We start from the raw sequence: 72,089 nt of genomic DNA on the forward strand, positions 1-72,089 counted from the left end.
TATGTCTACAATTTTTTGAAAACGTCACTGTTTCTTTTTGCAATTGAAAATTTAGTGGTGTTTTTTCCCCTAGCGCCGCAAAAGGGCATGCAATAGCGGCGTTTTTACGCAAAAACGCCGCAAATGTGACTTAAAATTAATTTAAACGGCGCCGTCTCTTTAAAGGCCATTTAACCCGTGTCCTCATCCTTTACGAATTTATTATCGGAAAAAAAATGCATTTTCTATACCAAATTTTATAAAAAAATTTGTTTTTTATATAAAGAGACAAAATTTGTTGTACCAAGTTTATTATAACAAATTTCATCCATTTGTTAAGAGGACATTTGAAGCTTCATACAAAAATTTGTCATAAAGATAATATTGCTACCTTATTTCAACTTTATACAACATTTTTAACTATATATATATAACTTGTTGTTTAATAGATTTTCACTATATTTTTATTATTAAAGAATATTTAGGAATATTTTGGTCGATGCATGGTATTTTAAGGAGTACAATTTGGTATATATGAATTTAAGGTTTGGTATTTATGGTTTAGGAGTTAGAATGGGTTATGCTTTAGGGTTATAGACGTGAATTTAGGGGTTAGGGACGGGTTAATTAGGGTTTAGAGGATTTAAGGGTTAGAGAGGTTCTAGGGTTTGGCGGGGTTTAGGGTTTCTTAAGAGGTTAATATTAGATTGATTAATTTTGGAGGTAAATATATATGTTCTTATATATTTGTAAAATATAGATCCGAATAAATTTAATATTAAGATAAGTTTTGAGTATAATAGGTAGATGATCACTTTATGCATGTAGCTACATAAATTGATTGGTTAATATGAAGATTACAAGGTTAATTTATAATTTGAGACTTGTTAAATGATACAATATAACTAATAATAGTTATATATTTAAAACATTTAACCCAAATTAACGGCCATTTGATATATTTTTGATATATATGGATATATATGGATATATATATAGTTATTAATTATTTAATTTGTATATATAGGACCAAAATAATATTGGTATAAATAAATAAACAAATAAATAAGTAAGTAATTATTTATTTGTTAAATAAATTGGTAATTAATTATTTAAATGTAAGACAAAAAAAAATGAGAGTTTTAGCGGCGTTTCTATATAAAAACGCCGGTAAAGGACCTTTACCGGCGTTTTAGTCAAAAACGCCACAAATATTACAATATACGACGTCGTTACGTGTTAGGGAATCAGTAGCGGCGTTTTTCCACAAAGCGCACAAAACTTACATAACTTTACTTAAACGGCGTCGTTTCTTCAGAGGACAAATTAACTTAGATATGTATCGTCCTCCAATTACAGCAAGAGGGAAATTACAGAGAAATTAGGAGAGAAATTTTCTAAGTGTCGAAAGGGGAGAAAACTTTTCACGAAAAATACAAAGGAAAGAAAGGTGGTCGGAATCGATCTTGAAACAAGGTGGGCACAGCTGCGAGATTTGTCTATTGAATAGGTAAGCCGTTTCTGTTCTTTTTCGATTAAATTTTTTGGGTTTTAGGTCAGTCTAAGTTATTTGGGGTTTTAGGGTTTCGATTAAACAACATAAAAAATATGGTGAATCATTAGATAAAAGTGAAAAAAAATTTAGGGTTTCTTTCCGTGTTGCCTTGATGCGTTGTTGCTGCTTCTTCATCTCCTTCCTTAAACCCCTATCCGACCCGATTTGTGGATTTCTGGTGTCAATCGGGAAAGTCTTTTACAAATTAGAAAGTGAGGTGAGAATCTTGATTTGTGGTATCAATGTAGTAATCCGTTTTAGATTTCTTATATATGCATTAAGTTGTTTCGATTGGTGGTTGATAAATAACTGGTGTATAGCAGTGTTAATAGGAAATTGTGGATTTTGTGAGTTTCTTTGTTACTGGAGAGTTGAAACAATAACCTTGGAAGAACCTCTGATTTATTCACTACAATTGATTGAATCGTACAATTGCTTTTTATATGTGCTGCGTTTAAATACAAAACACAATATTAAATATAGTTAATCATGATTTATTTTGAGAAATCATTATTAAAATTATGTTTTTCGTTTTGTTTTAATCATGATTTCTTTAATATCCTTGGCTATGGAGTTATTCCAGCATCCATTTAAGGGGAAATGTATTTTTTCTTGAATCCATTTGCATTCTATATTATTGATGGGTCCATTACTAAAACAAATTGCCAGTTAACATACTTTTTTTTATGTTTAATTTAGAAGAAAATGCGATTTCTCCCGCATGATTTGGTTAGGTTAGGTTTCAACATATATTCATATATATGTTCAATTTTAAACCTCTAATATCATCTAATTCACTGTCATGGTGTTTTTTAAGGTACCAAGCTGATCAGTTTTGATGATAGGTTATAAGCTGATAAATAATGTAATAGTTCTTTATATGTGTTGGTTTGCACATGGATGCATTTAGGCTTATTTAAAAGAAACAATGTATATGATATGGCTTTAAATCATTTATGCATTTAGGTTTTTTAGTTTTTTAGTTTAGCTAACTTTGTGAGTATAAACTCCTGTTTTTTAGTTTTTGGCTTTAATTACTTCGCATTTTTTCGGTACTAATGTATTTCATCTTTTTTTCCGAGATTTGCTTGAAATTGAGGAAATTTAAGGTATTTATTCCTATGTTTCTCTATTTAGTTTTCTAATAAAAAAGTCAAATTGTTAATTTTTTTGTTATATTTTAGTTGTATAGTTTAATTATTATTTTCATTTTTAGAAGGAGTTTTAATTACCATTTTAGCTAAATTTGCCTTTGACTTTGCAGCTTATTACATTGTTTGATGTTTAAATTTAAGAATTGCTATTCGGCAAAGGCAATTGTTTTAAACTATTAAAATTGAATACAACTCTTAAACAACTTTATATATTTGAGTAATTGAATAAATTATGGACGAATCGTTTAATCCTAAACCCGTTTATAAATCATCGATTTTCGATATTATGTGTTGCAATTATAAATTTTACTTCAAATTAATGATTAATTATCGATCTTATATTTGCAACTTGGTTTTATGTTAATGATTAATAATCTTTTACATACAAATAAATTTGTATATTTATTTATATTTTCTATTAAAATAAAAATATACTTTTTGAAATATATTTGTCATGTAATGGCAATTCAAAGTATTATTTCTTTAATAACAAAAATTGTTTTCATAAATATAAACAAATTAATTATATCTTGTAATGCTAAGTCAATGTTTTTTTTTTGACATAATTTGTTCTTTGAATTAATAAAAGCTACAAAATATATATCATATCGTAACGATCTTTGAATTATCCGGAGATTAAAGCTACAAAATTATATTTTAAATGAAATGTATTCCAAGTTATATTTTAAAACATCTTTGATATATATATATATATATTTATATACAGTTTTAAGATATAGTGCGTTCCTCATCAACGGATTCAGATTTCATACAAAATATCCCGAGAGGTTGAGGAGAACGCAAAATTGTGTAATAGTTGTTAATTCTGCAATTACAAGTTATGCTAGTGCTAGGGACAATAATCCTGTCGAGGGAAATGTGGAATATTTCGGACATCTTACTGACATAATTGAGTTGGATTACTACGGCAAATGGAAAGTTGTCTTATTTCGAGGTGATTGGGCCGATGTTAATACAACTCGTGGAATTAAGCAAGATCAATTTGGTTTTACAATGGTGAACTTTGACCGATTGATTCACACAGGACAACAACTGATAGATGAGTCGTATGTATTCTCATCTCAAGTCAAACAAGTTTTTTACTCAAAAGATCCAACTGATGAGGGTTGGTACGTTGTACTCCGTAACATACCTAGAGACTTGTTTGACATGGGTAGTGGAAGTAGAGATAACATCGACGACAGATCAGAAACTTTGCCCTTTCCAAAACAAAACTTAAACGATAATATCCCTAGTACTAGTGCATAATTTCAATGGGTTCGTCAGGATACGGATGAAGATATTTACGGATAATGATGTAGTAAGATTTTACGATTGTTTAATTATATGTAATATCATAATTTAAATCTTGGTCTTATTATATATTTCAACTATTTTATATGTGATGTTATTGTTGTAATTAGTTATTAAGTTTACTTACATTTTATGTGTATTGCAGATAAAATGCCTAGAAGAAAAATTCTAAGGGAAAGCATTGTTCAAAATGATCCAAACTCGACAGAAATAAATAGTACTGAACAACAGACAGCAATTGGATCTTCGAATGTTCCGATTACACCTGAGGATCCTACGGAAGTTCAAAGTAATTTTACATTTAATTTACATGTGTGTTGACTTATAATTGATTTATTTTTCAAATTCTTATATTATAATATTGTAACACCCCTAATCCGTATACGTCGCTGAATTAGGGTTACGAGGCATTACCGAACAAACACAACCATTTTTAAAACCAAACTGATCACAAACATGAAAATTAAATCATTTTCGCATAGCTATTTATAATTTACAATCAAAATCTAACCAACATCGTACTCAAACCTATACATGCCATAAGATCAAGTTCAAATATTTAACAAAATACCAAAAGAAGTCGATAGTGTGATAGACTATGCTGATGATCCTCGAGCTCGTAACGCGTCTCCAAAATCTATAAAAACAAATGGACAAAAACAATCAAAGTAAGCTTTTATAGCTTAGTAAGTCTATAGCATATCTAAAAATACATATAAAAGGATCACATAATCCTTTAAGTAAATTGATTGAAATCACAAATATCAAATATAATTACTAACCAATCATTGCTATATTAAGTCATTTTGTTTAAATCTAAAAGAATGTATATTTAATTAATATACATAAGCGGACAAGGTATATACATTATATGCATATAATCAAATTACTAACGTAATCATTAATCGCATATACTGATTTCTAGAGTATTTATTGTTCGCACTTCATCGGATCATTTATATATAATTGTTCAATTACATATACCAAGAGCAAAATTTTATACTTATTAACTATAAGTGCGAATGCACATAAACACTTATACCCACCTATGTTGAATGCATACATATATACACATATATATATATCCAACAATTTTATGACAACCGATATATATATATATATATACATACTCACTATTCACAAGGATTCGAACGATTATATACTCATCAACCACCTTGAAACAATGTTCATAACTTTATCCATTTCATATAAACAAAATCATATATATTTATACCCAATGCATAGAATCACTTAATTTGGACAGATTCACTGGCACTTCACTTGATAGGCTTATAGTTTAATTCCGTTCACCGGCACTTAGCCTGCTAGGCCTATAGCCTGATTCAGTTCACCGGCACTTAGCCTGCTAGGCCTATAGTCTGATTCAGTTCACCGGCACTTAGCCTGCTAGACGTATAGTCTGATTCAATTCACCGGCACTTAGCCTGCTAGACGTATAGTCTGAATAATTTCACTGGCAATAAATCCGATAGTCGTTTCTCCGTTGGAATTGAATTATATTCAATTCTACGTAACAATCATGCACTTAAAACATACTTGTATAATTCACAACAATAATTTCAGTTCAAAGAAGCTGTAATTCATATTCGAACTATATATGTATATAAATCCATACATAAAAATTCAGCTCAAAATTTATAACCTATATCTTTGAACCACACAGGTTCACGAAATTCAAACACCAAATCCAGCTCAATAACTTCATGATTCAACCTAACAAATTTATGTATATAACTTTATATCTTGAATCCTACTACTAATATCATACTATTAAATTTATAATATACCATAAGTAATATACATTTAACATTCAATTACTTAGATACATACACATTTTATGGCATTAAATTCACTTCAAAGAAAACATATCATACATTCAAACATATTATAAATAATCTAAGCTAATAATTTCATACCTTTGATTCAATACAAAATTATACATGTGTATACATACATATTTGCACCTCATATACATTTATATATAATTTATACTTATAATTCAACTCATGAACTTATATATATATATATATATATATATATATATTCATACACAATCGAACCTCATACTCATATATATAACTTCATATCTAATTTCAATACAATAACTTATACATGTACATATATACATAATTGAATCTAACATATACATATATAATTTCATACTTAAATTCAATATAAAATGTATATACAAGCTTATTCAACCCTATTAATATTTTTATAACATTCACAATTCAACTAAATTCAAAACTTATTTATATATATATACATATATATATTGAACATTATAAATACAAATATAACATCCATACTTTCACTTAACTCCAAAAACTTATAATTATATATACATACCTATTCGAACTTCTTATTTACATATATAAATGCTTATATTAACTAAATTCAATTTATATACTTTTAATTATAGCTCATCAATTATATAATAAATATACACACATATATATATGTTGAGTTAATAACATTAAATTGCTAATAGACTTACCTCGGACGATGGAAAATCGAAGTCGGACGATTATTCGACTAATTTGGCTTTTCCCCGATCTAACTCCGATTTCTTTGGTTCTCGATCTTTAATCAAGCTAGTTTTGTGCCGAAACTTTAACAAGCATGGATGAATTCTTTCTTTGCTATATTCGGCCAAGAAAGATGAAAAAAATGACCTTTTTTTATGTTTTAATTTAACATATATTAGCATAAATTTTAGTTTACAAGTTTAACCTTAAATAAATAAATTATAAAACATATAATATAAGGGCAATGTTGACCATTGCCACCCACTACCATCTAAATGGCTTAATTTCCATTTAAAACCCTTATTTTTGAATGACAACAACAATTGGGTGCTTTTAGATTTAACCCCTAAATTTTCATTTTATGCGATTTAATCCTTTTATTTAATCGGACACTCAAACGACGAAATTAAAGCACGAAATTTTCACACTAGCAAATTCACACATAATAAACACAGAAAATAATATAAAAATATTTTCTAATTCGGATTTGTGGTCCCGAAACCACTATTCCGATTAGAGTCAAACCGGGTTGTTACAAATATACCATTTGTAGCTAAAAATGGTGGGACGCGCAGAGGTCGAGGACGTACGCTACTTAGAGAGTTGTACCAGTTAGATCCAGTCGAGCGTGTCAAGGTATGCAGAAACAATTTTGGTCAGCCTGTTGGATCAGAAGCTCGACTTTTAGCAGGATACATGGGCATTTTAGCACGAAATGTGAATATGTTGCCTATCAACTACGAGTTATGGCGTCAAATGCCCGATAGCAACAAAAACCAAGCCCTCGATAATATTAAGGTAACAAAATGTTAATGTCATCTGTAATGCTTGGGAAATAGTTTCATTTATATTTACTTTATTAACTTGTGATTTTTGTAGGCGAGGTTTGCTTTAGAGGTCTCGGATGCTTATGTAAAGAAGGCATTGGGAAAAAGATGGAGAGAAAATAAAAGTACTTTGAAGAAAAATTATTATAAGACAAAAACAACCCTCGATGAGAAATTGCAAAATGTCCCGCCGGGTATGTTGAGGTACCAATGGGAAGATGCGGTTAGATTTTGGCATTCGAAGAAAGGCGAGGTACGACGTACTTCCAAACTATTGTAATTATTTTGGTTTATAGTATTTACTATTTACGTACTAAAAATTTTATAACGTAGGATCGTGAACAAGTTGGAAAAAGCAGCCGACAGCAACAAAAATTCACTCACACAGCCGGGTCGAGAAGTTTTGCATGTGTAGCTAAGGTGGAGGTATTTTTAATTTTTTAATATTCTCAAATATGTATAACTTTCTATTAAATAATATTTTACTACTATATTGTAGGAACAGTCGTCCGGTCAAAAAGTTGGACGCCTTCAACTTTTGAAATTACACATAAGAAGAAAGATGGATCTGCTATGACTCTGAAGTGGTGAAATTATGGTACATTTACTTAATACGATTTGACTTGTTTTAGTTATTTATAGTGTTTATTTTCTAATGGTTTAATTTATTGCTTGTAATGCGATTATTGTTATATTGCATTTGTTTTTTTAATATATATTATGCGTTCCTAACTATGTGATTTATTTATTAGGAAAACTAAAGGATAAAAGATTTGAGTCTGAGCGATTGCTTCTAGTGATAGTTCTGTTCATCTTGAAGACATTGATAATCGGATTATTACTGAAGTTTTGGGTCCTGAAAGGTATGGTCGGGTTCGATTTCAAGGATATTTTATCAGCCCAACCCAATATTTTGGATTCAGCTCGCACCAATACATGGCTTCGGGGAGTCAATCTCAAGCTGAAGTTCAGAGGTTAAAAGACCAAATGGCTCAAATGCAAGCGACCACATTTGAGGTTCAAAGGAAATATGAAGACAGCAACAACTTAAAACAGAGGCGGCAGCGAGGGAAGCAGAGGATGCAGCGAGAGAAGCAGAGGCTGCAGCGAGAGAAGCAGAGGTTCAAAAGAAATATGAACAACTACAGCTACGACTTCAAGCAGATGCGGCATCGAGAGAAGCAGAGCAGAGAAAAAGTACAACGAACTTCAACAGACTTGATTATGATGAAGATGTTTTAGCAATACAACTTCCGCCATCATAGTGTATATTGCATAAATATTTTATCATTTTAACTTTTAACGTTTTGTAAAGAAAAGTATGAATTCACTTTTATTTATTGATATTAATATTATTTTAGTCATTTAATTTGAAATATTATATAAATTTATTGTTTTTGGTTAGTTTAGATCCGTTGCTTTTGATTTGTTGTTGCGGAGGGCTAAAAAATAGAAATTTTATTTTAAAAATCCCAAAATTAGTGGCGTTTTTAAAAAAGCGCGCTAAAAGTCATATCATATAGTGGCGTTTGTGAAATAAGCGCCGCTAAAGAACACTACTTTTAGCGGCGTTTGTAGATGAAGCGCCGCTAAAGAACATTACTTTTAGCGGCGTTTTTTACCAAGCGCCGCTATAGAACATTACTTTTAGCGGCGTTTTTTTTCCTAAACGCCGCTAAAGAACATGATCTTTAGCGGCGTTTTTTCCAAAGCGCCGTTAAAGAACATGATCATTAGCGGCATTTTTACCTAAGCGCCGCTAAAGAACATGATCATTAGCGGCGTTTTTTTCCTAAGCGCCACTAAAGAACATGACCTTTAGCGGCGTTTTTTTCTGTAAGCGCCGCAAAAGTTAGCGACGTTATCCTTAGCGGCGTTTTTTGTGGCGCTTCCTCAACCGCCGCAAAAGCCTTTAGTGGCGTTAAAAAGCGCCGCTAAATGCCTAAAAAAATGCCGCTAAAAACCTATTTTGGTGTAGTGATTGTATGATAATTCATGCATAATGGAGTAATGAATTAGAGCATTATGTGACTTTCTAAAAGAAATGGAAGTTTTGCTTCTCGGGTTCGCATGTTTTTTTAGATTTGCTACTTCATGATTTGCAAGTTATGTTGTTAAGTCCCTATTTATATTCTAAATTTATTCTTTTCGTTTCTTATTATTTATGATATAAGTGTCATGAAAGCTAATCGTATTTGTGCCTTTTTTTAATTTTTCAAAAATGTGACAAGTAGACAAATAATTAGTTGCTTTTTTCTCAATCTTTTTGTGACCTTTCGTCCTAACCATTATATGCGCCACAAATATGTTTTTTTGCTTATGTTAGTCAACGTGACACTTAGAGATGTCACAAAATTTTTTGTGACATTGTTAGAAACTTTTCACGACGCTTTAAAGTTCCATACTGTTAATGGTTTTTTTTTTAATATTTGTAAAGAAAAAAGACAAAATATAAAAGAAGGATAATATAGATATGAAAATAACTGAAAAATAAATAGAAAGCATGTATATTTAAAGGACCAAATCAAGGAAAGATAACTATCAAAGCCGAAACGGCATATAATTTATAATAATGCCAAGTTCCAAAATGATGACGTCAACCTTTTTAATTTCATCTCCAACAATTCTTTTATTATAAATAGTCAAAATTGGACTGTTAAGCAATTTTTACTTCAAATACCACTCAAATGGCAATATTTAAATAAAAATATTTTTTCTTTGTCTGCCAAGATTGATTGAAAGTCTTCCCTTTGAATGGGGATAATTCAGCAGCAATTTACAGCAAGCCATTTCTGAATCCAATTACCCTTTAAATAACCCTATATTCTCCTTCCTTTTCAAACCCATACACTCATGTTTGCTTCGTCAACACTCTCCTTCCATCATTCAATCATGGGTGTTGACAAGCTAGAGAAGTGCTACTTTTCTCTCCTTTCAATGCTTTCGTCTGTGCAATGGGCCTGGAATTTGTTGCTTCGTTTCTCCTTGTTCCCTTATCAAATACCTGCACCCATTGGCCGCGATGATTTCAAGCTAGGGTGCCGGAATTACAGCTGCAAGCAAGACGCGGGTGGTGATGAAGAAGAAGAAGTTGAATGTGCTATATGTCTATGTAAGATCGATGAAGACGACGAGATTCCAGAGTTGAGATGCGACCACCTTTTCCATAAAGTTTGTTTGGATAGATGGGCCGGACACCGGCGTTCCACCTGCCCTATCTGTCGCACTTCTTTAACCCCTCGCCAACTAATTTCCGGCGTGGAAGTCATTCATTTCAAATACTGTTCTTTGGATGATACCGGTCACCGGGAAACCTGGTGGCTGCGTTAGATGTTATTAGGTTGGTATGATATTTACCATAATAATATTCATTATGTGGAGAAGTATCACAATTTCTTTTATCGAACATATGGCTTTACTCATGAAAGAGGTTAGAAGAAGGTGGTGATAGGTACATCAACCAATCAATCAAATATATTGAGGATAACTTCAGTTTCTTGCAATTACGGGACATCTAAAAAGTTAAACAAAATATAATATTAATTATTATTTCTATATGGGTCACTTTTCAGATATGGAAAACTAAGGGTTAGGAATAGGATGGTATGAATGTAGCATTTTCATATTTCTATTTTCTATTTATTATCTTTAGTGGATTCAAATTAGGGGTTATCATCATCCTCCCTTCTCAATATAATTTATTTTAGGGTCCAGGCTCAAAAAATTGACCTCAAATTTTATCCAAGCCCGACCCTGATAAAAATGTTAAAACTTAAATCCAGTCCGGCCCACTCATATTAATTTTTTTATATTATTATTTTTATATAATAATAAATTTTTAAAAAATATAATACATCAAATACACTAAAAACATTAAAATAATTGTTTCCCAACAAATTAAAAATTGCAACATAGCAAGCAAATACCTCTAAAATTGTAGCAAAATTAACAATAAAACCAGAGTTATACAATACCCAAACAATAACAACAAAATAATAGCAATATAATAGCGAAACAACACCAAAACGGTGACAAACAACAACAAAAACAATAAAAACAGCAGCAAAAAGTTGCAAATTTGAGTCGGGTCAAGATCAAGCTAAAAAAACTTACCTAAGGCCCAACTTGTTTAGAAAACGGGCCTCGTTTTTTTTTTCAAACCTAATTTTTGGGCCTATATTTTTACTCAAACTCTCCCACTTTTCGGGTGGGTCTCTTGGCCCAGCCCAATATCAAGTCTAATTCGAATATTGTGTTTCAATATTTATTATTCAAATTTACTTTACTTTTACATATAATAAAATTAGATATTTATATTTATATTTTTTTTCTTACTATATTTGAATATTTTTCATCTTAATAAATAATGTTATTTAAATAGGATCCAAATTTAAATATTAATATAATTTAATATGAATGATAAAATGGGTTTGATTTTTAAAGAAATTATGCAAATAAATTCAAGTATGAATATTACAAAATGATAAATACCCAACCTCTTTAATTATCATCTAATAAGAGTGTGAAATGCAAAAGTTGAAATTTAAATCTAAATATAACTTAAAAATAATCACGTTGAGTTAAAATTGTAAAAATTATATCAAAATATGCATCTCTTAAAATTTAACAAACAAGCCCACGAGGTTTTCATTTCATTCATATCCATCCAAATACGACGATGAATTTTCTTAAAATTTTTATTTTTGGTGAAAGAAGAAATGAGAAAGGAAAACTGAACTTGTGTTTGGGTGAATAATTTTAAATTTTTAGATTTTATAATACTAGTATTTTAGAATTTATCCATGCTGGTATTTATAATTATTTTATTTGGATAATTTATTTATTTAGGAAATATTAGATTATTGGAATTTTACAAATTGAAAAATAATTATATTAAAAATATTCAATAGGGATATTATATTTGTGAAAAGAATATAATCAGTTTAAAATAAAAACAAGTTTTAAAATATATATATATATTAGAATTAAATAATTTTTAAAGTGTATTAAATCAAATATATATAATTATGAGGAATTTTGGATAAAAAACTTTTTCGGTGGAATTTGAAAAAAAAGCGAGTTGATGGAATTCTCCGATATATATAATCAAATAAATAAGTTTATTTTTGAATTGTCAGAACATTACTACAAATGAAATTCGTACTACAAATCTCTCACCCAAACACACTTTAAAAGAATTTATTATTAAATTTTATGCATTTAGGCGTATAACTCTTAAGACTTTTGAATTTTTAAAATTTGTTTTATTATTTTAAAATTAAAATATACAAAAAGAAGAATACACACATAATAAGATTTAAACTTAAGACATTATGATTTTAAATATATTTATTTTACTATTTCAACCAAAGCCTTATTTATTTTATACAATTTTTATAAATATATTTATTATATAATTTTGTTTTTCATCCGCATTATAAATGTGTCTTAAAATTTTAACTGAGTTAGTATCACGTACCAATTGAAATCAAACTCAACGACTAAAAATTCAAGCTTTTTATAAAAGTAAATTATTTTATTATAAAAATATTTTAATTTTTTAATATAAACTCTATAAAACGCACACAAAATGAGATTTACACTTAACCTTATAATATAATTTTTACCACTTAAGTCAAACTATTAATTAGTTTTTTCTATAAACTTATAATAGATATATTTTATACTAAATTTTTAGTCACATTATTGACGTGCCATTATTCAATGTATATATATTATACTAATCACTCCTAGAAAGCAAATTGAAAAATTACGAAATTGAAACCCAGGAGGTATGAAAGATTAAAACTATTTAAAAAAGTATTTAATCTTTTTCTTGTTCTAGGAGTTTATATGAAATTTAAGAAAAGAATTTAGTTTTATAAATAAAATTTTGGAAAACTTGTGCGATGAAAATGCTATAAAAAGGAGTAATTTTGGACAAGAATTTATTAAAATGGAAAATACGCATTTATATTTAAATAAATAAATTTTCGTTTATAAAATAAAAAAAAATCTGAAACTCATTTCACAATATTTTTATCAACATTTTACACCTTAATTTCCTATTGAAAATTATTATCATGCAGACCAGAGGTGAAGTTCCAATTAGCTGTTGGTAACGTAAACCATTTTAATTTCATCTCCAACAATTTTTGTGTTTTTTTAATCCATAATCAAACTTTAGAAAATCACACACTGCAATATTTGAATAAAAATAGTAATATTTTCTTTGTCTGCTAATGTTTAATAAAATTCGTGGGTTTGAATGAGGAAAACTCAGCAGTAAATTACCGCAAACCATTTCTGAATACAATATTCTATAAATAACCCTATATTTCCTATCCTTTTCTAAGCCATCTCGCTTGTCCAAACTCAAAGCATATCTCAATGTTTGCTTCATCAACAGTCGCCTTCGACCATTCAATCCTGGCGATTGACAAGATAGAGAAGTGTTACTCTTCCCTTCTTTCAATCGTTACGGTTGTGCAATGGTCATGGAATATCTTGCTTCGTTTCTCCTTGTTCCCTTATCAAATCCCTACACCCATTGGGGGCGATGATTTCAAGCTAGGGAACCGGAATCACTGCAGCAAGCGAGACGTGGGTGATGATGATGAAGAAGTTGAATGTGCTATATGTTTATGTAAGATCGATGAAGACGATGAGATTCCAGAGTTGAGATGTGACCATCTTTTCCATAAAGTTTGCTTGGATAGATGGGTCGGACATCGACGTACCACATGCCCTGTCTGCCGCAGATCTTTAACTCCTCGGCAACTAGCGTCCGGCATGGAAGTTATTCTTTTCAAATATTGTTCTTTTGATGATACCAGCCACCGGGAAACCTGGTGGCTGCGTTAGATCATTTTAGTAGCTACCGTGATATGGTGGCGGGTTAAGCTTTTTTTACTGTTGATATTTACAAATAATTAATTACCATAACATTCATTATGTGAAAAAAAATCCATATTTAAATCCTTTTATCGTATATATAGTCATGAAAGGGGTTTCAACTTTGAACTTTTTAATGATTTTGAACAAGTTGGAACAGTAAAAGTGCATGAGCCAATATTGTTGTGATAAGACCCCCACTTTCCTTCAATTCTATGTGTTTGATTAATCATCTCAGATCAATTGAATAAACTCATTTACTTGTTCTTTTTCGCCTATTTTCTTGCCCCAATTCTTATGAGCGATCGAGAATAGGAGGATCTACGATGACTTTTAATTTCTTTTTAAGATGTAATTACACTTTGTTGTCTAAACATATAGGAATTAACTTCCGGCTTATTGAATCAACAATCGGTTAGGATACCGGTTTAGATAAAGGATTGAACTGATTTTTTATTGAACCACTTATAAATTAGTTTATCTGGATTAAAAATCGATTGAATGAAGGGTTGGACAAGTTGAACTGATTTTCTATATTTTTATTTTTAACAATTTATTTAATTAGAATCATACTAGTCAGTTGAATTGATCAAGCTAGGAATCGTGGTATAACCGATTCAACCACTAATCCAATTTTAAAAAATTAGAGAGTATATAAGATTCCGTTCGATTTCAGAAAACAAACGTCACTTTCATTTTTATTTTCCTCGAAAATAGAAAACATTGATGAAAATGTGTTTTGTTGAAAATTTTAAAAATAATTTTGAAAAATATAAATGTGAAAATTAAAAATAATAAAAGTTGTGCTTTGTAAAAGTGAAAAAGTTTTTTTTTTTAACTTTAGGTAAACTGGTCCTGGTGTAAATTCATATAAACTAAAAATATATTTTGCAAATATTAAATTTGATACCTTAATTCGAATCCATATAAATGTAAAACTTTTTATTTTATTTCTCTTAAAGAAAATATTTACCAAACATGTATGTTTTTCACATTTTCATTATCGAAAACATATATTTTTTGTTATATTATCTTTTATAAATTATTTTAATTTATCTAATTATATTTAATAATTTTATATATTTAAAATTTTATTAGTTAATGATAGATAATGTTATTTTTAAATAGAACTTTTAAAAGATAATACCAAATTAAATTCACATCGATAAATAAAAATGATTTTAACATGATTTGATTATTATCATATTTATAGAGTAAAATATATTTATTTAATTAAAATCATAATTATAAAAATATGGATTTTTATTTTTTAACAATTATGATGAATGATTTTATATATATTTATATTTTAAAATTAATATCTGATATTATGTTTTAATAAGAAATATATAATAAAATTAATTAATTTCACTTATATAATTAATAATTAATGAATATTGCTAATGCAGATAATGAGAAATGGCGAAGCCACCATGAATAATAATAGAGTTTTGTGCAAAATTTTGTCATGTATTATCACAATTATTTTTTAATTCCAATTTACTAATATATTAAATAATAAAAAGTATTTTAGTTATTTCAGAATTGATCCAAACTCATTCTTTTATTGCTTGTATATTATAGATAAGACTTATTTCTTCTATCATTTATAATAGAGAGAGACTTTTTAAGGGGACTTAAGCAAAAAGTTGTAGGGAAAATATTGAGCATTAATGTTAATATAGGGGGCTACATCTAGCTGGAAACAGATCCTGTCTATGACTAACTTTGTTTTAATTAAGTGTAGGCGGAGAACATACGCTACTAATAGAAAATACACCTATATTGTATAATATTGTTGCTTATTTTGTATTTTATTTAGGAGTGAATAAAATTCGATTTGAGTTATTTATATCAACTCGAATAAATATTCAAATTGAGTTCGGTTGCTAAAATAGGATTCGTCAACTCGACTAACTCGCAATTTTTTTGACTCGATCGAATCTCACCCCTAACCATAATGGGTATGCATGTCCCTTGTAAAATGAAAATTAAAGTTATTTTTATATGCTTTCATTAAAAGTTAATTATATTTTGATCCTCACGAATCATAAAATTATGATTTATTTCTTATAAAAATAAAGGTAATTAACTCCTCCAAAATTGATAATTTAATATTAGTTTTCACGCAAAAAAAGAAAAGAAAAGAATTTCTTGGTTTCACGGTGTAATTTTACAAGTAGAGTTAAAAAATTCACGTGTTTCATTCATTTTATATATTTAATATTTTACCATACTCAAGCTGGTTAAATATATATTAAACAATATATAATTAATTACTTAAAAAAGAAGAAGCTAATTCTAGTAGAAAGAAAAATGAGGAGTGAGAGAGTGGAAAGTAGAAATATTGGAGTTATATTGGTATGAGAAAATTGGTGGACTGTTTCACCAAAAAAAAAATTCTGATTTGCGTCAACAATCCATACTTATTCTTAATTTACTCCCCTGAGTCAACAATTTATACTAGAATAATCCAACCTCTTTTATCAACTCTTTCGAAAAGAAAAAATGTCAAAAATTCACATATGGCGGGTATTAAATTAATTGGACTGACCTCATCATCCTCATTTTATTCAGATGAACCCTCCTCACTCTTCAACTAAGACCAATACACTCTATCAGTCATGCCTTGCCGTCTTAAATGTCCCTTCTGTTTTTGCCTTATTTCATCATTTGCACCCTCAACTATACACATTTTTTCAACTTACTACCTACTCTCTTTTTTTTCTTTGTCAATCATTTTATAAATTAAAATTAGGAAAAGGGAATTCAATATTGAAAATTTGAAAAAGAAATTACTCCCCAGAAAGTAATCCGGTGGTCTTCATTTGAGTTTTACTCCTAAAACATCTACTTCATTTTCCTTTTGTTTTGAGTCCTTGTTGCTAATCTGATTGTATATATAGTCCATCTAGCTTGATTTCTTTGGAACTTTTTAACCCCACATTTCTGTTTAAACAAACCCTAATTTTTACATTTCAGTTCTGAAACCTATCTTTCCATATTATTATTTGTATTTAAACTAGATTTGGTGAAAGCTTAAATCCAAAATCGATCTCTGAAACTAAGCTACAATGAACACAATATTTCTTTCTACGTTGGGTTTTGAATGGGAAACTAAGCTATAGGAAAATTGAAAGAAGAAAGAAATAAACCCTAGGTTTTGGGTACATTCTATCGTGAGGGAACGTGAAAACATCAAGAGTAAAAAATAGGCTCTTTTCTTTTATTTTACTAATAAATTAAAATTATTTAATATTTTGAATAATGAAAATATAATCTCCCACCATGATGTATCTAATATGGTAGTAATTAGTGAAACAAGAATACTTATATAAACCAATGAAGTAAGACTATTACGAATGGGTCTAGATTAAAATCTTTATAATATTTATGATTCCCACATAAATAAGGAGTTGGACAATAGCTACAAAATGAGAATTTAAGAGAATATAAAATAAGAATGTCAATAAGTTGTTTAATAAACTTAACATTTGGGGTAATTTAAATAATAAAAAGAATTGGCAAAAAGATAGCTACTAAATTAAGAAAATATGTATAATTTAGACTGCAATTTATCAATTTGACAAGTTTTCATTCCTTTCATATGACGTCTCCATTCTTTGGATTTTCCTACAACACATGCTTCTCGCTAGATTTTGCTCATATCACATGCGTGGCCCATTGCAAAGAATTATAAATTAATACAATAAATTTTAGTCCTTAAAATTTTAGTTTTGAACTAAATGATAACATTTAAATTTATTTGGTTAAATTATACTACTAGTTTTAATTTTTAAAATTTTAGGCTCTATATAAATATATTACTTGACTTTTTCATATAAATAATGTGTAGAGAAATAACAAGATGACATGACATTATACATGTGAAAATGTATAAAATTTCAAAATTAATTAAAATAAAATATAAAAAGGTAAATTATTAATTAATGGTAAAATGGAAGTAGCGCAGGACGGTACTTTTTAAAAAAAAATTAATTTTTTTTTTACAATTACGGTCTCAATGTCTAAGCGTATAAATATGAATGAAAGGAGGAAGACTTTTTGAGGCGCAGCTCGTCTAATTTATTCACCGTTTATAGTCACTAAGTTTGAGCGAAGATTATTTCTTAGTTTTAAGGTTTTTGGTGAGCAAAACCAGAGTTATAAATGTGACTCTTTTTTTTTTTTTTTATCAAAAACAATAAACCCAAATTTGTATTCTCCCCACGTTGAGTGACTTTTCTGTAGGCATCTCCCCCATTTCCTTTGCTGTTACATCTGTGTTATTCAACTCTGATGGCTGGAATAGTTTAAAGAAAACCCCAGTCAACATGGAATATTTGGTTTTTCAATCTTAAAAAACAAAAAGACTGTAGCTGAATAGAATTACATTTCTATTGCTTAATTTTGTCTACGAGTGAGCATTTGGTCGAATTGAAAATTTTCGAGTTAATTGAGTTTTCGAATCTTATTTTATCATCCTAACTTTATTTGAAGTTTTCTCGAATCGAGTCGAGTGAGATGGAATTCGAATCAAATCGAATCAAATATATTTGTTCAAGTTAAATTTTAAAAAATAATTTTGGGTCCTTGTAACCACTGTCACCCATCGTAATAAAATTTGTCCACCTTAATCAAATTTTTTATTAACTTTCATCACCTCATAATTTAGTTATTAATCTTTTATATACTGGTTAGCTTCTTTGCTTGCTTAGTTGTTTCAATTATCTTCAGATTCTTGTCACTATGTATTTTGGAATTAAAAATATATTAAATGTAAAAATATGATTTTTAATAAAAGTTATTTTAAAAATAAAATGTGAAATTGATACCAATATAAAATTTTAACACGAATATTTTATGGCATAATTAATAATTCAATTTTAATATAAATATTCAATATGACTAAACAATTCAATAATATAAATAATATAAAATATGAAATTTAATTTAATAATATAAATAGTAGATATAAATAAAATTATTACTATTTATGTTTAGTGATTTTTTTTTGGATAATTTTGATTTTTTATTTGAGAGTAAAGGGTGAGAAGTAAAAGTTTAGGGGGGAAATAAAAAGTTTTGGGGAATAAAAGTTTGAGAGAAAGTAAATAGGGGGAGTGAAATTTTGGAGGGAAAATATTAAAAAAAATTGGAGGGGGGAGGGTTTGGGGTAGATGAGAGGTGAGATGGGAAGGGAATAAAAGTTTTAGGGAAAAAAGTGGGAGGGAGTAAAAATTTTGGGGGAAAATAAAAGGTTTTGAGGGCTTTTGGGAGTAAAATTTTGAGAAAAAGTAAATGGGAGAGTAAAATTTTGGGGGGTTGGGAGGGGAGGGGAGTAAAAGTTTTGGGGGGAAAGTGGGAAGGAGTAAAAGTTTTGAGGGAAAAGTGAAAAGGTTTGGGAGTTTAGGGGAAAAATGTAAAATATTATAGTTTGATATTCGAATTATTCGAGTTATTCGAATTCGAAAACTCAACTCGAAATTTGAAAAAAAATTCGAGTTGATTCGAATAACTCGATTCGTTTAACTCGAAATTTGAATTTTTTTTCAATTTTTTCGAGTCGAATCAAATTTTGCTCACCCCTAATTTTGTGATATGGATAGTGTCAAAAACGGCACACTTTAATGTATAAATAAAGACAGAAGAGTGCTTGGTTGTTTCCGAGGGATGCCTTGTCCCCCTGCCCACTCAGTATCTTCGACATATGATTTCAGCAGTTGTTATAATTTGACTGAAGAACAACACAACATTGAATAAAAAAAGCATATCTTGTTATTTTTTTCCAACTCCAATATATATAGGTACAGTTCAAAATAAAGTAAGAAAAGTCTAACCATAATCGTAAAAGTAATCATATTTTTTTATCCCAAAGTAATTCAGCCACAAACAAATTGGATTCAAAATAGTACCAATATTTTTAAAAGTTTAGGGTAGTATCAAAAATTAAAACAAAATTGATTGATAAATTCAATAAAGCTTATTTTATTATAAATTTCATTGATTTAATCATAATACATTAGCTTAATAAAATATTTCATTTTAATCCACCATCTTAAAATTGACATATATTTCAAAAATTCCACCATTCATTCATTAATGAATATTTAAAATATCCATATAAATTTATAAGAGATAAGAAAATCTATCCAACATCGATACATAAATTTATACACATACTAGTTTGTTAATTTCATGGATCACATGGGTTGGTTGGTTGTTTGTTTAATATATCTCTAGAAACCAATTTTAGTTGGTTTAAAATTACTATTCAAGTGTTGTTTAAGTTTTAGCTCGATTGGCATCAACATTGTTTCCAATACAGGAGGAAGCGGGAGGGACTATGGGTAGTTTTAGGTATTATGTCTCTCAAAATGAACATATATAATCAAAACCTATAATGAAATTATGCAAAAAAATTTACAAATAAAGTGCTTTAAATAAAACTAAAATTAAAATATTTTCATATATTTTAAAATTATTATTAAAAATTTACTATAACAGAAAGACATTATTAATATTGATAAATTTTAATTTTATTAAAACATAATATTTAAAATATGATGTAATATTAAAAATAGAAATAATGATATAAATGAAAATAAATACAAAATGATTATTTACTTTTTAAAATTTTAATAATAAATTATTTTTAATCAAGGTAAACTTATTAAGTTTTTTGGAAGGGAATTAAATTGCATTTTATAGTAAAATGTAATTTCATTATTTTAATAGTTTATATCTTTATAATTTTAAAAAATTAAATTAAACTTTTATCATTTTAAGGGGCTAAAGTGTAATTTTACCATTATTAATTTAAAATATTATAAATTATAAATGGGCCTAAATAAAAAAATTCTATTTTAGGACGAGCCACTAAAAGTATAAAAAATTGTATGATTTTGAATAAGTTTAAAATGATTTAAAGGAAATTTAATTTAATTATCAAATAATTAAAAGATTAAAATTTTAAATGATAATTAGATATATAAATTATTCAAAGTGTAAAAGATAAATTATTATAAATCATTAGATATATGTTTATATTAATAAAAATTGTCTATATATTAATAAAATTACTTTCAATGTAATAAAGTAAAACACTAATTCATATTTATAGGTTTAATTTTTATCTCTCCATAGTAATTAAGAGTATGCAAATGAGTTTTCTAAAAAAACATGCCAATGAGTTTTCTAAAAAAAAACATGTATAAAATATTCAAGTTAAAATCTATATAAAATAAAACATTAATAAATAATAAATTTAAAATAAGTAAATGAAAATAATTATCTTTTATAATTTAAAAATGAAACATATATTTTTTTAAAATTGTTAATAAATAAATAAATAAGGAAAAATAATTTAAAATACATTTTCATAAAATAATATCTTAATAATTTTTAAAATTACTTATTAAGTGTAATTTGTTATGGCGGATTTTGAAGGCTATATTAGCCACTAAAATGGCCTAGCAAAATTATCGGAGTTTTAAAATAGTCTTTTTAAAGAATTTGTTAATCTTAGAAGAAAACTTAGCGTGTTATCTCTTTTTCATTAAAAGACAAAATTTTCCAAAGTAAAAACCAATTGGTTTTAATGTTTATTTAGCAAAAGTTGTTTTTCGATTTTATTTACTACTCAAAAACTCATTCATAATATTGCAGCAGAAAAGTGATAATCGACAGAGTTTTGATTAAAAACCAAATTTCATGCATATCACACCTCGATATATGTACGGTTCAATGTCTAAATTATGTAAGAAATGAGTTATATGCTTAATGGTTAAGTGTTAGTGCCCCCTACCTAGAGAGTAGAGGTATATTGGATTAGAGGTGTATTGGATTAGAGGTGTAATAGCAAATCAACTGTTTGGTTGAATGTAATGGAATAGAGGCGTAATAGTAATCTTGTGTTTGGTTGAATGGAATAGAGGTGTAATAGCATAATGGAAAAAACTAAAATGACTAGGATACCCTTAGCATAAATTTGTTTTGGTAAATGATTATTGTTATTGTTATTTAAATTTTAATAAGATTATTATTATCAATAATAAATATTTTAATCATATTTAAACATAATTATTATTAAATATATTTTAATTAAAATATATAATTTAATAAAATTCTTAATAATTAGCAGAAATTTGTTTTGGTAAATTATTAAATATTGTTATTGTTATTTAATATATAATAAATATTGTTAATAATTAATATATAAGTATTGTTATTAGCGAAATTTATATTAAATATTGTTATTGTTATTTAAATTTGCTTAAGATTATTATTATCAATAACAAATATTTTAATCGTATTTAAACATAATTATTATTAAATATATTATAATTAAAATATATAATTTAATAAAATTCTTAATAATTAATATTCTTATATGAATTTACTCAAATCATAATATATGATACTGTAAAATATAAATTAACATAATTATTATTAAATATATTATAATTAATATATATAATTTAATAAAATTCTTAATAATTAATATTCTTATATGAATTTACTCAAATCATAATATATGATACTATAAATGAAAATTTGAAATAATTAATATTAAATATATTTTAATTAAAATATATGATTTAATAAAATTTAAAATAATTATAACTAATAAATTATATTTTATGAATTTGTATAATTTAAAATAATAATTGTTACATATAATTTAATAATTAATATTAAATTTCATAAAATTGTATGCTTTTAAATTTTCTTATATGAATTTATGCAATTTAAAATAATTAATATTAAATGTAATTTCATAAAATTCTTACTAATAAAATGTTCTTATATCAATTTACTAAAATCAATATATAACTTGAGAATTATATTCTGCATAAACATAATTAACTTATATTAAGAAAAGGTTAGATGAAAATGAAATTGTACATCATAATCCATATGTTATATAGTTTTACAACATCAAAAAGTTTGAACATTGATATTTAATGGTGAGAAAGAAATCTTCTGACCCATTCCAATTGGGCAACAGAAGGTAAACTAAAGAAAACGATCATTTGAGTTGGATGATCGGGAATTTTACTCAAAGCATCATACCGCTGATCGTCGGTTAAACCTTCAATTGACCATAAGGCTGAATATAAATTTGAAGCTTTCTCTTCCATCTTTTGATGTTCTTTTGACCTCTGCTGAACTACCACCTCGGAGGCAATACTCCTACTGATTTGATCGCCAACGGCTTGGATTTTTTCCCCCAACAAAGTGGCAGCCTCATCAAATGAAGAATACACATTATCACGAGCATCAGATTTCTTCTTTCTCTTGTTTGAAGATGAGGAACCCCCTTGGTCTCTATCTCCTCGCGGATCTGTACCAGAAACATCCATGTCGTCTAAAGAGACGTCGGCTTCGAAGTCATAGAATGTGTTTCTCTCTTCATTCATATATGTAGTACGTTCATCCTCAGCATGTATTTCTTCAAGAACATCAGTAGCTGTTTGAGCGTCTTTCCATCGCCGATCTCTTGCGTATATGGCGAGAAGTTGGTTGTAGTAAGGAAAAACGATGTTTGAACTGAGAGGCTTCTTTGTGACTCTAAAAAAATGAGGAAATCATATTAGTTATAAGTTTTGTAAAAAAATAAATAAATACTTGAAATACATTTTACCTTTACATAGGATTCCCAAACTGCATCTTCAGCAACAACGAGCTGCCTATGCTCGTCCCAACCAAAACCGCTGTTGTTTTGGCCATTAAGCATGTCGTAGACGACTGACCATTCCCTTTTTAGGCACCTAATCCGAGATTCAATATTTGGCTTCGCCTTCAACATTGCTCTTGGTAAAGCCTTTTCTAGCATTTTTTCTAGCTCGTTCAAATAACCGGCCTTGAACCCGGTATCAGCATTAAATGTTCCTACATTGTGCAAATCCACCATGCAAGAAACCAAGGCTGCACCTTATTCTGGAATCCATTTTCTTTTGCTTCCTCGAGAAGCTTGAGAAGAAGCATGTGATTGTGGAACACCTGACATAATTATCTTAAGAAAAAAAAACAAATTTACATTATTTACTATTTTTAATATCATGAATCAAAAGGTGAACAGTTTATAATATTATATCGTTAGTTCAATATCATGAATCAAAAGCTCAATACTAAATTGAATGAAATAACACAAAGTTTAGTACAAAGTTTCATAAACTAGATACATAAAATAACATCAACAAATTAATTGTAACTCAATTTGTCCCTAAACCTAACTAATTTCTAGATGCTTGCCATTCATCGAACATTTGGTTGGCTAGATCCATCCTTCAAGTAGCCCAAGCATCCGATGGATGAATATTTGTTATATTCGGTTCATCGTCATCCACCACATTAGTAGGTAATCCTTCTCCCACCTCCGCTTCAATGGGATCAATACTCATATGGGTTCGAATAAAATTATGGAGCAAACAACATGCAATAATAATTCTATTGTGCACCCTTACAGGATAAAACGATGGACTCCTAAGTATTCCCCATCTAAGTTTTAATAAGCCAAAGCATCTTTCAATGACATTACGTGCTGAGGCATGTTTCATATTAAAAAACTCTTGCGGAGAACTTGGCTGATAACCCTGACGCCACTCGTTCAAATGATATCGCTGTCCTCTAAATGGTGCAAGAAATCCCTCACAATTTGTGTATCCAACATCAACTAGATAATAACAACCTATAAAATAAATTTTTTAATAAATGAGTAATTCAGCACACAAAGTTTGATCTTAATGAATAATTCAAATTCCTCTAACTATACTCTTTACCATGAGGAACTTTTAGTCCATGTGTTCTACTAATGGCATCTCGGAGCACCCGTCCATCGGCAACTGAACCTTCCCAACCAGGAAGAACATAAACAAATTGCATCTCAGGTGTACAAACACCTAGCATATTTGTTGCTATGTCACCTTTTCGGGTTCGATATCTAGGTTTATCAACTGTTGGCACCCTAATCTTGATGTGGGTTCCATCAAGAGCACCTAAGCAATTCTATATCACATGATATAAAACCTTGAGTTAGAATACTAATTTAAATCTAAGTCAACTAAATGTTGTACAAGCTATATATAAAACTCGTCTAATACCTTAAACCATTTCCACCTTGTGTCAGAAGAATCGGTTGTAATTGGCTCCGGCTTTTTAAATAAGACATCTTGTAAGCGTATGACAGCATTTAAAACACTATGAAATGCTTTGCTAACAGTTTCCCCGGACCTTCTAAAGTGATGCTTGATAACTCGATTTTTCAGGTGATGGGAGATGATATGTAAAAACATTGCTACTTGCTCATCAACAAGCATGAACCTTGACGACTTCAATCCCCCTATCGATTCTAACATCTCACATAGTTTAAAAAAGGCAGTTCTATTCATCCTAACTTGTTCAATACAAGTCTCGTCACTAGCATATACAAGCCTCTTCACATAATCTCGTTTTGCATAAAAATCTAAGGTATAGGACCTAATCCTTGGTCTATAAGTCTGTAGGCTAAGGCTGGCACCCATTCTAAATAAGAACCAAATCGCAATGCTACAGATTTCCAACCATATTATCAATGCAAGACCAATTCTTTTACGCCTCACACTTTGTGCAATTAAAGGCAGACGAGCCATTACTGCAACATATTAAAATTAGAACGCACTATCAATGAATTGAAGTTGCAATTAGACATTGTCAAATAAAAATAATCAATACAAATTTAGAACACACGAAGCAAAAAATTATCTACTAAATGATATCGTTGCAACAAAGCTAGATCCCTGATTGCCCTCCCTTATATTAACTATAGTAATTAAGGTATCAAAACTTGTTTATTTTGTAAAGCAACAAATTTTGTGGTATGATTGAGAAAAATATTTTGTTAAGCAACAAGGTTTGGGTTTGTTTTAGTACTTTATTTAATAATAATGTTAATTGAAAAATCATACATACGACTCCATTTTATGATTTCACATTATTGAACACTTTGAAAACAAATTTATATATAATTTTCCTTAGAAATAGTAAAAAGTGTTCAATAAATATGAATTTGGAGACCAAATTTTAATTAGATTTTCTTCACATGGTAGGTTCAAATGTGAAAAGATTTTCTAAGCAACATTATTTTTTTATAAGAATGAGGATTTGTTTTAATAATCTTCTTTCTCTTGTTTTAAAACTTTTATAACATTTTAAATTTAAATTTCTTTATTAAAATATTAAATTTTTGATTTTTAATAAAATATTAAGTCCTTATTTTAATTATTGATTAGTCCTTATTTTAATAAAATATTAAAGTCCTTATTTTAATTATTGATTAGTCCTTATTTTAATAAAATATTAAAGTCCTTATTTTAATTATTGATTAGTCCTTATTTTAATAAAATATTAAAGTCCTTATTTTAATTATTGATGTAATTTTAAAATCAAATGTATAAATAATTGAATCAACAATTATAACTTAAATATGGAAGCTCCACTTTCAAATAAATTTATCAAACAAGACACTAATTGCAACATGTATTGAAAATGAAAAGTTGTTTGAGTAAAGATATCATTGTACTTTGTCAAGATTTTAAGATCGAGCAAAATCGGTTCCATTCAAAAGATAAAAAAATTAGATTTTCATCAAATCAAGTTATTCAAAATTTCAAGTTAACTCAAATAAACTGTTTGAGCTTTGATTTCAAGTCAAATTAAAATTTTACAATTCAGATAATTGAATAACAAATTGGAATAAATGTTCTTTTGGTCCCCATCACAAGATTGAAAATGTATAAATTGGTCACTCTCTCAAAGAAAAATGTAACACCCTTAACCCTTATTAATAACTTTTAAAACTAGTCATAACCCACAACCAAATAACTAAGATCAAAATAACATATACAATATTGAACTTTTCAAAGAACCAAAAATTATACCTTTTATTTATTTACTAACTTGTGCACATACACATATAAATGTGTGCCACTAACCATTTCTCAAATCCATAATCCAAGTTAATTTATACATATACGGTCATTATAAAACTCTCAAACCATAGTAAATATGTGTTTTCATGATATTCACCAAAACATATACTTATATATATGTGTCATTAGTAATTCATGCTTTAGCCGATTTTACCATTTTATCTATTAAGACAGAGTACATGCTTATGAAATATAAACACCAATCCAAATCACATAGTCCCATGCATCTTCTAAACAAGTATGTTCAAATATTCCTCTTTAATAAATACTATATTCCCAAATACCGAATGATCTCATATCAATACCTTAATTAACTTAAGCATAAGTTAACCAAACATATACAACTTGAATAGCAATTTATTGAACTATACATACTAAGTTTGGCGGATAATATATATATATATATATATATATATAAACATACAAGTTATCGATTAACATATGAATTTCGGCCTAAAACGTATTTCTTCATAAATTGCATTTCACCTAAAACCATGCATTATATCACTCAAAAGGAATCAAGTACAAAACCAAATATACATACTTACCAACCAGCATTCTTCCTCTAACAAAAAATAGTTACATTTCCATATAGACACAGATTTGCCAACTTCACATGATACTGAATTTTAACAAGAGAAACGGCCATTCTTTAAACCAATCATCCATCATTTTGATTATATTATAACAAAAGACCACTTATCACACACACCCACACAAAATTCCAAACACATGCTTTCAGTTGTTTCACGCTCTTAGGAGAATACCCTAAACACTTTGTTCGAATCTTGTCATCCGTAGAAAAATCAAAATCAACAATTAACACAAATAATCAGAAGACTGCAAGTTTGAACATTATTTTGAGCATTACTGCCATTGATAAGCAATCCAGGCAGCAATTAACATAATCAATCATGCGACCGGAAAGCAAGAAAAAATAGAATAAGACGAACTCAACAACCAATCAGAAAATTTGCTCAGAGCTAAGATCTTTTAAGCTCTAATGATTAGTTACCAATAACAAATTAAATTCTTAAATTCCCTTGCACTTAAAATAGGAGAATAAAGATTTAACAAGAAGATAGAACCATCATGACCTACAAGGTTAAAGATAAAATAGAAATTGGAGAACAATCTAAAAAATTGACATTCCCATCAGGCAATTAGATCAAAACAAGAATTAAGAAAAAAAAATAAACAAAACCCATTAAAACTAACAAAACCAAGCATACCCAGATCAATAAACATGAAATCAAACACGAAAAAATGGAGATCCAAACGAGTTATAACCCAAAAAACTGATAAAAAAAAGTTACCTTCAAAGAGAATACTCCTACTGGTTTTGGAGATAAAAAAAGGACTCGAAAATTACAACAGAACAAACAAAAATCCAAGATTAGCAGAGAAGAGAGAACAAAAATCCGACTATTGTTTTCAAAGGATTGTCGGTCCTATGCTGATGAATAAAGACATATATGCATAATTTTCCCTACAATATCCATAATAACAATATCAACAAAAAACAGTATGCATTTCTTAAGCCTAACCAACAACACAAAACACATTTCAATCGCACATGCAATACAAACAAAAAAACTATGGAAAACTAACCGATGACGCAAATCGATTAGGAGAAAAGGGGCACAATGAAGAAGAACCTGTAAGGAGAAAAGGGGAAACCGATTAGATAAAAACAATAGAAAAGGTTGACCTCGAATTCTATAGGGTTAGGAAAACTAACCGATGACGCAAATCGACAGAGAGCAAATCGGCCGAAAAAGAAAAGAAAAGAAACGGGGGGAGCAAGCTTGAAGGAACAGAAGAGAAACAAAGGGGATCGGGGGAGGGTAAAACAGGGAGGGTTTGCTGAAGCCGTTCCTAATCTGGGAAAAAGGGGGGAATAGAAATCGGTGGTTTTTACCGATTAGGAAAGTAACCGATTACACCCGTATTACCAATACATTGAACCAAACATGGGGATAGAGAGGGATTAGGTGGGGCCCACCGATTAAGGGTGTATTGGCATAGCCAATACACCAAACCAAACATGACCTTAAGCTTGAGCCTCTCCTTCCTTTTCATTTTTGAAAATTTCGGCAAGGCTTCGATAAAATTGCTTGTGTCGCCCCTAGGGTTTACAAACCTTAGGTATTTAAACAAATTTTTCTCTTATTTTGATTATTCACATTCCCTCTTTTTAAAATCCTAATAAAACTAATCTTTCCACCTTATTTTTCCTCTTCTTTTCTCTCATTCATACACCCTATTTCTATCTTGTGTGCTACCAAATTTTTCCCTTATTGAATCATTCTTCGTTCGTTGATTTCTATCGATGTTTAGATTATCATCAATAGCATCCATCATATTTGCCAAAGGTTAGTAAGTACACTTCATTTCAATGATTAGATACTGTATTTTCGTAATATTATCATCACGTGTTAATCTTTTAGTTCGATTAATCAATCTTTTTTGGATCTTGTCAAAATCTTAATACCAATTGTTAATTCCTGTGCATTGACTATTGAAGGATTGGATCTAGGTGAATCAAATCAGAATTGATAGTGAGGGGTGTCGATCGAACTTGTGGTGAAAGGTGTGTGTTCTTTACCAAGTGAATCGGTGGCAACCCGTGTATTTTTAGGGCCACACGGTCTCTCACATGAGAGTGTGGACCACACGGCTATGTGCACCTGTAAATCCTAGGGTAGTTCGTGAACCACACGACCTCAGCCTGTTACACGGCCGTGTCCTTAATGTAAGAAATTTTACCATTGCTCACATGGCCTTAGGCTGTTACATGGTTTGGCCACACGATTGTATATCTTTTCCATATGGTCATGTATTCCTTCCACACATCAAGCTGCCACACGACCGTGTGACCTCTTTTTTACAACTTTGCGCAAAAATTCGTGATATGTTTATTTTAGTCCTTGTATAGTCCCTGAATTGTTTTTAGAGTTTTTGTACACTCAATTGAGACCATGATATTATGATTGGCCTGGAACCTATGATCTGAATGACTGAACCGTTTTTGTTATAATATGTGAATGATACACGCCTACCATCACTGAATATTTGATGATCTGTTACTGTTGCTACTGCTTCTGTATTATTGATTGCATGTTCAGTATGCCTACTACTGTTAAAATGATTCCATGATTAAGCATGACTACTGTTTCTATTTTGTACTGTTACTAGCATGTCATATTGCATAACATGGGGATTGGGACGACATAAAATGAGGAAGTACTGACAGTCTTAAATATGCAAACACTAGTGGTTTATCCACAACTTACTAGAAATTATTTTTATTGATAGTTTATCTGCAATTACTGGTGGTTCATCCATAATGCGGTGTGTAGGGATGGATGAGTTCTGAAGAACTCTTACTATGGTGTGTAGTGGAGTATGGGTAGGAACTTTTTCTGTTAAGCATGAATTGCATTGACATTCTTAAGTATGTTCAAATAAACTATCAAATTCTATTTTGTTATACGATTGTGTTTGTTCTGGGAATTGCTATTTGTATGACATTTCTATTATTTTACACTAATTTTCTTATGTTTGGACTTACACTGAGCTCTTTAAGCTCACCCGTCGTATTTCAATCTTTACAGACAACCCGCAAGGTTAGTACACGGACTTGGCATTCAATGGTCTTGGCTCAGATTATTGCCGTTAAAAGTTTTTTAGACATAATATTATAATATCTATTATTTGGGAACTGTATCATTTTATTTGAATTGTGGCATGGGATTTAAGTTTTGAGTTAATTTTGGCAAGCATGGCATTTAAGTTATTTAGACTTGTGAAACTTTGGAATTGAATTATAGACGCATGAAATTTGGTTTTCATGATTTTCATTAAAACTATGTTGAATATCACTTTTCCATTGCGAGATTTTGAATAGTAAATTAATTAGAAATCAACTAAGTTTTCAAAAATAATCTCTACTATGAGGAAAATGTTAAAATCAATTGGTTTTCGAAACTTATAAGTTTTTTGTGAAAAAGAGATGGTGCTAAGTTTTTCTTCAAAGGTAAATAAATGTTTTAAAAAGATTGTTCTAAAAAATTTGATAAGTTTGTTAGACTAGGGGTGTTCAATCGGTTAACCGATCAGTTAACCAACCCGAATTACCATTAATCGAATTAACCGACCCTTTTAAACCCTTAACCATTAATCGAACCAAAATTTTTTCAAAAAAAATTAACAGAACTGAACTTTTTCAGTTAATTCGGTCGGTTAACTAAATTAATCGAAATTTATGTATATTTTTATTTTTGGTTAAAACAAGTGTAAAACATATAAAAAGTTAACCGACTGATTAATTTATATTTCCAAAAAATTAACCGAATCGATTGAATACTTATATATTATAATATTATTTATTAAATTCGGTTAATTCGGTTAACCGACCGATTTCAAACTGAATTAACCATTAACTGAACTTCCAAAAAATTATTAACCGACCCCTGACTGAATTAATTCGGTTAACTGACCGATTAACTGAATTCGGTTGGTTAACCAAATTAATTCAGTTTTACCCAAAATTTGCACACCCCTATGTTAGACCATCTCGGTGGCTAATGTAGCCTTCAGAATATGACTGTAACGTCTAGACTGGGTTAGAGAGGTTACATATGGTTGGTATCAGAACCAAGTTATCAAACCTCAGACTGTGGATTTTTAAATAGTCTTTTTAAAGAATTTGCTAATCTTTGAAAAAAAAACTTAGTGTGTCATCTCTTTTTCACTAAAAGATAAAATTTTCCAAAGTAAAAACTAATTGGTTTTAATGTTTATTTCGCAAACTTTATTGTCCAATTTTATTCAGTACTCAAAAACTCATTCATAATATTGTAGCGGAAAAATGATAATCGACTGAGTTTTGATTAAAAACCAAATTTTATGCATGTCAAACCCCGATATATGTACGATTCAATGGCCAAGTATTGGCTGGAGACCACTGAGAGGATTTTGGAGGATTTGGACCATATTCTAGAATAAAAATTAAAGGGTACTATGTCATTGCTAACAGATGAGGCCTATAGTTGGTGGCAGTCTATTGTGAGGGGTACACAGATAGAACAATTGACCTGACAATATTTTCAAGACGCCTTTCAGAAAAAGTATGTGGGCACAAGGTATGTGAAGGCCCGTAGACTCGAGTTCATTGAGTTAAAGTAGGGGGATAAGACTATGGCTGAATGTGAGGCCGAATTTTTTATGCTCAACTACTATGCTCAGGGTATGGTTGCGACTAAGTAGGATAAATGTGTGTGGTTCAAGAATGGATTATGTTATGACCTCAAGATTCAACTTGTTCTACACCAAGAAAGAGTATTTGAAACCCTAGTGGGGAAAACTAAAAGATTGTGAAGGACATTAAGCGGTTGGAAAGCAAAAAATGAGAGAAAAGTAAGATCCAAAATAAGAGAGATTCTGGTGCTACTTGTTAAATTCTCGTCCCACGAAACGGGCTAATAAGAGGAGATCGCAACAGGGGGTTGTTGTAGCTAGTTCTAAGGGTAGGACTCTAAATTGTACGTATTGTGATAAGAGCCATTCGGGTGAGTGTTGGCAAAATTTGGATAATTGTTTGAGATGTGGGTCTACAGAGCATAGAACAAAATATTGTCCTTGTCGGGTCAATCAGACACAAGCTTTGGCTCAAAATTAAACCCAAAATCAGAGAAAGGGTTAATTACCTCCGAAGGGCCAAGGTTAGAATAAGGCTGTAAATATTATGGCGACCGGTAATCAGGGTCAACGAGCATTTGGTCAGGATACGAATCAGATTGATGCTAGGCAGCCTGCTCTTGTATATATTGTTAGAGGTCACAAAGACAGAGACGCGTCCAATGTCGTAGTGGGTATTTTTACCATCCATTTTTGTTTTGTATTTTGCCTTGATTGATATAAGATTTAGCCATTCATATGTTGCTTGTGCTATTACTGATAAACTAGGTATTTGGGTAGAGAAAATTGCTAATTATGTTACTGTAGTTAGCCATTTGGGACAATCAATTATTGTAAATAAGATCTATAAAAGATGTTCATTGGAGGTTTAAGGTGTAGTGTTTTTGGCTAATATGATGGAATTTCCTTTTAGTGAGTTCGATTTAATATTGAGAATGGATTGGTTGGTTAAACATTAGGTTAGTTTGGACTATGCCATTAAGAGAGCGACTATGAAAATGATTGAGGGTAATGAGATCATCATGGTTGGTGAACGTCGAAATTATTTGTCTAATATGATCTCTGCAATATTAGTAGAGAAATTGGTGCAGAAAGGGTGTGAGGCCTATTTAGCCTATGTGTTGGATTTTAGTGCTAGAAGTGTAACTGTGGAGAGTATCCAAATAGTTAGGGAATTTTTGGATGTTTTTCCTGAGGAACTTCCAGGATTACCTCCGAATCGTGAGGTTGAATTTGAAATTAAGTTGTTGCTTGGAACTGCTCCAGTATTCATTGCTCTATATCACATGACACCTAAGGAACTTAAAGAATTAAAAGTTCAACTTTAGGAGCTTTTGGATTGTGGGTTTATTAAACCTAATGTTTCTCCGTGTGGAGCTTCGGTCTTGTTTGTTAAAAATAAAGATGGCTCCCTAAGGTTGTGTACTGAATATCGATAGTTGAATAAGTTGACTGTTAAGAATAAATATCGACTATTGAGAATCAACGATTTATTTGACTAATTTAGAGGTGCAATTGTGTTCTCAAAAATTGATTTAAGGTTTGATTACTATCAATTAAAGGTGAAGGAATCAGATGTACCTAAGACTATATTCAAGACTCGGTAAGGTTATTATGTGTTCCTTGTGATGCCTTTCAGATTAACTAATTTTATTACTGCATTTATGGATTTGATGACTAGGTTCTTCCAACCATTCTTAGATCAATTCGTAGTTGTGCTTATTGATGACATCTTGGTTTATTCTAAATCTATAAATGAACATGACGAACATCTTAAGGTGGCTTTTGGAAACACTAAAATATATAGACTATTTCAGCACCTTTTAAGCATTAATTCATGCAGTTTCTTAGTAAATTTCATCAGATTTTATGCTTTTATTATAAAATAATTAAATTGAACTTAATTTAATAAAAATTTTGAATTTTATTTATTTTTATCATAAATTTCCATAATTTGGCCAATTTTGGATTCCTTTGCACAATGGAAGAAATATTAGTGCGATAGTCACCTTGAGGAGATTGGATTGCTGAAGCATCCTTCGGAGCATCTGACACATGAGGATGGCTAATTATTTTATTTCCATGGATGCCCCAAATTAGCTTATTGGACCCATTAAAAAAATTCAATTGATAAAACAAAAATTAGGTTGAATTAATTTCCTGACTGATATTGAAGAAAAGACCTAGAGTGTCTAATTGAAAGAGGATGAAACATGAGCTTAAAGAGCAACCTAAAAGCTGTCCAGTCCACATCCAAATTAGTTTCTAAATCTGATTATAATATTTTCTAAACAGTCTTTAACTTTTTCCCAAACTTGTTCCAACACCTCCTCTTTTTAGACATTCTCACTTATGGCATTAAGCTAAATTTAGCAAAGTCATCTCAACCCCTCCCTACTATCAAGGGTGGACCATGGAATGAGGGATTGACTGCTATTTTTAGCCAAAGCAAGCTTCCCTCTTCAAGTATAAATACTAGCCCTCACCTCCTCTTAAATCATTCATCCACTCATTCACCACTCACTTCTTTCATTCACTCATCTATTTTTTCTCTCTCCTTTTACCTTTCCATTTTCTTTTCTTTCCTTTTTCGATTTTCCCTCTTGATAAACAGCTAGCAAGCCTCTTGGAGTAGAAGCAATTGAGCATCTTGGAGGCCTTTGACCGGTAGAACAAAGTAGAGAGAAAGAGACGAACGCTAGTCTGGCTTCGAAAAAACATCAAATTTGTCTTCTAGTTTCCCCGTCTACCTTTTAGTTTGTTTCGTGATCATAAACATGAATGATTATTATTTTGATGCTTCTAATTTAATTAATATGACTTAAATTATATTTGTGTTAGATTGATTGTATTTTATCCACTTAAATTGTTAAAATTATATTTGTGTTATTATAGGCTTTGGTAGTTTGTCCAATTAGATAAAATCATGCCTATGTTATACTTGCATTATAATTGTAAGGTAACAATTGAATTAATTATTAATCAAATTGAAATTGTAATTAATTGATAAAATATCTAATTGATACATGTTTAATCTTCTTACGTGTAAAATGGGTTAAATTAGCAATAGTATTAAACAATATTCTTACCTTGCATAACTTGTAAGATTGTTGTGATTAATTTTTTTAATACGAGAATGTATTGTTACTTCACTTTGTCTTATACATGCTTATGAAATTGATTAATTAGTTTAACATAGAAATATGTTTGAAATATTGATTAATTGAGTATGTATGTGCATTAGTTAACAAAAGACCAAGTTGCCATGAAATTATTCGTAATAGCATGAACATAGTTTTAATAATTGAAGTTAAATGAATGAGATTAATCTAACACACTTATGTCATATTGATTAAAACGTACTAGAAATTGTACTTGGAATTATAGTTTAATTTTAATTGTTTACTTAGATTTAATTTATATCTCACCTTTTCCAAAAATATCTTTTCCTCTACCAAATTGCTTAAATTTACATTTCATAAATACTTGCTTGTATAGTCCTTGTGGATACAATAACTCGACATACTTGTCACTTGATTGCTTGTTACGATTGTATACACTTGCACATTTCTGTCGTTCCAAGTTTTTGGCATCATTGCCAAGGACTGTTTCAAAAGGCATTATTTGTGAAATTGTTAATTTTTTATTTTGGTTTCTTTATCTATTAAATTTTAATTCCATTATTTTCCGTGATTGTTTCAGGTGTTTATGAGTATTGATCAAACCATTGATTTACTCCCTGTAGATCCTAAAATTGATAGGACTTTTAGACAAAGGTGAAGACTAGCAACTCAAAGAAGGGCCGGAGAGATGAACCTTGAAAACCAAAATCAAGGAAATTGAGAAATTTATGCTCAAAATCCTATCCTTTTTGCTAATGATAGGGATTGGGCCTTAAGATAGTATGTTGTATAGCTTTTTCATGAGCTTAATATAAGAATTAGTAAGCCCGAGATAAGGGCACAATAATTTGAGTTGAAGCTTGTTATGTTTCAAATGCTTCAGACAGTGGTGGAATGCCTGCTGAAGATCCTCACCTTCACCTCAGATTGTTTATGGAGGTGAGCGACTCCTTTAAATTTGCATGAAATTTGGTTTTCACTAAAAGCTAGGTTCAATATCACTTTTGTAACACTCAAAAAATCATAAGGTTAGAATTAATAAAATCAACAAGAAATAAGCCTTAGTTTAGGAGGTTAAGAGCTTAGTAGATTGTCTAGAGAGCCAAGATTCAAGCCCCGCACTTTTCATTTTTTCCCCTTTATTTTTTCAGCAACTAAGGATTAAAACGAACCTAGTATAAGAAACAAATGTGGTAGCAAATGACTAAGAATGAGTCTACTAGTTTAGTGGTAATGCATTGACACAATTCTCTCTTATCCCAAGTTCTATCCACGCCAACCTTATTTCTCCCTTTTATTTTTTTTCTTAGTTTCGGCTATAAGGATTATTTGCCAAAATAGCCCTCTAAAATTTACCTAATATTGCCATTTGGTCCCTTTCCTAATCATAATAGGATTTTGGTTATCTTTTCAAACCTAATTAGAATTTCTTTATCTTTTCTTTAAATACATCTTTTTCATTTATTTCCTCGTTTCCTTTTTATAAAAATATTCATCTTTTTTTGATAGAAATTTTATATTTGATTCCCAAACTCGAATTCCACCCCGTTCAATTCGTTCTTCGTATTGTTTTAGTGTAACACAGTCAAAATCCGTTTCTAACGTGCCAAGATCGATTAGAATTCTTATTTTTAATTTCGTAGAATCCTAGCATTCTAAAATAAATAACGTTCTTGTCAATCTTTCAATCGATTTCGAATCTTTAATGAACTTTCTCAAAAGCTTGATAAACTCAATATATCTTGAACATCGATAATAATTCTTGCGTTTCTGTTGATCGAAAGACTCATTATAAGTATTTCGGATCAGATTTAGACGTGAGGACCGTCGCTCAAGACCCCGAAAGTCAAGTGTGTGTTCTTTTATAATAAAATCCAGGCAAAATCAAACCAAACCTAGACCACACGGCTTGCCACACAGGCATGTGGGTGGCCCGTGTGGACTACATGACCATATGCCACTAAAACCCTATGATTTTCACTTCTCACACGACCTGGCCACACGACTGTGTCTACCCTGTAGCTTAATTTTTGTATTTTTCACACAGCTTGAGCCACCTACACGGCCATATGCCCTTGTTTATTAAATTTTATAGTTTTGCCAATAATTTTATGTTTTGTGCAGATTAGTCCTTGAATGGTCCCCGAACTATTTTTAGTGCATTAATTTGTGCAAATAAGTCCGTGATAGTATGAATTATGCTAGAATTCATGATTAGATTGACTGAAATCAGATGATATTTATATGTATTTGCATGATTTATGAACAATACTTATGCCTTTTGTATCAGTATTTGTAATTGAACGTATGGAGTGTCTTATATCATTAAATCAATAAAAGAAAACATGACTTCAACTACTAGGATTGAGTTTTCACAAGCATATTAATTGCTACTAAATCAAACTAATATGAGCATATTGTTTACCACTGTATTGTTTCGTTAAAGGCATATTAAATGCTACTGTATTGATCTGTTATGTGCATATTAATTGCTACCATATGAAGTTGTTATGAATATGCCATAATGCATTGCATGGGGTGAAACGTTATGAATGGAGAAAGTTGATAAACTATAAAAGTAACATATTTTAATCTCATTCTTAATGCATTTTTGGATGATTAATTATGTAAATTAGTGAATTTGATGCTCCTAATACTTTAAATTCATGTTTCTATACTTAGGAGAGCACTTGGAAATAAAAGGAGCGAAAAACGAGCCAAAATCAAATAAATAGAGTTGTTTCTAGGAACCACACGAACTGGGAATTCCCACACGGGCTGGCCACACGCCTGTGTGAACCGTACGAGCTAGCTACACACCCATGTACCAGCCCGTGTCGATAACGCAACCTGCCTCCCTTCTGCGCGGAAAAACCCAATTTTTAGGTTTTCTAAGGATTCTAAAGTCTATAAATAACAATTAGAAGATGACTTAAGGAGACAGATAGAGAAGATTAAAGAAAAGACTCGAAGAATGCCATCAGAATCATCTCGGAAGCGGATCTCCTTCAAGATTGAAGATTTCCATTTAATTTTTTAGAAGCTTATTTGGGTTTCTTTATGTTTTGTTGTTATCTTAACTTTGAGATGTTTCTGTTTAGGATTATGAACTAAATTCCCTAGATACCTAGGGAAGATGAAACGTATGATGAATTGTATTATTTGATTTCTGATTTACATGATAAATACTTGATTCTTGTTCTCAATTATGTTTCATGTTTTAATAATCTAAGGATATTAATTCATGTTTAATGTGTTTATTTCAGTGGAGAAAAAGTCCCTGTTTAAGAGTAGATCTAGCATAATTGAGTGGAGTTGCATGCAATCCTAAAAATAGGACGACATAAATCTACCAGATTAGAGTCAAATCTAATAGGGGAATCCATAGACCGAGTTAATGTGACAATAGGGGTTTTAATTAGAAAGAGATTTCAATTAATCAACCTAGAGTCAGTTGTTCTTACTCTCGAAGAGATATTAACATAATTTAGGGATTTCTACTGATCAAGGCACAAGTGAATAAATCATTTAATTCAGATTCATAATAATAAGTGAAGTCTAGGTGGATTCTTTCCTGGGTATCGTCTCTCTCATTGGTATCTTAGGTTATTTTCCTACTTTATTCCTTGTTGCGTTCTTAGTTAAATTAGTTTAGTAATTTTAGATTAAAAAAATCACTCTAATTTGTTCGCTAAATAATAGAAAAATGGTAATTACTAGAACTTTTAGTCCTTGTGGCTACGATATTCCCTACTCACTGTAACTATACTATTGTTCGATAGGCGCGCTTACCTTAGTCGTATTTATAGTTAGTTTAATGACAATCAAAAGTACCTAGCAGTTTATTTGCAAAATAAAAATGGTTGTGCAAGTCACTAGCCATACAACATTTTTTATTTGCAAATTGTTGTGTATTCACAGCCGAAGATGGATTCCATCTGTGGGGTATTGCTGCGTACCCACAACCATAGCAGATCCAATCTACGACAGTACTTGCTGTGTATCCACGGCCAAAAGTAGATTCCATTTGCAAGATTTCGTTATATATCCACAATCATGTGATGACTTTCATCCGCAATACTGCTGTGTTGATCGTAACTTATGACAGTTGTCATCTGCGAACTAGTAGTGATTTAGCCAAAAAGTCTGTGTGTTGGTGGATGGAGTTCTGAGGAACTCCCAATGTAATGTGTAGTGGTGGGTTAGGATTTTTCTGACAAACCAAAACTGTATGGCATTCATAAAAATATGTGCATACAAAACTGTGACTTTTGAGATGATACATATATATATATACATGTGTACATTGCTGTGTGACTTGAAATCTTGATATGTGTGAAATTACTATGGAGAATTGTCAATAAACAGTGTTTCTATATGATTAATCATTACATCGATTATTCTTGTGTTGAGTTAATTTGAAAAGAAAAACGATATTCTGAATTATTTTTCGATTATGATTATTCTGAATTCTGAGAAATTTATAGTGAAGTGTTTAATGTGAAAAACCGTTAATCTGAAGTGTTTGTGATTGTGTTTATTCTCGAAATTATTAAAGTGCTTTGTCTACTATTTTGTTTTGGCTTCCTTGTGATGGGACGCACACCAAGCTTTCATAGCTCACCCCTTTTGTTTTCCTTCTTTTCATATAACCCACAAATTTAGGATGCGGACTCGACATTTGGAGGGTTCGGTTCGGAATATTGATTTCTATATAAAAGTATTTTAAACTGACTATTTTATGATTTTAGTTATTTGAACCTATATTATTATTGTGGCATGGGACTTAGTTTACGGTGTTTTCTTAGGCAAACATGACATTTAAATCATTTAGGCTATTAGAATACGAATTTTATTTACTTATGCATGAAACATGACTTTTATTAAAATTGCATTAATATCACTTTTTCGCTGTTAAATTGTAAATGTGTTTTGTTAAGAAAGTATTTCAAATTTTCAACTAAGTTTTCAATTGAAGATGCAAAACTTAATCGTTTTTCTTAAAACTCCCGAGTTTTTCAGAAAAGAGACCAAAATTTTCTTCTAAAATAAACAAATGTTTAAAATTAACTATTTTTAAAACTCCAATAATTCTGCCAGACCGTTCTAATGGCCGATGTAATCTCTAAAATTCGGGTTTAACGTCTAGGCTGAATTGGGGAGGTTACAACTTTTTGGTGCATTATGAAGAGTTCTTTTAAAATAATGTATATAAAACTGGAAATCAACTTTTGCTAAAAAAAAGACCCTTAAATCAATCGTTTTGGAAATAAAATTGCAACTTTTAGTAAAAAGAAGATAACACGCTAAGTTTTCCTTAAAAAAAATAAACAAAAGTTTTACAATGACTATTTTATAACTCCGATAATCTTAATAAGTCATTCCAGTGGCCAATGTAATCTTTCGAATTTGGTCTTAACGTCAAGGCCGAGTTTTGGGGGTTACAAAAATATTAAAAATAAAAAAAATGGTTCAACCAGCCGATTCGTAGGCCAGCCAGTCTAATGACTTTCTCCATATCGATACCCTTGCTAATTTTTGTGTAACTAGTTCTAGTTTTTATTTTTATTTTTATAATTTTTATAAGTTTATATAAATTTTAATACTTTTTATTATTTTTATAGAATTTTAATATGTTTTTATAAAATTTTAAACATTTTAAATATTTTTATTAGTTTCGTAATTCTTAATAATTTATTATTTTTATATTTTTTATAATATTTATATTTTTATAAGTTTATATCAATTTTCATATATTTTAATATTTAATATTTTTAAATGATTTTTTCGGATGTTTTATAATTTCTATGATTTTTAATCTTTTTATGGAAAAATATTAGATTAAACCGAAGCATACGTGTTATTATCAAATTGGCCTGCCAATTTATTTTAACGATCAATGTGGTTATTGATAAAATCGTTGATTATTTAATTAAATGTGGAGGTTTAATTGAGTGTGAAAGCTTAATTAATTTTTTTACATTTTCTTAAGTTGTACTTTAAGCATTTACTTTAGGTATATATATATACACATATTATAAAGTAACCCTGAGATCTGTTTTGTAGATTTATCAGGTAATTTCATTTTAATAATACTATTATTCATCATATAATTCACATTGTAGTTGGTATTTGACTTAAATATGCCAAACTTTCTTATACTCTTTTAAATCTAAATCTAAATTTTGATTTTCAAACATTGAGTTCTTATTATTATTTTTAAAACTTTTGGTTCTTCCGTTGATTTTGTTATTAAAATTATTAAAAATAAAATAACTCTTTTGACTCTCAACATTTATAATTTTTATCAATTTACTCCTTACTCTTTAAAAGTACATAAACTATTGTAAAAAAATGTTTTAAAATTAAAAGTTTTTCATATTTTTAATGAAAAATACAAAATGTGAAAATTTTAAAAATCTGTTAATTTTAAAAATAAAAATACTTAAAAAACATTTTAAATATTTTTAAAATATATAAAAATAAAAATTTCAAAAATAAAAAGATGTGGTATGTGTTCTCTAAATGGTAACAAGGTGTATCTAAACTTAACCAATTTATTCGGTCCATATTAAATCAATTTTGAGAAAATTTTAAATTTTATATAAGATTAAATAAATTTAATTATAAAATATATAAAATATTGGTATAAAATAATTTTTAAATAGTGATATAGATTTTGAATTGGTTCATAGTTTATATATTATTATTTGAATTTAATTTGAATCGATGCAGAACAAGTTTATGAATTTTTACATTGAATAAAAATATATTAAATTAATTTGAACTGATTTAAAGTTTTTATCACTATTTAAAATTTATTTTATACTAATATTTTATATAATTTCTAATTAAATTTACATAAAAGATTTTTGATAAATATTTAATTTGGTTTAAAAGAAATGTTGAATTTAATTTAATATGAACCGATGATGGGCTCAAAGTTTAGATGAAGGTAGGAAATATATTGATTTTTGAATTTTTGGAAATCTTTATGCTTTTAAAAATACTTATTTTAACATTTATTATTATTAAAATTATGAAAATATTTTAAATTTTAAAACATTTTTGCAATAATTTTTATACATTTAAAAAGTAAGGATTAAATTAACAATAAATTGCAAGGGTAAAAGTGTTATCTTACTCTCTCTTTTTCTAACAGCAACGTTAATAATTTTAGCTGCAAAATCAAGAGTTTTAAAAAATACACGAATCTTTATTATATTTAAAACTTCATATCCATATATTATTATAGGATCCACTTAAGTACATCATGACCTAATTTTCAATGTTTAAATTTGAAATATATTTGTCGTAAAAATTAAAATTTGTGATGTTGAATATGATTAAAACAATAAATAAGGGTGTTTTGATAAATTATTGAAAATTTTTATTTTCGATGAAATGAAAATTTTAATATTAATTTAACATTTTAATTGTGTTTGATAATCATTTTAATTTTTACTTTAACATAAAAATTTCAACAATACACTTAATGCAAAAATATTAAATTGATTTTATTTTATTAAAAATTAAAATAAATAATGATTTTGCTAAAAATGAGATATTTAAATTAACATGTTTATCTTTCATCCGAACTATTTAAAATAATATAAACATTATATTGGTAAGATTAAAATTTTAAAAATAAATAATTTTTAAAATTAATATTTAATTTTATCAAATAACATAATTATATTTACTAATTTACTAAATGATTTTTAATATAAATTCAGCCCTTCTAAAATTCAATGGTAAGAATTTAATACTTAAAGTTTTTAACGTATAAAATTATATATAAAGCGAATAAGAAGAAGACTAAACCCACGGATCACATGCATATAACAAGGTAAGGATTGTAGAAAACTCAGCTTTTGTTTGGTAGGTTGACAAAATACATATAAAAATTGGAGGATGAAAGTTTCAAGTATATTAAATCCTGACCCATAAAATAATTATACAAATAATAAAAACATTTTAAAAATATTTAAAACTTTTATAAACTAATTAAAATTATAAAAATCACAAAACTTATAAAAAAATTACTAGTAATTATAACAAGTTGTAAAATTACTAGTAATTATAAAACTTGTAAAAATTTCAAAACAAGTTCTAATAGATTATTGAAATTTATAATGGAAATTAAACCTCTAAAATTAAAAATGATCACATGACATTATACCAACTATTAGATAATGAGAATAGTTAGAATATTTCACGTTGGTATATGCTAATAGTTGCAACCGTTGGATAATGAAATTTGGTTTTGTAGTATCTAATCATACAATACTACTGTATTTCAAGCTCCAAACTACTGTATTGTATTTAAAACTGAAAGTTAAAATTTTTAAAATAAAAAATTATTTATCAATAAAAGGAGAGAGTCCCACAAGTATCATTTTATTTGTGAAAGATCGAGAACATTTTATTTAATATGAAAATAGCTTTAAGGATTTGACGACTATTCTCATTATTCAATGGTTGGCTTGATACCATGTGGTCATTATGATTTTAGGGTTCAAATGATTTTTTTATGATTTCTATTTTATATATTTTTATAATTTATTAGAGTTTTTATATTATTTATAAGTTTTATGAATTTTTACAAGCTTTTATAAAATTTTATATACTTTAAACATGTTTTATATGCTTTACTAGTTTTTATTTTTATTTTTATATATTTTAAGTTTTTATGGATTCTTTAAATATTTTTTATCATTTTCTATATTTTTATAAGTTTATTTATTTATTAATATTTTATATATTTTATGATTATATGAGAAAAATATAAAATCCAATCAAAAATTGTCATGTGTCCTCGTCTAATTAGTCTATCAATTGATTTTAAAATGAATGTGGTAAAAGACAAAACTATTAATAGTGGGGTTTAATATATTCTTTTGTTAACGAAAGTGGATTAACTGGGTACAATTTAGTGTAGGGGTTCAATTGAATTTTTCATGTTTTTCTTATGGGCCTTTTTACCTATAAGAAGTCAAAATATGCTATAAGTATTTATACTCTTTATAAATTTGAAAAATTTAGCATTTGTAACTTCATTTCTAGGAGAATAGTTCCTCTACTTGTTAGATATCAAAATTCAGTTCAACTTTTAACACTGCTAAAGTTTTCATTTTTATTTTTACTAAATTCAAGTTCATTACAATGTCATTTTTAATTACATAGTTAGTTGATAAGAATCTTATGTTAACTTTATATATATATATGTTTAAAGTTTAGTTATAACCACAAATTTAACCTTCAATCTTTACCATTTTTATTAATTTAGTCACTACTTCTTTTAAGTCTTTTATATATATATTTATATATATATATATATTATCAGATATGTCACATTTCTTCATAATGACAAAACAAGTTTACCTTCTTTATTATTTTGTTCTTTCTTAATCTTACTATTTTCTAATTGTTTAAAGCATCATTTTTCAAATCCAATAAAATTGATTGAACTTATTTATCAACTTTTTTTTGACCCAACAGATGGTTTTCTCCATTAAATTTTTTTTTTTTGAAGAGAAAAAGTTGAAAAAAACATGAGATCAACGAATCGATTTGTCCTTAAAGTTGAAGAGCAAAAAAATGAGAAAAATAAATCCAGAATCTGCCCCCGTCTGACACACCCATAAATAGTATCGATGAATTCCCAAAGACTAGGAAATGCTTCCATGGTGAGACAAACAGTCCAAATACCAAAATCCTCATGAAAAAACTTTTTAAAGCTTTATTTATTTTTGGAAGTTAAACTGAATTATCTGTTTTTTTTAAAGATGGTTTAATTGGATGTTGAAGAAAATGAGGAAGGGTTTAAAGTTGAGTTGTAATAATCCAACTCGAAACTCAGATAAGATTCGAGCCGCCTACCTGCGACTTGGTCAGGTTCCACTAGATGGATATGCATAAGGTGTACAGTGAGGGGACAATTAGGGGAGCTCACGATATCACCTCGCACGGGCTGATGGGAGTTCGCGGTCTCAACTTACATATATCCAAAGAGTTCACATGTAGAGGACTGACCATGAGGCTTAAGAGGTGACCCAAAACGATAGGCTTGCCTAGAATATTAATCCTATGAATAATGGGGTTAAGTCCATAAACAGTGAAGTCAAATAATAAACAGTAATATAGTATGTATAAATATGTAAATATTCCTTTTAATGAGATACATAAAAAACTCAAAAAATTTTAAAAAAAATTGTTAATGAGAATTTTTTTTATATATTTTCTGAATTTTTAATTTTCTGATAGATTTTAATGGTAAAGTATAAATAGAAAAATGGAAAAGTATCGATTCGAAAACTAAATTTAATGGATAAATAAAACATTATCCTCACTTAAGCAATACATTCTTTTTCACAATAGTTATTCAAGCAGGAAAAAGAAAAGATTGGTAAGTTGTATTCGTATTTCTTGTAATATTTTAATGGATGTCCAGATTAGAGAAGAGAAGTGACTTTGTTTTGTGAAACGTTTTTGTTATTATTTTTAATACAATTGTTTGAAATGTTAGTCTATAATTGTTAAAAATGTAAAAAATTTCACATGTTCCATGTTGTTTTGGGTCTCTCTTTTTGTTAAGATTTGCTTATTTACCTACCAGAGAAACCCTAAAAGTAGAAAGAAACTAAATTATATCATACTCGACACAATTCTCAAAACAAAAAACAAGCTCAGAATCAAAACTTCAAACTTACATATGTCATAATTGAAACAAAAAGACACCATTTTCACCATAACTCAAACTCTTGCAACAATCATATGTATTAGCATCTTCATCCTTTGGTTTTTCTTCCCTTAATGAGACTAGCTCTACCTTTCTGTTGACTGGATATTGCCATAAACAACCTTCGTTTGAGAATGACTAAACACAGTTTTTATGGTGAAGCAGCCTTGGGACTTCATGTCCATGAAGAAAGAATTGGGAAACTGAACGAAAACTTGAGTTTGTGCTTTTTTCTTTCTTGAGCTATGTTGTAGGATTGAACAAATACCAGTAGTTTTGGAGAAGCATTAAGAATAATATAATAATACCAACAAATTCCATGTTTAAAATATGTTGGATGCTCAGAATATTCATTTTAATTATCAACTCTGCTATAACTTGTATTATGATCGACTATTCTAAGTCTGTGTTGATAAAAAAGGAGTTCACCCACGAGTGGGGAGTTGGAAAAGGATAGTGGAGTCTTTGGAAGATGGTGGCAGAAAGTATGTTGTTTAATGGTTGATACAAAGAAGTAGGATGATGGTTGAAGAGGAGAGCAATACAAGGGTGTTTGGATGGTGGCAGAGAGTATGGTCTTCAATGGTGTTTGCGTGGTCTTGATGTTGGTCAACCTAAAAGTATTTAATGAGTCCTTTCTGTAACCCTTTAGAGCTATGAAGGTCTTGGAACAACTATTTAAAATCAACTAATTTATACTCCTTATAATGGGGATTAATTCTTCGACCATGTCAACTACCAATTTGTAACATATCTAGTTTCCAATTACAAATAAAACCTTATATTTGGTATATCTAAATATAGAAATAAATAATAACCCGATAATTGTCTTGGCACTGACAGTATTACCCAAACTGTTATAATACTCCGTACAACACTTAATGTAACACCTTGTTTGTTGGAACAATCTCCCCCTTAAGAGTCGAATAAAGCCATTCATTGCTATGTAATGAGGAGCGTGAAGGTGTGAATGTGGTTGGGTAAGGAGCATTAAGCACTGTGCAGAGAGAGCATTAGCTAAGGTGGGACTGGGACTGCACCATATATATCCATATTGCTCCCGGACGGATTGTCGGCTTTTGAGGCCCAGATATGTCGATCGCATGTCTCTTCTAATACGAATTGCACTTTATAATGCTGATTTTGCTAAGTTGTTAATTCCAAATATTACCTCCCAAAAACCAAGATTTTAAATCTTGCAAGTGTTTTGTTATCATTATTCTGAATTTTCATAAATATTATTAGGCCGAACAAGGTTATGTTTCAACTTGCATTGCGCCTTCAACAATGTTATTTTCCATTTGAGATGGTCTAAACTCTAAACTACTCTCTTAATAATTTTTATTTAGTTATATTATAAAAATATACTTTTATTATTTCATTATTTTTAAAATAGTAAAAAATAGAGTTGTTCATCAACCGAGTTGAACAGGATTAGTACTAGACCTGATCATGGGTCTAGCCATCCGGCCCGGCCCGAAGACCTGCCCGAAATGTTGAAGAGTTTGGGCGAAGATATAGGCCCGAAAAATGGGCTTGGATAAAAAAATAAGGCCCGTTTAAAAAAGGGCTAGGCCTCAGGTAAGACATTTTTGGCCCAGGCTCGACTTGGCCCGAATTCACTAAAGGACAAAAAAATCTGCTCTTTTTTTTTTTGAATTTTATTTTCTTGTTTTCTTCCTATTTTGTTACCATTTTACTATTATGTTGTTATTGTTTGGATATTGTATAAAACTTATTTTATTGTTATTTTTGTTATTATATTAGAGGCATTTGCTTGTTAAGTTGCATTTATCTTAGTGTTATTTAAATCTACATATTTTTTAAAATTTATTTTCAATTTGTTGGGAAATATTTATTTTGATGTTTTTAGTATTTTGATGTATTATATATATTTAAAATTATATAAAATAATATAAAAATTAATACTGGTGGGCGAGTCGGTCCTGGTTTTAGCATTTTTATCCGGGTCGGAATTAGGTAAAATTTTAGACCTATTTTTTGGGTCAGGCCCGGGCCTAATAAATGGGCCTAAATTTTTAGTTGAGCCCGACCCGACCCATGAACACATCTAATTAGTACCAAGACCATGTATGACATTAATAACATACACATTTATCTAAGCTCAGTTTTATCTAACATATGAGCATCACTTTTTGGTCATATTTACTTATATTTGTAAATTGTTAACCCGAACTCATATAAACTTATATTTTATTTAATATTAAGTAATTTTATATAGACATTTTTTTACAATCATTATATTTTTTCATTTTATTAAATTTCTAAATATAAGCAGCTTAACATATTTTTAATACTTAAATTATAGTACAATATGTTGAGCTTTTATATGATATAAATTACATAACGAAGGAAAGACAAGAAAATATATTTTAAACTTAAAAATGAATTGAAGTCTAATTTTAATTATTAGAGCTTGAGCTTAACTTATATGATAAATGATTTTTATTTTTTTAAATTTATTTTTGAATTTAATATTTTATTCAAACTTTTCAAATATCGAATAAACTATTAAATTTAAATAAATAACTCGATCCTTGAATAAATACAAGTAAAAATAGGATTTCAGCCCACCCGAATGAACTTGGGCAAAAGACATGTAAAAATTTGTAGGTACAACCAGGCTAGGTGTGGGCCGACAACCCACGTCATTAAACTATAAATCCAGCCGAACATGTTCCTCTTGTCCCCATGGGATAAACACCCCATACTCATCTCAACCAAAGGCCCAAACCTTCAAACCTCCAACCCTCATCTCTCGCCTTTCTTTTTTATAAAATAAGGAGATTAGATTTTGTAACGATGTTAACTTTTGATATTAATCCCTATATTTTATAAGAATCATAGATTTAATCTTTGTACTTTTTAAATTTTAAAATTCCAATCTTTACCAAAAAGATAACTAATAGAATTCATTAAGTTAAGTTTTGTTATTTTCAGAATCTGATACGACAAACATATTGTCATGTGTGTAATGCCATGTCAATTTATTATTTCCACACATTACCCACTAAAAATCCAGTTAATATATTAATGATTGTTATTTGCTTCAAGATTTGAAAAGTATAGGAACTTACGATGGTGCAACTTGAGACTATAGACTAAATTTATAAGTGTACGCACAATACGGGGCTAGTAATTGAATTTAACCAGGCAAATTTAACTACTATTGTTTGGGTCAGAACCACAATTTCAATATTCAAAAATTACAAGGACTCAAATTTATCAAATTAAAGTGTAGGTGTAATGACCTAGTTTTCAATGATTCCGTAAAATTCAGTTTTGGACCGGATTAATTAGAGTTGATTTAGTAATTAATTAAAATAGAATAATTACGTGTTAAATACAGATCAAGAAAGTCAAATTATTAAATGTTATAGAATTACATCGATTAATAAAAATAGTATAGGGACTAAATTGTTTAGTGAACAAAGTAAGAGGAAAATTGATTTTAAATTTAGCAAGTGCCTTAAGTGGCAATTAAACTAAGGTAATATTAGTAATAAACCATTTATAATTTATGACACATGATTAATTACTAATGTGTTATCACTTTCCTCTAATTTACATTATAATTTAGTAAACCATTAAATTAAGTAAATAGTTAAACAAATACCTTGCTAATTAAAAGCATTTATACATATATGTTAAGTGTTGGGGAGGGGGAGGAGAAAACACATGTTTCATCTTTTTCTTCTCCGAAAAGAGAAGAATAAGCAAAGCTCAGTTTCTTCAGTCGTCATTAAATTAATAAGGCAACTGATCAGGTTTCCCCTTAAATTTTATAGATTTCTTTAATATGAAACTATTTGTAGTTAACCCATTATTCAATTTAGTGAATTAATAAGTTTGGTATGAATTAGCATTAATGAAAAGCTCGAAGAAGTTAGAGATTTAAGGTTCAATTTTATGCATGTTGATAGTAATTAAGATTATATAGTTTTATATGTTAAAATTTAAGTGTTAAGGTAAGCTAGAATTATATCATATAGTTATATTTTATATAATTAAGGACCTAATTGTAAGGGATGAAAATTAAACTGTATAGATCATATGACAGTGTGGTAGACTGTGTGGTCAGATGGCCTTGTGGTAGGCAGTGTGGCTGGCCGTGTGGCAGCCCGTGTGGGTCACACGAGCGTGTTAGGCCGCGTGGGCCCATTTTCTGAAATTTTTCACCTTGGTCTATTTGACTTCAAATTTCGTAATTAAACCTCCCGTGGAGTCCGTTTAGCTTAAATAAGACTTGAAATGTGACATATATTGATATGTGTATGTATGTCAAATATGTAAGGTATGTGAAAATTACATGTACACTCTGTGTTCTGATAACTCCGAAAACATGATTACGTATGAAAAACATGCATGACATCTGTTTATGGGATATATGTGTTAGTTTATTTATGCATGTGCATCATGTGGCTTTGATTTGTGACGGAGGACATGTATTTTGGCAGCATTACTACAATTTTAGTGGTTAAACCGCAATATCTGTCTGGCAACTCAACTGCACATTTATGAGTGACATACCATTATGACCCAATGTGATTGGATGGATGGACTCTTGTATTCCTAATTGGTGAGATTGGTTGGATGGAGTTAGTGTGTAGCAGATGGGGGTAGGCTTTGTGACTGCATCTGTATTTGAATCTGTGTCTGCATCCACATTTGAATTTGCGTCTACATTTGTATCTGATTCTAAATATGCATCCGTATCTAATTATGAAAATACATTTGACTCTGTATATGAGAATATGTTTGAATCTGTATCTAAAAACATATATGTTTATTTATGTGTATCTGATTTGTTTCTTGGGATGTGTTACACTCTAAGCTCGTAAGCTCACTCTTTGTTTGTTCTCCTCTCACATAACCAACAAGTTTATGACCAGACGGCGTGCGGGAGCTCGAATTGGTTTCTCTCTTAAGATGGTTTGGATTATCATTCATTAAGTTTTTTGGACTTTTGGTTTTGGACTAAGTTTTCAAATTTAATTTTGGTTTTAGGTTTCATTATTTGGCTTAAGTTTTCTGCATGTTCCATGTTAAGTGAAAGGAAGGCGTGGTTTTGTAAAATGAAACTAAATATGAATTTTCCACTCTAAATTTAAAATAAGTTTTATGTAAGATAACAATGGAAGTTTCAGAATATGGACAAATAGTAAACATACGTTTTCTCAAATCTTCACGATTTCTAATTTTTGTTACTCTAGAATTTTTGTTGCAAGTCTAAGTATCAAATTCAGCATTATTTTGAAAAATAAATAAGTTCTGCGCGAGATTTCGTGAAGAACTTGTAAGTGTTTCGCCGAAAATAATATTTTCAGATCACACAATTTCTAAGCTAGATTTTAAATTAGTTTACAAATGAGTTGATGTAACTTCTCCAGATTTGGCCATAACATCTAGGTCGGGTTTAGAGTGTTACATTTAGTGGTATTAGAGCCAAGCTGCAAAAATTAGGCTATGGTTTTTGGGTTTAGAATCTCATGAAAAAAAATATTTTTAAAGTGTACATTCAGATTTTAATTATATTTGATCTTTGAGTCTGTAAAAAGAGAAATTCAAGTCTCCAACACCGATCCATGTAAGTATGTGTGCTTCAATTAAGTATACTTTAGTAAGTTTTATTTTAGTACTTCAGTAAAACTGATAGATTTAGATACTGTAAGATAAGTTATCTCTGCCTTAAGATAAGTATATTTGTTAAACTTTAGACTTAAGGTTTAAAAATAACCTAAGCTAAACTTTAGACTTCTGAACTGTAAATCAGTAAAATGAGTTTACACGGTATTTGTGGTCGCGATGCGTGAGGATGTAGTGGTAGTTGTCAAATGACTCATGTCGAGTCCCCTTTTTGGGGCACTATGCCCAATCTGAAAAATAGCAAGACTGTGGAGATGCCCATTTTAGAAAGCTATAATTAGGAAGCTATAGATGATGTCGTGACCTAGGTTATGTTTAGAGATTTACAAAGGGTTGTTGGAGGCCCAATCTGTATCTGTGAGTCGAGGGTCTGTGACTAAGTGACTTCGGTCGAATGAGACCAAGTTAGCAGAAGAGATTAATCACTTAGAGAGTGAGGAAAAGAAAAGGAATAAGTGCAGAATAAGAGAATTCTGGTCCTGTTGACTTCAATCTGCGACCTAGGAAATGAGTTAGAAGAGTTTGGCCTCAGCGGGTTGAAACAATTCTGAGCATAGGATTAGATTTCAATTTGTACTTATTGTGATATGTGTAATCTAGGCGAATGTTGGAGGAAACGAGAGCGTGTTTTAAATGTGTGTACGTTGAGCATCGTGTTAGGGATTGTTCATGATATTCTCTTAATCGGATGCAAACTTCGACTCAGAGAGGAAATCGGAGATTGGTTTGTGCAACTAGGCGTCGAGAGGATCGAGACGCATCTGGTAGCGACACAGGTACTTTTGCAATTCATTTCAATTGTACATTGCATTGGATAAGGATTGGTTTTACAAGAGAGTCTACTGTGAATAGTGTTCCTAAGCATCTACGATTATGGGATTGTTAGCGATATTTATGTAGATAGTTCTGTGAGATAAATCATGTCAGTGAATAGTATTCTGTTAGAAATATTGTCTAGATTACATGGAAATTAGAGTTGCGTAGCGATAGCGTGGTGGTTAGTTTGGAATAAAGAATCTCAAATTTTGTGGTTAAGTGAATTGTGTGGCAACAGAATTTTGAGGGTAAAATTCTTTTAGGAAGGGAGAGTTGTCACATCAACCGGGTTAGAAGAAATTGGGTTAGTGAAACCTAGAATGGTCACATTCTGATTTTTAAGTGAAGTTTGTGAAATTATGTGAAGTGAGTTAAGTTTGGTCCATTGGATAGATGTTGTGCTTGTGTGTGTGAGGTTCTAGGTTTGAATCTTTCCCTTAATCATTAGACATAAATAATATTTTTTTGCTCAACTAATGATAGAATGAGCCTACTGGTTCAATGGTAAGGTTTCAGCTTACCTTTTGGTCTTGTGTTCGAATCCCGACGCGTGCAAACGAGAAATATTTTTTTTTATTTTTTGTTGTGCCACCCAGATGGTTGAAATTTGAATGAATTTGAATTCTTGAGAATTTGATAGGTGGTTAGTTATCAGATTTAGTAGAAGTTGGTAAGGATGTGGGTAGTTTTTGAAAAATAGGAAAAAAAGGAATTATCCTAAAATCACTCTCGTTTTCTATCGTCCCTCTCTCCTCTTCTTCGTTTTGCTCACGTCGGTTTTCTTTCTTTTTTTCTTACTTTTCCTCTTTTGATTTCTTTCTTCTTCAAATGTGATACTGTAAATTGCTACCACCATTTTTCCTTCTGACATTCCTTTGTGATCATTTTATCGACTAGTAAGTTTTATGTACTTTATCTAGATACTTTGTTTTGCATTTTCTCCAAGTATGATAGATGACTTTGATTAATTGGCTAATTGGATGGTCTATTTGTTTTGTATTCTGTTAAGTGGGTTTCTTTTCGTGTGTGACTAACACTCCTCCGGTGGTCTAAGTGTGGTTTAGGGCCGTTGTTATTTGCAAGGGTAAGTGGATAGAGGTTCCAGTTAAGGGCTAGTTTCGTTTAGTTCGTAATAATTGATTGTTTGCATATGATTTAGTGGTCGATTTTAGTATGGGATTTGCTAATTAGTTCGTTCAAAATGGCGTTTTAGATGCTGGATTTCTCACTGTTGAGCTCATTTCAGAAAACAGTAAGGTGTGTAACCAAAAACCAAAAAAATAACGAACAGCGTAATGCCAAAAAGCATTCTGTCGCACGATCGTATGGGTCACATGACTGTGTAGTAGGTCGTGTGGTTCACACGAGCTTGTGTTAGGCCATGTGGAAGCTCGTGTGAGTCATATGAGCTTATGTTAGGCCATGTGGGCCACACGGGCTTGTGTTAGGTTGTGTGGGCCACACAGACTGGGCCAGTTAGATCGTGTAGGCCACACGATGTGTGGGCTCATTTTCTGAAAATTTTCACCTAGGCCCGTTTGACTTTGAAATTCATAATTAGACCTCTCGTGGGGTCTATTTGACTAAATAAGACTAGCCTGAAGGCTAACGTCCTCCCGAAACACAACAGATAAACACTGTAATATAACTCTATAGTCCGCAACAAATGCAGGACCTCAGTATATTCAGTGAACAAAGGATATACAAAAATCATCATCATATCTCATACCAATCTCGTACCGCGTGCAAATAACCTATTGGCATGACAATCATACTTTATCCTACGTTCATCCGGCTCAGGGCATTTCATTAGTGATCAAGCGATAATAACTCATTAATTCTATTTCCATGTGCAAGAATTAATTCATTAATAAACATTCAATAACTGAGTCTATATAACAAGCATTTAAATTGTATTACAATTAAACCGAATGAACTTACAGACTAAACTGCAGCGATGTCAAAAGTACAGTGACTATTCTGCAACTTTCTCTTTTCCACAATTATCACCCCATTCTTGATCTAGAACAATAATTTCATTCAATTAAATAATTCTAACTGAAAAAATTAAATCATTTATGCAATAAAGTCCTTTTAGGTATTTTACAAAATTACCCCCAACATTTTACAATTATGGAATTTAGTCCCCAGGCTTAAAACCCAGCCTAGCCAAATCTTATAAGACCTCATTAAAACCTATATTTATAGTTAATTCACATCAATTCCTTGGAATTTTTCCATTTTAATAATTTAATCCTTAAACATTAAAATCATCAAAACTACTTTACAAAATAGTCCTAACTAACAACCAAACTCAATATTCTTCCATAAAGCTTCAAGAATAACTCAAACTCAACAATGGCATAATCCACAACATTTAACAGTTTTACAAATTAGTCCTCAAGTTAGCTAAATCAAGCTAATACGAGCTCGAAAACATAAAAAATTACTAAAAATGGACAAGATTTACCTACCTAATCAAGGAACTCTAAGTGACCGAAGCTTACTCCCCTTTGGTAATGGAGTTTCAATTTTTTAGATAAAAGAAATAAGATGATGATGCCTTTCCAATTTTATTATTCTTTAATTTTACTTAATTGATTTGTCAATTTACTAAATTAACCTTTAATTTTTAATGAAATTTCAACTTCAACTTACCTAAATTATCTACTATTTTAAGTAATAGTATAATTACCATTTAAGGAGGGTTTAATTGCACAATTGGTCCTTAAACTATTTTAATTTTTTAATAAAACTCTTCATTTCAATTTAACCCTAAACTAATTAGGACTTAATAAGCAAATAGCCCAAAAGCTATTGGATTAATCATGTCCTACTTGGACTTTTAACCATGGTTTAATCACCATTTTGGTCCCTTTACTATTATAGATCTATAGTGATTTACTTTTACCTTTTTTACAATTTAATCCTTTTTAATTAATTAACTATCTAAATGATAAAATTTCTTAACTAGAATTTAATACGACACTAATGACCTCATAAATATTAGATAATTAATATTTACGGACTGACACTTTAGAGTTGTGGTCCCAAAACCACTGTTTCCAACACCACTGAAAAACGAGTTGTTACAATACATATTTGTTTGTTTCCGTGCATAGGTCTTAGATAAAAGCTATAGAAGTTTCATGGTCAAGCATCCTACTCTTTAGATCAGCTCAGAAGTTAATAAGATCCTATTTTGTATGTATATTTAGTTTTGTGGTTATATGACATGTACCTATATTGGTAGGCTTGTTTCCTAAGTTAGTAATTTGACACTTTTGGTAAGTTGGCTTATAATGTCTGAATGGTTGGATTTAACCTTTTGACTATTAGCTAAATATGCTTGTTTATATTGGTTTGATTGTATGAATTGGTTGGTTAAGTGTTGATTCATTGAAAGTTATGATTGGGTAATGTTTGAATGAGTTTAGATAGGTTGAATTGATGATTTTGTATAGGTGTTAGTTTTAGGTAAGTTTAGGAACAAAATGGTAAAATTTTGAACACTTGAAAATGTATATTTTAGGCCATTTGACCATTAAGTCTCGAGACTGTTAGAATAAAGATTTAAATTAATGTGCATTCAAATGCTTAATGTCTCGAGACATGTTGAGCTAGTCTCGAGATAATTTGCCTTTGTCTTGAGACAGGAAAACGTCGAACCTAAGTAAGTTTTACCTTGCACCAAGTCTCGAGACAGGAACCCCTTGTCTTGAGACATTCAAACATTGAAGCTAAAATAAGAAACATGGGAGGTCTATCTTGAGACTAGGTCTCGAGACATAAGGGACCTTGCTTCAAAGCACATCCTTTAGTGTCTCGAGACATGTTAGCATCGAAGCAAAAACTTCCAAAATTAAAATACGGCTTGCCTCGAGACATAGAGTACCTTGTCTCGAGACATAACATTTAAATTTGATAAATGAGTTTGGATTCAAGTCCTAACTCTGAAATTGACTTAGTATAACTTTGATTTTTAATGAAATTGATTCTTGGATACAATGAATGTATGGATATATTGTACATTGGATATTAAATTATTATCTTTGAATATTTGTGAATTTTAGGTTGAGTTAATCTAAGTTGCTTCAACAACATAATGTGATATCACGCATCCGGATCCGGTGATTCGGTTGGGTGTGAGGTGTCACAATAGGGACTAATCCACAACTTTTGCAAAGTATAAGGACTAATAGTAGATTTAACCTTGTAAGATGGCTTTTTATTTTCTTAAAATGTATGTATATCTTTTACACACATTTAAATATGAGAATAAAGATATGACTTTTCCAATAATCTATACTATTTATTAAGTGTTCTACTGAGTTGGTATCACCTTTAACTGGCCACCAATTCGATTAGGGAAATTATGGAAATGCCCTTCCATAATTAAAATAAATTATATTATTCGAGGGTATTTTAGTATTTTCATTTTAACTGTTAGGGATCGTCCCGATTAAGCAACAAACAAGTAAAAATAGCGGAAGAAATTGAGAAGATGAACACACAAACTTAACGTGGAAAAACCCCTCCAAAGAGGATAAAAAACCACGGGCAAAGATAATTTTACTATAATGGCAAAAGAATGAAGAGTACAAAAGATGGAGATAAAACTAAACCCCGAAAACCCGAAAAACAAAGAACTCTCAAAACGTAAACACAAAATTTTCTGAATGTGTTATGAGTTCTAATCTAATGGGTGTGTTTTCTAAGGTTGTACAAGAGCCTATTTATAGGCTAAATTCATATGTCAAATAATAATAAAATAATCTAAACTAATCAGTGTTTGACTGAAATAAATAAACAGAGTTTAACTAAAAGATTATTTTTCAAATTTGACTGAAAATAGAGTCATACTTAACATTAACAAAACCAATAAAACATGCATATAGTGGGATTTGAATTCACACTAATTGGATTAATAAAATCTTAAATTTACTACTCAATCAAAGCTTCTTTTAATATATATTATAAATTTTTATTTGAATATGAGAAATTTATTATCGTTATTAGTTGTATATATTAATAATGTTGTTAATTGAGTTGGTTTGACAAGTAAACTCAATATCAACTTACAATTGATGACAACGTCATGCTAAATAATTGTATGCATTTAGTATTGTTATTTTGATGTATTTATGTCATTAATTTCATGTGTTATTATGATTAATTAGTTTCAAATAATATATTCTATTGTACATTGTATATTATTTTTAAATACATATATATATATATTATAAATCTGTAAATTTTACACTCATATGCATATAATAGAATTTCTAGTATACAATAATACTCTTCAAAAGTGATTTAAGTGATCCTAGAAATATTACGAAGTTAAAACTGTCAAAATTAAAAGAGAACTTTTGATAAATTATTCAAAATACATATATAATTTTATTTTAAATATGGTTTAATATTTTATATAATTTTAAACTCAAAAACATTTTTTTGAAATTAGAAACCAAAGTGATTAGCTTAAGGAAATGATAATTTCTTCTTGCAGTTCACATAAGTTGATGTTATTTGACTCCTCAACTTCATAAAATAGTAATTTTAGTTCTTCATTTAATTTTTTATCTTTTTAGCGCTTAAACATGTATTGTTTGTCAAATCATATTAAAATGAATGAAAAATTTAGCATTTGTTAACTTTGTTGATGTCACATACATGTTGATTGTCACATAGATGTTATGTAAGCAATTAATTAATTTTTAAAATTTTTAAAAATATAAATATTATAAAAAATATTTTTAATAATTTTAAATTTTAAAAATTAATTAATTGCTAACGTGACATACACATGGCAATTTACATATATGCCATGTCAGCAAAGTTAACAAACATTAATTTTTCTATCTATTTTGAGGTGATTTGACAAACAATGCAAATTCAATGGCTAAAAGAAGCCAAAAATTAAATAGAAGGCTAAATGATTTTTTTTTATAAAGTTGGAGTGCAAAATAAGTCATTATGCCTTTTTCTTTAAAACGTGTCAATAAAAGTTGTTAGAAGAAATTGATAACCCAATTCTTTTTTTTTTAAATCAAAAGTCGGCCTCTTCAATGAAGAATGGAATAAAGAAAAACAATTAAAAGAACCAACAGTTACAAAGAAAACACTAAAACGAACCCCTCAGTCGTGGGATTCCGACTGGCAGTTGCTGAAACAAGATCATTAACCCAATTCTTAATTAATATATAGGGTGAATATTTGATATACTACTAGTGTATTTTTTTATTCCATAATTATCCTTAAAAAATTGGCGTGTCACTTTTTTAAATATATATTTTTAATAATTTACTGTGCCCCTATAGGACAATTGTCAACCATATAACCCTGATCGTAGAATAAAAAACGTAAACTACTAGTATACCAAATACTAATCCTATATGGAATAATATTTGGTACACTGCTAATGGAGTTTACACTACACCAAAATAGGCTTTTAGCGGCGCTTTTTAGGCCTTTAGCGGCGCTTTTTAGTGCCGCAAATACTTTTAGTGGCGCTTTGAGAAGCGCCGCAACAGAAGCCGCTAATGACTGCGCCGCTAACTTTAGCGGCGTTTTTCGAAAAAAATGCCGCTAAAGGTGTTGGTCTATAGCGGCGCTTCTAGCACAAACGCCGCTGAAGACTAAGACCTTTAGTGGCGTTTGTGGTCAAAACGCCGCTATAGATCAGGGTCTTTTGCGGCGTTTGTGGGGAAAGCGCCGCTATAGATCAGGGTCTTTAGCGGCGTTTTTGCGGCAAGCGCCGCTAAAGATTAGGGTCTTTAGCGGCGTTTCTCCCTAAAACGCCGCAAAAGACCACGATCTATAGCGGTAACCGACCACAAACGCCACTAAAGAACCTAATCTTTAGCGGCGCTTTCCCCACAAACGCTGCGAAAGACCATGATCTTTAGGGCGCTTTTTCCACAAACGCCGCTAAAGAACCTTATCTTTAGCGGCGCTTTTACCAAAAACGCCACTAAATTTGGCAGATTTGTAAAATAAATTTTTTTTATATTTTTAGCCCTCTTGTAAAAACAAATCAGAAGAAATCATATCTAAACCAGCCAAAAGTAATAAATCTATATATTAAACAAATAATATAATAAATATCAATAAATAAAATAAAATTCGTATTATTCTTACAAAAATGTTAAAAGTTAAAATGATACATTAAAAGTCAAAATCGAAGTATATTTATACGATATTCTAAGACGGCGGCTGTTGCGACTGCTGAAACATCTTCATCATACTCTGAAGCTGCTGCTAGAGTTCATCGAACTTTTGACGCTACTCTGCTTCCCTCGCTGCAGCCTCTGCTTCTCTCGCTGCAGCCTCTGCTTCCCTCGCTTTAGCCTCTGCTTCCCTTGCTGCAGCCTGTACTTCTCTCGCTGCTGCATCTGCTTTCAGTTGTAGCTGGAGTTCTTCATATCTTTTTTGAACATCAGCTTCTCTCGATGTTGCCTCCGCTTTAAGTTGTGTAATTTGCTCAATTGTTGTCGCTTGCATCTGAGCCATCTGGTCTCTTAACCTCTGAACTTCACTTTTTCGACCCCAAGGCATATATTGTTGCGAGCTAGATCCAAAATATTGGGATGGGTTAACAAAATATCCTTGAAATCGAACCCGACCATACCTTTCAGACCCAAAACTTCAAAGATAATCCGGTTATCAATGTCGTCAATATGAACAGAACTATCACTTTGAAGCAATCGCCAGACTCGCCTTTTATCCTTTAATTTTTCCTAAAACTAAATCACATAGTTAGGAACATAATATATATTAAAAACACAATGCAACATAACTTAAAAATATTTGCATTACAATAAATGAAATAAATCATTAGAAAATAAACACTATAAATAATTAAAACAAGTGAAATTGTATTAAGCAAATGTACTATAATTTCTGCAGCTTCAGGAGTCATAGCGTTTCCATCTTTCTTCCTATGTGTAATGTCAAAAAGTTGAAGGCGTCCAACTTTTTGATCGGACGACAGTTCCTACAATACAATAGTAAAAATATTAATTGATAGAAAGTAATAAATATCTGCCAATATTAAAAAAATCAAAATACCTCTGCATGAGCTACACACGCAAAACTTTTCGACCCAGCTGTGTGAGTGAATTTTTGTTGCTGCCTACTATTTTTTCCAACTCGTTCACGATCCTACATTATGAAATTATTAGTACGTTAATTAGGAAATACTATACAGTAAAATAATTACAAAATTTTATAAGTTACACATACCTCTCCTTTCTTCGAAGTCCAAAATCTAACGACCTCTTCCCACTGGTACCTCAGCATTCCCGGCGGGATATTTTGTAATCTCTCATCGAGTGTTGTTTTTGTCTTAAAATAGTCTTTCTTTAAAGTGCTCTTATGGTCTCTCCATCTTTTTCCCAATGCCTTCTTTACATAAGCATCGGAGACCTCTAGAGAAATCTCGTCTACAAAAAACACAACTTAAGAAAGTAAATGTAAACGAAACTTAAACCCAAGTATTATAAATAACATACACGTTTTGTTACCTTAATGTTATCGAGAGCTTGGTTCTTGTTACTCTCGAGCACTTTATGCCATGACTCAAAGTTAAGTGGCAACATATTTGCATTCCGTGCTAGAATGCCCATGTATCCTGCTAAAAGGCGAGCTTCTGATCCAACAGGCTGACCAAAGCTATTACTGGATACTTGGACAAGCTCAACTGGATCTAGCTCGTATAAATCATTCAGTATCGTACATCTGCGAACTCTCCGCGTCCCACCAGTTTCATCTGAAAAATAAAAGTATTGTAATATACGAAATTTAAAAAAAAATAAACAAGAAGTCAACACACATGTAAATTAAATGTTAAATTACTTTGAACTTCTATAGGTTCCTCAGGTGTAATCGGAACATTCAAAGATCCAACAGCAGTCTGTTGTTCAGTGCTGTTTGTTTCCACCGAGTTTGGAGTACCTTGAACAATGCGGTGCGATCGCACTTTTTTTCTAGGCATTTTATCTGCAATACAAATAAATTAGTTGAAAACATAGTATACAATTACAACAATAATATCACATATAAAATAGTTGAAATATCATCATTCGTAAATATAATTAGATAATCGTAAAAGCTTACTACATTATAATTCGTAAATATCTTCATCCGTATCCTGGCGGACCCATTGAAATTGTGTACTAGTACTAGGGATGTTTTCGTTTAAGTTCATTCGAAATGGAAAAGTTTGTGTTACGTCGTCAATGTCATCTCTACATCCACCGCCTCACAAACAAGTCTCTAGGGATGTTCTTGAGTACAACGTACCAACCCTCATCGCTTGGATCTTTTGAGTAAAAACTTGTTTGACTTGAGAAGAAAATACATACGACTCATCAATCAATTGTTGTCCTGTGTGAATCAATCGAGCGAAGTTTACCATTGTGAAACCAAATTGATCTTGTTTGATTCCACGTGCAGTATTAACATCGGCCTAATCACCTCGAAATAAGACAACTTTCCATTTGCCGTAGTAATCCAACTCAATTATGTCAGTAAGAAGTCCAAAATATTCCACATTTCCCTCCACAGGATTATTGTCCCTAGCACTAGCATAACTTGTAATTGAGGAATTAACAACTATTCCACAATTTTGCGTTCTCCTCAATCTCTCGCGATATTTTGTATGAAATCAATCATTTATGAGGAACGCACTACATCTTTTAACCACCCGATTTGGACCTTGGGAAAGCCATTTAACTTCGTCGGTGACGTTTTTCCCACTCCAAACCTATTGAATGGAAAGTAAACTGATTAATTAAAATTTTTTTGAGTAAATATTATTATTTGTCGGTGAAAGCTCCAATTACATACCGTTTGGCTTAACCATTCATGAAAAGATTCTGTAAACAACTTATTGATATCTCGATGTTGTGTTCTTCGGGAGCGCGAACGAGATCTCAATATTTGTTTGTACTCACTATGTTAAAAATATGTTCAGCTTGTTAGACTATAAACAATTTTTAAATGATGAATATTTATCAAATTTCTAGAACTTACTTGCGTAAAGGTTCCATTGATTCGTGGTGAAACAGAACATATCGATGTGCTTGTACCCACGATAAATCATCTAATTCTGCAATTTCAACTTTACCGATTGGTTCTCCAAAACTTTGGAACAAATAATTATCGACAAAGTTATGATCCGTGAGTCCAGCATTTCTATTTGGTCTGTTCAACCTTGTTTCAACATCTTCCAAATATCTTGAACAGAAGGTCATACATTCCTCTGCCAAGTAGCCTTCAGCAATCGATCCTTCTGGATAACGCTTGTTGCTGCAATAAGACTTTAATTTGGATAGGAACCTAAAAACGATATACAACATTATCAAAAGTTGTAACTGAAGGCATATAGGTGAATGAAGGAAAATTTTAAAAATTGTAATTAACACCTTTCTATGGGATACATCCATCGATAGAAAACAGGTCCGCCAAGAATTGCTTTATGCGGGAGATGGATTATCAAGTGAACCATAATAGTGAAGAAGGAAGGTGAGAAGATTTTCTCCATGTTGCATAAAGTTAAAGCGGCTCGATCCTGTACCTTCGAAGTTCTTGAACATCCAAAACTTTGCCACAAATGGCTTTCATTATATTGGATAGTTCAATTATACAAGACGTCACCTTCTTCAAATACAACATCGTAGAAACAGCGGTAGTAAATCTTGCATCAAGATGTGATAGTCATGTGATTTTAGCGAATATAGTCTTGATCTTTAACACTAACACATCGAGATATATTTGATGCATACGCATCTGGAACCTTTATATCCTTCAACACCATGCAGAACACTTCTTTCTCTGTCTTCGACATTGAGGAAATAGAAGGCGGCAACCGATATTTACCATTCGAAGTGGATTCGATGAAGATCGGTCAATTCCATCCGAACTAAATCAAGTCGACTCAAGATTGTCTTTTGATTTTCCGTCTACATTCAAAATTGTACAGACAATGTTCTCGCAGACATTTTTCTCAATATGCATAACATCAAGATTGTGTCGTAAAAGGTGGTGCTCCCAATAAGGCAACTCAAAGAAAATACTTCTTTTTTCCACAAGTTCGCCTCATTAGGATCATCCTCTTCATCGGAGTTATCATCAGCTTCATCATTTGATCTTCTATTTCTTTGCGTGTTTGGCGGTTGATTCATCTTCCCATAACTGAAATTCATATCTTCCAACATTAACAAGATTTTAGATCCACTTGTCTGCGAAGGAGCTTCTCTGAAATCTTCAGTACCGTCAAATGCCGAACTCTGAAATCTAAATCTATGATTTTCCGGTAACCACCGACGATGCCCCATGTAAGAAAACTTCTTCCCATTGTATAACCACCGCGAACATGTTTGTGCAGCACAACAAGGGCACTCATAACGACCCTTGGTACTCCAACCGGATAAATTGGCATAAGCGGGAAAGTCATTAATGGTCCACATCGAAGCTGCACGTAAATTAAAGTTCTCCTTTCTCAGCACATCGTATGTCTCGACACCAGCCCATAATTATTTTAACTCTTCAATAAGTGGCTGTAAATAAATGTCGATATCATTCATAGGTCCTTTCTCTCCAGGGATAATCATAGATAAGATAAGGGAAGATTGCTTCATGCAAATCCACGGAGGCAGATTGTAAGGAACAAGCACTACTGGCTAAGTACTGTATGCAGTACTCATGATCTTGTAAGGATTAAATCCATCAGATGCTAGGCTAAGCCTCACACTCCTGGGATCGCTTGCAAAGCTTGGAAATTTATTGTCAAATGATTTCCAAGCTAAAGAATCTGCCGGATGCCTTAATAATCCATCATCGGTTCGTCCTTCATGGTGCCACATCATTGACTCTGCTGTCTTCGAGGACATGAAAAGCCTTTGAAGCCTTGGTATCAGCGGAAAATACCGCAAAACCTTGACCGGCTTCTTTCTTGGCTGTGCATCATTTTCATTGTCGTTCCCATCTTCTGTGTTTCTATTTATCCAACGGGATTCGCCGCATACATGACAGCACTGTTGGTTTCTCCGATCGCCCCAATACAACATGCAATCATTCGGGTAACTATGGATTTTGTTGTACCCAAGACCTAAGTCTTTTATCATTTTCTTCACATCTTTGCATGACTGAGGGATTTTTGCAAACGGAAACATTTCTCTCAAAAACTCTAACAGCATTGTCAATGAGTTCCCGGTCCACCCTCCCAAACATTTTAACTGGAAAAGACGAATGCAGAAAGACATTTTTGAAAATTTCGATCCCTCATATAGTTCTTCGTTCATCTCATTAAGTAGCGCGTAGAACTTTGTCGCTTCTCCATTCGGCTTTTCATGATGTACACTTCTTCCGGGTTCGGTAAAAGCATTTCCACCGAGATTACAATCATCAGATGGCACAAAGTCGGGTAGGAACGAATGTAAACCATGACTGTGAATATTAAATGCTTCCTGCAACATCCCTTCCATATCATCCCCTCTAACAGACTGATGGTAGCAGTACTATCATAAGATACATCCATCCTTGAAGAGAAAGTACTAGGCGGGCATTCTCCATGAAAAAACCATTGTTTATAACCACGAACAAACCCATCAACAATTAGATGCTCGTATACAACTTCACGATAATGCCAGTTTATGTTGACACACTTCTTACACGGGCAAACAATCATGTTCTCTTGGCTTGCATATTGAAATGCAAAATTTAGAAAAGTTTGTACTCCATTTCGATAACCGTCGCTTACCCTTGACAAATTCATCCAAGACCGGTCCATTTCTTATTTCTTGAAGCCTAATCTTGACAATAAATTACACGGGTTTAGGATTTAGGAATAAGTATAATTAAGCTATGTAAGTTATGTATTATGTAAGTTATGTAAGTTATTTATTATGCAAATTAAGTAAGTTATGTAATTTACGAATAATTAAAAAATGTAAGTTATGTAAGTTGTAAGTTATGTAAGTTACGATAATAATAATTAACTAATTTATGTAATTTATGTATAATATTAATTAATTAAGTTATGTAATTTATGTATATTAATTAAGTTATGTAATTTATGTATAATATTAATGTAAGTTATGTAAGTTGTAAGTTATGTAAGTTATGTATAATATTAATGTAAGTTATGTATAATATTAATTCATTAAGTTATGTAATTTATGTATAATATTAATGTAAGTTATGTATAATATTAATTAACTAAGTTATGTAATTTATGTATAATACTAATTAATTAATTAAGTTATGTAATTTATGTATAATATTAATGTAAGTTATGTATAACATTAATGTAAGTTATGTAATCTATGTATATTAATTAATTAAATGATATGTACAAGCTTATTGAAGCTAAGAAAAGTAGAATTATCCTTTCACTTTTGTGTCTCCTCTTCTCTCTTATTCTTGCTATAGTTCTTTTAGTTTTATAATGTCTTGATATATCTACAATCGTGGTTTTGTGAAATCAGATCTGACCTATCTCTATTCATATTCATTCAACCTCAAGCAATAGTCTACCTACTTGTGTAATGATTCCCCATCATCTAATGATTCCTACATTGATACTACATTATAATGAAATTATAATCAAATTAGAAAAGTCAATGTATTTATATCACATCACCCCATCTTTAAAAAGAAATAAGTCACAAGAAATTATGTAAGGTAACATATAAGTTTATGTAAGTTATGAATGTAAGTTATGTATTATGTAAGTTATTTAAATTATTTAAGTTGTGTATTATATAAGTCATGTAGGCTATGTGTTACGTATGTAAATTATGATTTATAAACGCTTTAAATTTTTCAAATATATCAATATAATTTTAATTAATATATTAAAACGTATATAAATATATATATATCAAAGATGTTTTAAAATATAACTTTGAATACATTTCATTTAAAATATAATTTTGTAGCTTTAATCTCGGATAATTCAAAGATCGTTACGATATAATGTATATTTTGTAGCTTTTATTAATTCAAACAACAAATTATGTTAGTAAAAAAAATTTACTTGAATTACAAGATATAATTAATTTGTTTATATATATGAAAACAATTTTTGTTATTAAAGAAATAATACTTTGAATTGCCATTACAAAATAAATATATTTCAAAAAGTATATTTTATTTTAATAGAAAATATAAATAAATATACAAATTTATTTGTATGTAAAAGATTATTAATCATTAACGAATTCCCATTATGTAAGTTAAGATCGATAATTAATCATTAATTTGAAGTAAAATTTATAATGGCAACACATAATATCGGAAATTGATGATTTATAAACGCTAAATTTTTAAAACGATCGCCCATAATTTATTCAATTACTCAAATATATAAAGTTGTTTAAAAGTTGTATTCAATTTTAATAGTTTAAAACAATTGCCTTTGCGAATATCTTGAGCAGAAAATTTAAACATCAAATAATGTAATAAGTCGCAAAGTAAAATGCAAATTTAGCTAAAATGGTAATTAAAACTCCCATCTAAAAATGAAAAATAATAATTAAACTATACAACTAAAATATAAGAAATTTTTTAACAATTTGACTTTTTTTATAAGAAACCTAAATAGAGAAAAATAGGAATAAATACCTTAAATTGCCTCAATTCAAGCAAATCTCGGAAAAAAAGAGTAAATACATTAGTACCGAAAAAATGTAAGTAATTAAAGCCAAAAACTAAAAAAACAGGAGTTTATACTCACAAAGTTAGCTAAACTAAAAAACTAAAATTGAACATATATATGAAAATATATATGACTATATGTTGAAACATGACAATGAATTAGATGATATTAGAGGTTTAAAATTGAACATATATAACTATACCCAAAATAACATGTTCCCAAAATTGAACATATATATTCCTCTCCCAAAATAACATGACAGTAATTAAATCCATTAAATCGAATGATAACCTGTTCCCAAAATAACATTCAGAAGACATTTTTTTTTCTCATGGCTCTTCTTCATCCAAACAACACTCCTCAAGCCTTTGCCCAAGCCAACAAACACTCTAAGTGACAAAATGCAATGAAAGTTGAGTTTGATGCATTGCAACAGAACTAGACTTGGGGATTAGTTTCTAATGACCCTATGAAGAATATTCTGCAGAATAAATGATTGTTTAGAAAAAGAAAAAAAAAAAGTAGATGAACTCATCAATTGCAAGACAGCTAGAAAAAAGAGGTATATATGTCTTAACCTCACATTTGTCATATTTGCAAGTTATGCAAAGCTATTTATGGACCGAAACATACGCCACTGGCTTAACTCACAACTATCTACAATCGTGGTTTTGTGAAATTAGATCTGACCTATCTCTATTCATATTCATTCAACCTCAAGCAATAGTCTACCTACTTGTGTAATGATTCCCCATCATCTAATGATTCCTACATTGATACTACATTATAATGAAATTATAATCAAATTAGAAAAGTCAATGTATTTATATCACATCACCCCATCTTTAAAAAGAAATAAGTCACAGCAAATTATTTCGCAGAATTGGTGAAAAAATTGGCATAGAAATCTAAAAATACACACTTGAAAAGTGGAAAAGATCAAATTATAATGAAGGGATGGAATCCATAAAAATTGGCATAGTAGCAAGACCTTTCATAAAAAGAATTACCATTTTCTGAAGAATAAATTTATGTCATTTTTATATTAACGTTGTAAGGGAACCAGTTTAATGATGTTTAAATTAACAATGCATACAACAATTTTAAATTTCATACACGGGCAAAGTGGAGATAAGGTCATGTGTTTTCTTTGTTTTTAAGTGATAAAATTATGCGAATTTGAACCAACCAGTATATTTTTTTATAAACATGTCCAACAGCATGATTTCAGATTCATCTGGTTTCAATTAGTATTTATTTGTTAATTAAAATTTTAAATTTTTTAGATATTAAATAAATTAATCAGAGTAGCGGCTTAACTTTATCCCATCATCCACCCACCCACCCACCCACTCAGCCATCAAACAAATTCCCTTTTTTTTCTTTCCTAAAAGAAAAAGAAGGGATGGCGAAGACATGAGTAAAATTGAGGAAAATTCAAACACAGTTCCAAGACGAGAGACGGCTTACCTATTCCCCATCATCTAATGATTCCCCACAAATTATGTTGTTTAATCGAAACCCTAAAACCCCAAATAACTTAGACTGACCAAAAAATGGCAAAATTTAATCGAAAAAGAATAGAAACGACTTACCTATTCAATCGACAAATCTCGCACCTGTGCCCACCTTGTTTCAAGATCGACTCCGACCACCTTTCTTTCCTTTGTATTTTCCGTGATAAGTTTTCTCCCCTTTCGACACTTAAAAAATTTCGAAACCTAATTTCTCTGCAATTTACCTCTTGCTGTAATTGGAGGACGGAGGCAGATGTAAGTTAATTTGTCCTCTGAAGAAACGGCGCCGTTTAAGTAAAGTTATGTAAGTTTTGCGGCGCTTCCCTATAAAATGCCACAATAAAAACTGATTCCCTAACACGGAACGACGTCGTATATAGCAATAATTGTGGCGTTTTTTACTAAAACGCCGGTAAAGGATACCTTTTGCGGCGTTTTTATATAGAAACGCCGCTAAAATAAGACAACTTTTTTTGTCTTACTTTTAAATAATTAATTACCAATTTATTTAGCAAATAAATAATTACTAACTTATTTATTTGTTTATTTATTTATACCAATTTTATTTTGGTCCTATATTTACAAATTAAATAATTAATAACTATATATATCCATATATATTCATATATATCCATATATAAGTAAAAATATATCAAATGGCCGTTAATTTGGGTTAAATGTTTTGCCAGTTATAACTATTATTAGTTATAAAACAATTTTTTATTATAAAATTTGGTATAGAAAATGCATTTTTTTTTCGATAATAAGTTCGTAAAGGATGAGGACACGGGTTAAATGGCCTTTAAAGAAACGACACCGTTTAAATTAATTTTAAGTCACATTTGCGGCGTTTTGCGTAAAAACGCCGCTATTGCATGTCCTTTTGCGGCGCTATGCGTAAAAACGCCACTGAATTTTCAATTACAGAAACAAACGGTGACGTTTTCACAAAATTGCAGACATCTTTGCGGCGTTTTCCCGAAAAACGCCACTAATAGAGTACGTCATTCAACTGAAACGACGCCGTTCTGACAGAGTTTCAAGAATATTAGCGGCGCTTCCTATAAAATACAATAGAAACTGATTCCCTAACACGAACGACGTCAGATATTGCAATAATTGTGGCTTTTATATAGAAACGCCGCTAAAACTCTTATTTTTTGTCTTACTTTTAATTAATTAATTACCAATTTATTTAACAAATAAATAATTACTAACTTAATTATTTGTTTATTTATTTATACCAATTTTATTTTGGTCCTATATTTACAAATTAAAAATTAATAACTATATATATATATATCCATATATATTCATATATATCCATATATAAGTAAAATATATCAAATGGTCGTTAATTTGGGTTAAATGTTTTGCCGTTATAACTATTATTATTAGTTATATTGTATCATTTAACAAGTCTCAAATTATAAATTAACATTGTAATCTTCATATTAACCATTCAATTTATGTAGCTACGTGCGTACATGCATAAAGTGATCATCTACCTATTATACTCAAAACTTATCTTAATATTAAATTTATTCTGGATCTATATTTTACAAATATATAAGAACATATAAGAGTCATACCTCCAAAATTAATCAATCTAATATTAACCTCTTAAGAAACCTTAAACCCCGACCAAACCCCTAAAACCTCTGTAACCCTTAAATCCCCCTAAACCCTAATTAACCCTGTCCCTAACCCCTAAATTCACGTCTGTAACCCCTAAAGCATAATCTAGCCCCTAACTCCTAAACCATAAATACCAAACCTTAAATTCATATATACCGACCCGTACTCCTTAAAATACCATGCATCGACCAAAATATTCCCTAAATATTCTTTAATAATAAAAAAATATGGTGAAAATCTATTAAACAACAACTTATATATATAGTTAAAAATGTTGTATAAAGTTGAAATAAGGAAGCAATATTATCTTTATGACAAATTATGAAGCTTCGAATGTCCTCTTAACAAATAGATGAAATTTGTTATAATAAACTTGATACAACAAATTTTGTCTCTTTATATAAAAAACAATTTTTTATTATAAAATTTGGTATAGAAAATGCATTTTTTTCGATAATAAGTTCGTAAAGGATGAGGACACGGGTTAAATGGCCTTTAAAGAAACGGCGCCGTTTAAATTAATTTTAAGTCACATTTGCGGCGTTTTGCGTAAAAACACCGCTATTGCATGTGCTTTTGCGGCGCTATGGGAAAAAACGCCACTAAATTTTCAATTACAGAAACAAACGGTGACGTTTTCACAAAATTGTAGACATCTTTGCGGCGTTTTCCCTAAAAACGCCACTAATAGAGTACATCATTCAACTGAAACGACGCCGTTCTGAGAAAGTTTCAAGAATATTAGCGGCGCTTCCCTATAAAATGCCACAATAGAAACTAATTCCCTAACACGGAACGACGTCGTATATTGCAATATTTGTGGAGTTTTTGACTAAAACGCCGGTAAAGGCTATTATATATATATCTATTAATTATAATATAAACTATACTAAACTTCAATATATTAAATTTCCTCTAACTGGATTTATTTTACAAATATATAAGAACATATATATATTTACCGTAAAATTAATCAATCTAATATTAACCTCTTATTAAAAACCCTATCATGACCGCTCTAAACCCCGACCAAACCCAAAAATTCCCTAAATTAATATTATTTAATAATCACAAAATATAGTGAAAATCTATTAAACAACAAGTTATATATATATAGTTAAAATGTTGTACAAAGTTGAAATATGGTAGCAAATTATCTTTATGACAATAATTTTCGTATGGATCGATCTAAATATAAGTTTTATCATGTTTGAACTTAAGTATCGATATTTTTGCATCTGCTATTGCTATAGCCATATATATCAAAAAATCAAATGGTTAGGGTTAAATGTTTTAAATATACAAGATAATTAATTGTATCATTTAACAAGTCTCAAATTATAAATTAACCAATCAATAGACATGCATAAATCCATCATGATGATCTACCTATTATATTAATATTCAATATATTTAATTTATTCGGATCTACATTTTACAAATATATAAGAACATATATATTTACCATAAAAATAATC

The 72,089-nt window shown here is 30.0% G+C and overlaps 3 protein-coding genes and 1 long non-coding RNA gene across 4 annotated transcripts; 3 read left to right on the forward strand and 1 right to left on the reverse strand.

Moving 5' to 3' along the window:
• The first annotated feature begins 10,270 nt into the window (after nt 1–10,270).
• On the forward strand, nt 10,271–10,708 carry LOC105782454 (uncharacterized). Its single transcript, XM_012607200.2, has one exon. The coding sequence runs from the start codon at nt 10,271–10,273 to the stop codon at nt 10,706–10,708; it is 438 nt and encodes a 145-aa protein (XP_012462654.2).
• A 3,060-nt stretch (nt 10,709–13,768) lies between these two features.
• Nucleotides 13,769–14,242, forward strand: LOC105782460 (RING-H2 finger protein ATL78). The gene has a single exon (XM_012607214.2). The coding sequence runs from the start codon at nt 13,769–13,771 to the stop codon at nt 14,240–14,242; it is 474 nt and encodes a 157-aa protein (XP_012462668.1).
• A 4,225-nt stretch (nt 14,243–18,467) lies between these two features.
• On the reverse strand, nt 18,468–24,217 carry LOC128040531 (uncharacterized). Its single transcript, XM_052629392.1, has 3 exons — nt 23,919–24,217; nt 23,768–23,845; nt 18,468–18,575 (listed from the first exon to the last, which is right to left on the reverse strand). Exons 1-3 carry the CDS (start codon nt 24,186–24,188, stop codon nt 18,468–18,470), a joined length of 456 nt encoding a protein of 151 aa, XP_052485352.1. The 5' UTR covers nt 24,189–24,217.
• Nucleotides 24,218–34,950: 10,733 nt separating this feature from the next.
• On the forward strand, nt 34,951–38,773 carry LOC128039341 (uncharacterized). The gene is made up of 2 exons (XR_008193849.1): nt 34,951–36,506; nt 38,250–38,773. It is a non-coding gene; the product is annotated as an uncharacterized LOC128039341 (long non-coding RNA).
• Nucleotides 38,774–72,089: the final 33,316 nt, after the last annotated feature.

This window comes from Gossypium raimondii, chromosome 1 (genome assembly GCF_025698545.1).
Source record: "Gossypium raimondii isolate GPD5lz chromosome 1, ASM2569854v1, whole genome shotgun sequence".
NCBI classification, from domain to species: Eukaryota; Viridiplantae; Streptophyta; class Magnoliopsida; order Malvales; family Malvaceae; genus Gossypium; species Gossypium raimondii.

What these genes read in the sequence shown, in the direction of transcription:
- LOC105782454 (XM_012607200.2), top strand. Translation starts at nt 10,271, where the DNA reads ATGGGTGTTGACAAGCTAGAGAAGTGCTACTTTTCTCTCCTTTCAATG.
- LOC105782460 (XM_012607214.2), top strand. Translation starts at nt 13,769, where the DNA reads ATGTTTGCTTCATCAACAGTCGCCTTCGACCATTCAATCCTGGCGATT.
- LOC128040531 (XM_052629392.1), bottom strand. Translation starts at nt 24,188, where the DNA reads ATGGTGGATTTGCACAATGTAGGAACATTTAATGCTGATACCGGGTTC. An exon ending in TTTGGGAATCCTATGTAAAG is followed by an intron (nt 23,846 to 23,918) that starts GTAAAATGTATT and finishes TCATTTTTTTAG; the next exon opens with AGTCACAAAGAAGCCTCTCA. An exon ending in GCCATATACGCAAGAGATCG is followed by an intron (nt 18,576 to 23,767) that starts GCGATGGAAAGA and finishes AAACTATTCCAG; the next exon opens with CCATCAGAGTTGAATAACAC.